Consider the following 72,089-nt stretch of genomic DNA (forward strand, 5'->3'; position numbering starts at 1 on the left):
CATATATATGAAGAGTTTGTTTGCAAAAACCGATAAGTCCATTTTTGAAGATTTTGAAGTACGGTTTCTGTAATAAAGTACAAAATAATACCTTTTAAATGATATATTGGTCACTACATATAAAGGTACATTTTTGAAGTTATGGTCAAAAGAAGCAAAAATTTTCTTATTATTCTCTTTATTTTTCTTGACCTTTAATCGCAAATATCTCCATTTGGCAAATATGGACTTATCGGTTTTTGCGAACAAACTCTTCATATATATATATATATATATATATATATATATATAGATCCCCACACATTTAGAGAGAGAGGGGGTGATATGCATGCTGGATGCTTTTAGTTATTTTCTTCCGAGTTTGATATTCTCTCAATAGCGTTTTACCGTAAAACTGCGATTGATTGAATTATAGGACTAACCAGAAACCTGCATGCACTATAATGAATAAAAACCTGTCCAAAACTGCCATCGTTACGAAAGCAACAAAAAAGATTAAACAACAACAACAACAACAACAACAACAACAACAACAACGTACAAACACACACCAAAGTTATTGTACATGAGACAACGAAAATAAAAAACACCATTATATCATCAACGATAAAGTGATGAATAATTTGATAATGTTGAGCAAGTCGCAGGGGAATTGAAAAATTTGTTTATTGAGTTATATTGTGCTGGTGAAATGTCTATTATAATACAAATTCATGTTGCTGAATGCCACGGGCACATACATAATCATAGTATTATCTTCATTACATCATAAGTGAAATACGCATAAAGTGATAGGCCCTATATCAGACGAACAGAAAAACACGGACTGAAGAAAGTTATGAGAGATTTAACGTTTCGCAATCATGTATTCACAACTCATTGAGACTAGAATCATAATTATTACAACCACATTTGCATTTAGAGGTTTGTGATGATGACCATAATCGCCTTAAATCTCCACGAAATGTTAATCGTTGTTGTTGGAAACCAATGAGAATAATCTTTATCCTTCTCAATATACAATCTGTATTGCAGTCTCGTAATTATCTTGTAGCGATGAATCTATACGGGAAAGAGGTTGTGGTTGCCAAGTTTTCAACGAAAAATAAAATTTCTATCATATCTTACAGTTTGTAAACCAATCAACGAGGGAGATGTAAAGGTAGTGGTACATGTATAATCTTCTCTGTCAACTTATTACACGGATCGTCTTTGCCGTTGATATCATCTTTTATCGGGAAAATCCTTAAATGTTAGTCTTGAAACTTTCTTATTAAATTTCTCGCCCGATTGAGAAGAAGCTTCTACAATTCTACAATAATGACTCTATTTTATGAAAGACAACTTTATCATGGTGTATGATCGCACTGTTAGGAAATTAGGTATATGTATAGGCCTCTATGCTAATTGTGGTGAAATATGTCTAAAATAGAATGGTAAATTCATATTTCTTTTTTTTTAATGGATAACAATACTTCTAAGGGCAGAACGTGAATCGCGTTGAGAGTGTTGTTCAAAGAAAGCAATACTCTTAGTTTTTAATTCGGATTTCAACAAGAACAAAATATGGGAAAATTAGACAAAGATGAACACAAAGTCCCTATACGAATTATATGCAAAAGACAAATAAAACAGGAAAAGAAATAAAGGGAGAGAGAGAGAGAGAGAGAGAGAGAGAAGGGAGAAAAAAGAATAGGAGGAGTAGATGAAAAGAAAGAACAGATGATGAGACCAATATAACACAGATATCATGGCAAAATGAAAGCTCTGGATGGTCCCTGCAGGGGGTCGAATCGTTCATCTCTATGGTCCACATCTTGCTCCTGTAAGGTGAAGGGTCAAGGTAGAGATAATATCTATGATTATATATATATAATATATATATATATATATATATATATATATATATATATATATATAATATATATATATATATATATATATATATATATATATCGCACATTTTTCGTGTTAACAGCCTGAGTGTTTATAAACTAATGCGTATAGTCCTCGGTAAGTGTCGGCAGGTCTATACACACGTCCGAAGCAAGTTTATTTTCATGCAGCCTATTTTCGTAGTGTGGGTATTTTCAATCGATGATGCTTTCGTAGCATAACTCCCCCCCCCCTTTCTATTATAATATGGAAGCACCGGATCAAAGACCCTATATCAATTGATGGAGTAAACGAGTTTTATCTTGCTACCCACACACACGCCTATAATCTTTATGATTTATCTCCGTTCTCCGATTCATATAGCTTCCCCATCCATGAAAATATTTGACTTTGCTCTGTTGATATCGATTTCATAAATAATGTGCAGGTGACGTTTATTATTCTTTTTCTATTTAAAGAGCCAACAATAAGGTCTAGCTCCTCCCCCCCCCCCATTTTTGAACTCGCATTGCGCTAGACACGGAGGTCGCGTATGCCCTCATGCAATTAATGGTCATCATGACATGGATGATTATTTTGATGCAGCTCTCCGTGGAAGTTTGTCAAGAAACAAACCAGATTGCCTGCGATTTCAAAAGTCTCTGACAAGGTACAGTAAATAGTTACCAAATGTTAGTCAGGTCATAAACCAGTCTCCTTTACTGCTTCGAATGTATTATCTGTAAATGTAAGTTATTCAGAAACGTATCATTCAATTTGCTTTCCTATTAAAGCTGCACTCTAAAAAATGAAATGGTATAAATCAACAATCATTTTAAATGTTGTCACTCCCCAAACCTTTTGTTATTAAATTGAATACTCAAAATGCCAAATTTAACATTCAAAATGTTGTATTTACTATTTCAGAAATGATAAATCCAACATTTTTGGTGTTAGATTCAACATACAAAAAGGTTGGAGAAGAGGCAACACTTAATAATATGCTGATTTGTCGTTTTGTTATTCAGAGTGTATCATAATATTCGGTACAGGTCGTAGAGAAACTGGACCTTTACAGGTCTTCTCTCTTGGCAGTCTATGGTTGTATTTGAAGGGTTTGTTTGCAAAAACCGATAAGTCCATTTTTGAAGATTTTGAAGTATGATCTTTGTCATAAAGTACAAAATGATACCTTTTAAATGATATATTGGTCACTACATAAAAAGGTATATTTTTAAAGTTATGGTCAAAAGAAGCAAACATTTTCTCATTATTCTCTTTATTTTTTTTGACCTTTAATCGCAAATATCTCCATTTGGCAAAGATGGACTTATCGGTTTTTGCAAACAAACTTTTCATTTCCTGAAGACAAACAATCAGTGAGAACTTTAAGGCTTAATAGGTTATACCGGTCTGCTTAATCTATGCCCCACCAGTAAAAGTTGTACTAACACGAAAGACACATAGGCCTATATCACATGAAAAACCCGAACTGTATTTCAGAAGTAGCCTATTATGTACAACAACTACAGATGGGTATTATTAATGTTCAGCAACCCGCAGCATACCTCATTTAATCAACTCTCCATCGCTTGAATTTTATGCATTTGTTATTTGACTCTTTGGCATAGAATGGGTTAACAAGAAAAAAACCCGTTCCGCGATATACATTCAAACAATAAACACTTTCTGAGCAAAGTCAAAACCAAAACAAAAAAGCGGTTTGCCCTCTTTTTACAGCATAAAGATGTAGAATGGCAGTTTGCGATGTTCTCGCTCAGGAGCATTGTTTGGTTAGAAAAGTTAGCGGAACACTATTAAAAAGGCGCTAATCATGATTCAAATCGGTCTCTCTAAAATTAGACTCTTTGGTCCCTCTCTAAACATCTGACTTTTTTTTTCCACATAGCGCCCTCAAAAGGCCATAGTACGAACATGTCAGTTTCTGAATGACAATACTACCTGCGTAATATCGATTTCTCTCGCGCACGGTACTTTGTATTGATGTCTTCTCTTGATGATGTTGAACAATACGATCAGCGTCCAGTAAAATAAAACATGAAAGAGATAGGACCCTTACTGGTCCATGGTAAGACTAAAGAAAATGTCAAAAGAGTGCGAGCTTAACTTTCAAGCAATGATGATAGGTCATGAGTTAGTACGAAGAGATAGAAATTTGCTCGTAGAGCCATGCAATGATATTATTATTATTATTTTTTTTTGGCACACATACACACTAACATACAATAACAATAGAACGAAAAGTGGACTTTGTAACAGCATTCCACATTGCGACATTACATATTATTGCCTATTGATGTTGCATTATTTCTACTTTTGTCTTAGCGCAAAATCTAACCCAGAAGAAAGTGGCCCTGGATTCTTACATCATCTTGAATGAAAGAAGAAGCAGGGCTGAAAATTAAGTGAAAGCATGGTCGAGACGCTCGAATTGTAGTCGACATACCATTATATGCATTATTCAAACTGACAGAAAATATATACTGAATGACTAAAAACTATTGGAAAAGAAAGAAAACAGGAGGCAGAGCGAATTCATAACGAAAACGGCAAGTTTAGAAAAAATACAAAGCAACCTTCATTTTCCCCCTTCCTTGCCGTGCATGACGAAGCTAAAGAATATTGTAGAATAGCGATCCTATGGTTCACCTTTCAAGTTAACCTTGTGTTTGATAGCGATTTAATGACTGGTTAACAGGATTAAACTACAAAGTGGAATCCCTTTCGCGTTCGTGGAATTAAACGAGCTTGTTACACCAAATTTTCTCGACCTTCAGTGAATAACCCCTTTTGTCTCTTCGGAGTATCCTTTCTCCTTTGAACAGTCTCGAAGAGATTATCAAGTGAATAGAGGAAGAAAGAGTGGGCCAATCGAGGAAACAACTAAAGGCAACGAAGTGTATCAGTTTATTCCCTTTTGTTGGGAAAACAGCTTTTGTCGAGATTCCTTTTGATAAGGAAAACGTCCACGACAAGAACGAAGGATTTTCTCCGGAGGGCTATTATGTCATTAAAGTGGACTCCTCTAAATTTACTTTTAGAAACGAATGAAAGTTCCATGGAATTCGTCATTATAGTGAATATTCATGCCAAGCGAGGGAATCTTACAAAATGTTCAATATAATATCAATAACTTTCCTATGACTGAACCATTCGATATAGTGTTGAAACACAATTGAATAATAGCTATTCATATTTCCAGGGGGAGGTGGAGCTTTCAACACAACAGCACCCTAGAAGCAAGCTTAATCAAGATGGCGTCTGCAACAACGCTCGCTACGTGAAACCAGCTCCTGTTTAGCAACAGAATGTTTCTGCTTACGTTGGATTTATCTCGCTTTCGTGACGGATAACCAATATGGAATATTGAAAGGAATAAAATGGAGAAACTTGGCGAAAGGAAGAAGAGGGGAAAGGTAGGTTTTCACCCTTTAAGCTTGAAGAATGAATCCTGATACTGCATATTCAAATTTCGAGGAGTGTGCTTGTCGTGCATCGGATTGGGCTCGGGCTGGCTCCGGCGTACTATGCTATGGCGGTACGCTGGCGGTACCACTGTGGGCATCTGTGACAATGACATGTTACATACTTGTGTTGTGTCTCAGTTCAATCGCATTCTGCTCTACTCAAATAGAATCTAAGCACTTTCCGAGACGTGGTTCGCTTGTCGCTAGATCATAGATATGGTGTAGTAGTACGTAGGGCCTACTTTGATCGGGACGGTGAAGTGTTTTCCATGTTGCTTAAACCTTCGATTGACAGCAACTAATTTGCAGGTCACTCTTGATACTCGGCGCCTACCGCCTAGCATACCCTAGGCCACTTCATGATCATGAGCAACCGGTATTGGTAACCGGTCGGATGGATGACCATGGACATGGTATGGCAAGCTGCTAGAGACTCCTGTAGTTTGCTAGAGTTCTCTTTTGCAGCTTTTGATATTTAGTATTGTGTGGGTAGGATGGTCGTTGGTTTGCTACCACTGCAGTTAATACCTGTATTCATCTGTTTTTTGGGGGCCTCTGGAAAGACAATAGTCTTCCATGTATAGATTATTTAATGCCCTCCCACTAACCACTTTCAGCAACTAGCAAGTTTCCACTGTATGTCAAACTTGAGTACCTTGACTTCTTTATTGCAGTATTGACTGCTACTGTTTGAGAAAACTACATGTAGATTATCTACTCTGCAGAGTATACGAATCTGTTGTACTTCCTTGACAGGAATGCATCAACTTCTGACTGGAATCTGTTATTTGTTGTTTATGCTTCTACAGCTGACTTTGTTTATGACAATCATGTTCATGTGTTTGTTACCAGATTTGCTAATGGCACCTGACCTGTGAAATTCGTGAAAATATACCATGTTGTATACAGGTCATTGCCAAACTTCAATCAAGTTGCATGATCATAGGGAACAGTGATTATAGGGAACCTTCTGACACCTGATCAGGTTGCCTGCAAAACTGATAGAGCTTCTAGTGATAGCCTTTGTTTATCACCATCTTCCCCCACCCCCCCAAAAAGAAAACACACGCACATTCTCTCTAACACACACACACACACACATACAAAACAAAAAACAAAACCCGAAAGGCAATAAACAACCCCCCCCCCCAAAGAAAAAAAAAAAATCAATGAAAAGCAAAACATGGCATGGAAGATGTAGTATTTTTGACGCGACTGTATTATGACATGCCAATGTTAATTTCCAGAATGAAGTGAAGGGTGCTAGGCTAGTAGTCTTCATCATTGATGTATATCTAGATGATATGAATATTGAATTTTAAGTCTAGGTAGAAGGAAAGAACAAATTGTTAGCCAGAATATGTCATATGATTGTAAATTTACAAATTGTATGTCATTTTTAAATAGGTTGTGTCATTCTGTGTGAGTTTGAATGTCCTTTTGTCTTTCTAAAACCTATCACAAGACAATGTCTAAGTAGCCTTTTTAATGATAATATCGCAATCATGCCAGGGAAATTTATTGGAATGTTACTAACACTAACATGATGTCAAGAACTCTGTTCTGCAGTCATGTGACATCAAGATTAGCTTCTTACATCACATTGATTCACTGCACTATATATGTAATTGCTCAGGACTATTGTGTTTTGATAATACATGTACAACGTTGTATGCTCATCTGCTGTGTCTGAAAGGACTCACTTTGGTTTGGGTGATACACAGGAGCCACTGCATTACAGAGTCTGTCATGTCATGCATTGTGGGTGTACAAAGCAACTGAGATCTTCAGTTTACAAAATTGTATCCTATACAAGAGATACTTAAAAAAATGAAAGTGAACAAGGGAGCTGATGATTTTATTAAATTTACAGTATGTTAGCCTAATGTCTTCTTATTCACTATAAAATAAAAATTTATATGGAAAAAAAAAAGAGAGAAGAGATAAAAAATTTCCCCTTTAGCATTATTTTGTCCTTTCCCTTCAAACATTGCGACTTTCTGTATGGGGACCATAGTGGGATAAATTCCCCTCTCTTGTAACACTCAAAATGACAGCAATACATGAACCATATCAATGTGCCCACTGTTTTCAAGGAAGAGACAAGCCTCTTATTCTCTCCAGTATTAATCATCAGTTAGTTCATGTTGCAAGTTTGAGGCAATGTAATTCTACCGATTCTATCACGGCCACAGGAGACACTTGATTCCAACAGCTGCAGGGTCCTGTGGACATTGATTATTTGGAGTAGCTTTCAGTTACTCCTTCTGATATTCAATTATACAGAGTGAGTGTTAAATCAGAAAGTGCCTGTCAATCTGGTTTTAGCAGAGCAAGCTCAAGTGTGACAGGTTTGTGTTACATGTGTAGCACTATTTGTTTGAAGTTCTAGTATTCAAAAAGCGACAGAATATGGTGAAGTTTACTGGTCAGTGGAATGTAAACTTTTCCATTCGATGAGCATGGTGCAGATAAAAATAAGTCACGGATATATAATACAAGTAGTAGACCTACATTGAGTGTGTGTTTCAATTTTATAGTGTTGTATTATGATTTGCTGATTAAAAGTCTTTCTCAGACTTGACTGGCAAGTTTTGCCATCTTGCTGTGATTTCATCAGTTTTCTGTGGAACCACTAGTGACCTTTGCTATACTTTTAAGAGCAGAGGTTCAGTCAGTATTCAAAACCAGGACTTTCAATACAAGAATGCTGTTCTCACTTCGGAAGGCAGCTTCAAATAGAAAGAGCATCACATCCTTACATTATGTAGGCTTCCTTTGCCTGTTTGCGTTTGAAGTGGGTGCTAAGATTTCCCTCCAAGTAAACACAGTAGTGAAGGAAAAAGATAGGAATGCTTGAGTGTGCAAAGCGTGACAGCATCTAAACCTGCGACACAGGGCCCTGATCCAGAACTGCTCAGCAGTGCTTCTTATGGTGTACTGTAGCTGTCACTCCCGAATGAACTCTGCATGCCACTGGGAGGCCCAGTCACTATTGGTACAGTGTATTACAAAAAAAAACTAAACAAAACAAAACGAAAACGAAAACAGAGATAAGAAATGTAAATGTTTGACAGGGCTTCCTAAATAATTGTGATAGCCGATAGACAACTACTGGAGCTTGCTTGCTTGCTTGCTTGCTCTTCGGTCTGATGGGAGCAGAAGTAAAACAGTGTCTGGTGTTATGTAATAACAAATCTTCTGCAGGGTCCAGAGGTCATTGAGATCAGTTGGACCCCAAAATACATCAAGTATACTACATTAAGTACATGTATACCATTATGTGCATTTGTTTTTGTAGTAATATTTATGCATGTGTGCTTGCCTGTAGGCCCTACGGATGTGTAAGTGTTTTGGGATGGGGGGGGGGGGGGGGGAGGAGGCAAGGGAGGGAAAGGGATTAAAAACAGATGAGATGAATTATTCAGGTGCAAGACAGAATTATAAACAATGTATTTTATTCTTTGCTTGTCTCATTGTGGAATACAATATTTGTTTTCGAACCTTACTTTGATATCTGATTAATGGAATTACATGTGTACATTTAGTGGGGGGGGGGGGGGGGTATAGATTTGGAATTGTCAAGGAAAATGTTGATGTGTACACTTGAATGAGGGACACTTTCCCTTCCAGAATGGAGAAGTAAACCCTGTAACTTTGTGGTGGATAGAAGGCCTCGACTGTGCAGTATGTTTAATAATAATACAGAGTTGTGGGCAGACAGGCAGTAGGCCTACAGTATGTACACCATGCATGCGACACAGCCATTTTTTTTTTCTTTAATGTGCATTTTTTATTTTCAAATCGCAGCTCATCATGTAGTGAAGACAGATGTGTTCAGTATGATTTATTGTACCTGCTAATCGAGGGGAACAGCCTGACCCCCTCTATGTCACCTACAATTTGATTGTGCCGTCTCTGGTCCAGATATGTTCTGTGTGTATGTGTTTGTTTGTTTGTTTGTTTGTTTGTTTGTTTGTTTGTTTTTTTTTTTGGGGGGGTATTATTCTAGTTTTTATTGCTGTTTTGTTTGTTTGTTTGTTTGTTTTTTTATTGAGGGGGGGGGGTTCAATGATTGGCATGGGCCTCAAATAAAAATACTGTCATGTTGTTTTTCCAGTAGAATAATAATTTTTAAGGGAATATTCATAAACATTGCAGTAGATCATTCCCAAATGCCTTTCCCATTCTCAAATCCCATTGAATAGCACTGATAGCAGAGTAAAGAAAATAATTTTGCTCAAATCAGTGGTTGTGGGAATAAATGCCCAAGGGATTACATCTGTTGACAAAAATGAAGGAATTTCAAAGTGCAATTTCCATGTCAGCATTAAACATGAATATTATTATAGCATATTACTGTAAATATTTGTTTGTGAAGAACTTTCAGCAAATGCCATTATACTTGGTACATGTAGGCCTACAGTTGAATGTTTGGATTGATTTTTAAAATTGTGAGGGACCAGGAGGCTACTAATATGAATGATGAACACCCCGTCCTTTGTATCAGACAAGCTGCTTTCCATACGCACATGTACTGTACAATGTACATAACATTCACAAGGAGAGTGCTAAAGCCTCTTGGGAATACCAAAGTGCCATTTCATATGTATGCTCAAGAACACCAGCCATTCTTAGTTTCCACATGAGCAGGGTTGAACAAAAACAGTTTGGTCAGAACCAGACTTAACCACAAAATGGCATAGTATCACACCCACTGTAAGCCGCTCACCACTCAAACCCTATTTGCGATTGTGCACTAAGCATGCTGAATTTGCATATCGGAAGAATTTGTGCACATGAACGTATGCAGTTTTAGTTCTCTCTTTCTCTCCCACTTTCCTGGTGTCTCCCTGGCATACTGACTGTTCACTGTAGTCTTCTCAAGTGGTAACATTATCCACATTCCATCTTGCATTTGGTGGGGTCAAATATGAACCTTTCATTGCCCTCGTTCACCTGGAGGGACTCTTCAGATGTCTCCTCCCATGTTCCTCCGCCAGTAGTCCGACCCCACCCCTCTCCTACCCTCCTAACCTGTTTCCCTCAAACTAAAATGTAATGTGAATGTGTGATGCTTCACATCACACATGGGGATATGATTCGTCTTTTGATATTGTCCTGCGTAATGCTGCATGAATGTGATCTACCAGAGGCTCAGAAAATTGTTGGAGTTAGGCAGTGATGATCTACTGTGTATGAAGATGAGTTTTATAGACAAATACACAGGAGAACTAAAGCCATACAAACACAAGATAAGTTCCCATCAAAGACATACTGTAAAAGTGGACATTTTCGCATGACTAATTTTTCGCGCTCAGCCAGGTAAGAAGAGTTTCGCATGTTTTTAATTCCTTGGAATCAAGACATCAAGTACTGGAACATATGACAAGCAAAGATATTCACGCGCTTTTATTTTCGCGCTAGTTTCTGGTTGCGCGAAATGCACGAAAATTTCAACACCATGAAAATTTCCACTTTTACAGTAGATACAATACACATTGACAGTAGGTAGATAGTATAGATATAGATAAATACTACTTAGATAAATAGATAGATAGATATATGATAGATAGATAGAGGTCCGAGGGGAGAGAGAGAGAGAGAGAGAGAGAGGGTAGCAAACTTGCACCTTTTTAGGACAGATCCCCTCTGTCGCCCAATCAATCATCTTTAGCAGCATTAAGTTTGTGAAAAATGGCCATTCCACAAAGTGTGGAAGTTTCCACGCCAGGCGAGACTTGCGTACCACTTTCTTGATGGTTGGGTGCAGAAGACAAAAGATGTTTACAATGCTTGCTGACATTTAAGAGAAAAACTAGGGGCTGGCAGATAGCAATTGATGTTGAAGGGTTTGACTTCACTGCAGAGGTAGGAGACCCACGGAACGTCACATGTAAGGAGTGAGGTAATATTCAAAATAAGGGATAAATTGCACCTCGCGTCAGAATGAAAAAAAAACAACAAATGTACACTAGGGGAAATATAATGTTGTGGTTTTGCACTCTGGGAGATTTTGCCACATTTGCCTGCGTACTCTGACACTTTTTACACTTTGTAGCTAGTGAGGAAGCTGTGTTTATTGAACTTGATTCTGCCGAGTAATTTCAGGTGAGATGTTCATTCCTGTCAACAATCACCTGCCATTGGCTGTCGGCAAAATTACTCTTCCCTGAGTGACAAAGATTTATCATTACATTATGGAAAGGAGAGAACACCATCTCTCATTGAAGTGTTTAGATTAATATCGTATGTATGCACTGCTGTAATATTACTAAGTGCCAGTCTATGGCATAAAACATTGTGTGTCAGTGGGGCATTTTTGTTTTAACACAATACAAAGTGTGTTACAGGTTGTCAACTAGCAATAGTCTTCAGTGGAAGTTTGTCATCTACAAACACACTAAATAATGGGAAGTACCTTGTTTTGGACTTGTTTCATTCCGTCGGCTTGATTTTCAACTAGTTGACAAAATCTAATTTAAAAAAAAAATTTCTGCAATGGAGTGTTGCTATTTCAAAGGAAGAAAGGTGAGTGTGAAATTGCATACATGTACATTTAACAGTCATTCACATTTTGATATGATTTATGAACTATGGAACTGTATTTTGCAGTGTACATTATGTGCTTGTTGAAAATCTGACACTGGTATGAAATTTGAAAAAGATTTTACGTGTTTGTATTTAATTGATTATGCCAGTTGGAAAGTCACTAGTATGCAAGAATTTGCACGATTGAATAATACTCCATGATTGTTTCTTTTACTTGCCTGGTAATATTGGTACATTGTAGCATTCAAATGGAGTGATCATAGAATTTTGTTGCAGTTTGGAGCATAGAGGTTTCTTGAGCAACATGACATGACTTTCATGAATGGCTTCAGAGCTCTTCAAGACCTGACGGAAGTCATGTTTCAATATTAGATGTGCATGGTTTCCATTTTGGCTCTTTATAATGCCATATTATGAGAGATCAATGATGTGTGTATACCTGTGCATAATAACAACCGATCAAATTTTCTTCCGATGGTTGTCATAATGCTTGGTAAGAGCATATAGTGTAGAGCCAGATGGATTTCACATCCACGAAATTGTCTTGATAGACATTGGCAGCGAACTTCCTTATCGACATCTGGAGGAAGAGTGATAATGTTGTATCATGGAGCCATTAGAGGCACCCACAGTAGGGCTTTATAATATGGCAACGTAATTTGATTTTCTCGCAACCTGCTCTTGATGCGAAGACAACCACTGACTTAGCAGCCATCTGCGGCGATGTTCTTTTCGTGTGTCGCGAAGTGCCGTTGACTGATGTCTATTCAGGCTGTCTGTCACAGGAATCATCCCTCGTTTGGATGATTGCCTGTATGGTCCCAACCCCCAATGCCTCGGTACCTTTTGACAAATTGCTTCCTACATCATGCACGAACTCAAAGTATAAATAACATCCTGATGAGAAACCCAAGCAATAAGTCAGGAAATGGTCCCAGGTGCATATGTATGTAAACTGGGCAAAATGTGGTGAAATAAACCCTAGTTTTATATCAAAATAATACAGTACTGCACAGTCTGCTCCAACTGTCTCATTCAGCATGGAATGAAATGACACGTTGAATGAAGTTTTGCTGCATGCACATTTGATTACCTTGATCAGTCTCTGTGACGAAAAAAGAAAGACAGAAAAATAAATATGCCTGCAGGGATACGGCCTAACATTTGTTGAGGATGATTGATCAAGCAGTGAAAAATGCCCACTAGAAGTAGGTGTTTATGGACAAACCGCAAACAAACATTCTTTCTTCTGAGCTCACTGAGGACCATGCATGTTTATGGTCAGTTTTACAGTAAAGGGTGTAACTTTGATGTGGCAAGGGTCAAAAATTAAAGTTGTATTTCCATTTTTATTTTTGCCTTTATTTTATATAGGAATGTCTATATTTTCAATATTTTGTCATTCCAGAGCTTAATTCTTAGGCTAAATATGAAAAATGAAGTGACTATCATGGAATTTTAGATAAATTTAGGTAAAAACAACAAGAATGTTTTGGTCACCCACAGCAACCAAATGAAGATAAATGGTGGATGTAATGCAACTTTTCATTTGCTGTGAACATTTATTTGAAATATCAAAACACTTTTCCCCCAACAGATATTCGCTCTTGCAATTATTTGGATGTGAACTTCAAATTCCAAGGTAAAAATGGTACCTGACAAACTATTTTTAAGTTAAAAGAATGTTCTAGAAGCAAGAGCCACTCTAAACATAGCCCTAAATTATCTCTTGGTAACAAACATTTATCAACCCAAATCCCAAAGAAATTTGATTATTTTTGACAAAGTTGAAATTTTCAGACTTGTGAGTTTCGGAGGCTTCAGTTAACAAACTAGTGTGTTTCGGAGGCTTCAAAACTGCTAACACAAAGTTCTAGTCCTGTATTCACTTAAAATAATAAAACTACAGTAAGCAACTATCACTACATGCTAGAATAACAACAGGGCATCAATAAAATGTGAATAACAGTATACAGATGTACATTTTATGGCAGTGCATAATGTTTACCCTTCATACAAATTGTACTTGTTATTATAAGGACATTGGCTTCCACAAAAGTGAATAACAAACTGTACACTTTGAGCAATGCTCAGTTCGAATTTATGATATTACATGAGGCAATATGATTCTAAAGGAAACTGCAACAGTAGCAATAAAAGTACACTGATTAGGAACATCTTTCTTTTTTCTTTCTTTCTTTTTTGCGGCTTAAAGTTAGCAGCAACGCATGTTTCGGAGGCTTCATCATGACTGTTAACATGCAAAAATGGTCCATTTTAAGGTGATATGAAGTACATTAATGCAGCTGATTGTTTCCAAATAACTAACAATGTTGTAACATGAAAAATAGTATTTATTTGTATGCAGAAAAAAGACTTTCCAACATATATGTTAAGAGACAAAGAAAAATATTTTAAATCTTTATGCTCAGTTGTATACATACACTGTATTTGCATATCCATGACTTTGGCATTGCAGAACATGATTAGGCTACACACATGTACAGCTGTATGCATTTGTCAAACTTTTCATCATAATGCAGTAAGAATTACTTTCAGTGAGTAAGAACTGTAGCTATAGACTTAATGCAAAGATTATGTTTGCTTGCTTTATAAGTGCAGTTTGTGGGATGTATATTGACATAAACCACCCATCATAATGATTGTTTTATATACATGTGAAATCAATTTCAACTGTTGATGAGAAAGGGATAGAAAATAGACTATGTGATGGCATGATGGTTAGATTACAACATAGCATTGTAAAATATAGAAAGGGGAAAAAAGGCTTATAAACATTCTTTTGCATATGGACCATGCCTGATATCCCCAACTATAGCTATCAAATGCAGTGATCATGGTCATAGAACAGCAATCTTAAACACCGATCAGCCATTCCATGTAAGGGTCATCATCAAACTGTCATCATCAAAATAGAGTTGGAATTATAATCAATATATTGGTGATATTATCATGGAGCTCAATAGAAATTGAAATGGTCAAGATCCCATTCATCTTTTTGAATCGCCTGTTGAAAAGAAATGTACCCCTACCCTACCCATGACTGTGTATGAATTTGAATTAAAAAAATGTTGACCAAATGTATAGTTCCCTATAATATATGATAGTTAGAATTTTACTTTCTTTTTCTGTGGTATACAAGTCACCCCTATTTCATATCATTTTATTTTTATTTTTTTTATTCTTCAAGGCTTCTTTTTTTATAGTTATTTTATAAAATTCCAGTTTGTGTGACTCCTGTGACAGCTAGGAGGCCTGCTTTTGAAGGTACGCATTGAGAAATTGCTAACAGAACTTTTACTGTTTCTAAAAATGACAACCTTTTTAGCAAAAAATTAAAAAGCAGCAAATGTGTTTAAATATTTAAGTTTGTTAGAAACCCACAAGTTTGTTTTAAATAGTATATAAACCCACAGACTACAGTTTTAACCATTTGAATTTCAAAATAGTTAGGGGCTTGTAACTTTTTCCAGAAAAGCCAGGACTAAACAGATTATAAAGATTTCAATCATTTCAATATTGTTCTTCATGAACATAACTTCTCCAGTCACCCACCCATGTAAACTACATGTAACCCATGGCAACAGGCTATTTATAAGTAGAGGTCTATATGTCATTTATAAACAATCCTATCCCAACCATTACTGTCCATTTACTGCACTGAGAACTACAATGGTTGTACATCCGCAAACATGTCATAGCGTCTCACACATGTATGCGAAGAGATGTTTCGTAACACAAGTTACATTTTGTTTAATCAAAAATAGTCAAGTGGTCACTGCCAGCATGATAAAGTATGGAAAATATGGTATAGTATCAAGATTGTGTTGCACCTTACATGCATCAGATCTGACATACAGATTGATATGAAAACCTGTCTGAATGAAGTAATCAAATGTCAAAATTCCAAAACAGTACCCTGTGATCCAAGTCACACCACAGAAATGATAATCTGCAAGATGTTAGCTATTTTCAAATCCTATCACAAATTTATTGATTAATTACTTTCCTCCAAATAAGTATTGGAAATGAAAGCCAAAGAACTTGTTAAGAAATGGAAAGCTGAAAAAGTCAAGATTTTAGTATGGCAAAAAACAAATGCCATGTGAGTAACAATGGAATGGATTTGTCAGTGGGTTATATAAAATGGACATGTAAAAGATTGTGTTTCGAAACTATTACACTCAGATGATAGTGAGTCGAAAGTGTAAAAATCCAAAAAGTATTTCCCACCATTTGCTCTTGATCATGCATAAAAGATACAACCTTAAATTCAAAAGTAATATATTTCTTAGTTAAGTGTATGCTTCCCTCTTGAATAACCATCTATTAAAGTCCTTGAATCTTCAGGACAGGAATAGTGTTCAGTTCTTTAAAAAATAGTGTATTTAACACTAAATAATCAAGTAATTGTTTGGTCTTCATTAACGAAGTCTAACCAGTCAAAAGAGTGATGCAAATATGGTCACAACACTTCAACTTCTCTCAAGAGTAAAAATGAGTTATCCAACTTAAGAACATTGATGTATCCACAACTACTTGCTTTGTTGCACTACTGTTGCATGATGTGGGCTTGCACGCAAGCTGGAAGTCACTTTCATTACTCACAATATCTAGCCTGTTCCATTGTTTCAAAAGGAAACCTACAAAATAAATGCTTTTCATACATTTAAACAACTATCTACACCTTGCTTGAGGAATCATTAAGTCTCATTCAGTCCAAACAGTTATTTGATAGACTTAGAATTACAAAATTGTAATCAAAACATTCCATTTACATGCTGTTAACATAAAATGAAGCCTCCGAAACATCTGGAAAATCAATTTGGTATGCCGTATGTTTTTATGAAAATCATGTATGTTATGTAGAAAGTGATGGGTAAATTGTGTCTTTTTTGGTTGATATACACTGTTTAAACATATTTGTGGGGCAACATCCTCATCTGCTAATATCTTATTGCTGAGTGAAAAGATGAGTTATGTGTGACACGTCTGCACTATAAGAAAAATAGGTAAATCGTATAGTAAATCTATATTGGTGAGTAAACAAAGCAGCCAGAAAACTGAATGTGATAAAATATCTTTAGATATGTCATAAGCGATCATTGGGTGGGTGAACAATAAATCTAATTTGATTTTGTCCTGAGAAAATCACAAAAATGCAGTGTTAACATCCTTTTGAAGCCTCCGAAACCACTTTTTCTCTATAAAGTGTATTAGCTCAAAAAATTATTGCAGTATCATAATGTTTTTATTATTTTTGTTGTCTGTCCATGTCTGTTGATGATTTCATGGCATGATTTGGGGCAGACACTCAAAGAATTTATCAGAAATGTCAAATTAGATGTTTTTACTGTTTCGGAGGCTTCAATGCATCTCGGAGGCTTCATGTGTTAACGGAAAATTTGTATTGTCTCCTATTTTCAGAGAGTTTGGCGGATCTTAACTATTTTTGGTCTATTAGGTTAGGGCCCCATATCCTACATTTTGACATATAGATTAGGTTGCTTCTCTTATCTATATTCATATTATTTGACTAAACACTTTGTTTCGGAGGCTTCAAAACTGCTAACGGAAATTTCACTTGATGGAATAAAATTATCACAAAATTTCAAATAGCCCTAGAATCAAGTAAGCTTTGATGTAAGTCTAAAGTTTAGCTGTACCTTACTATTTTCAGCATAAAAGAAAGTAACCAAAACACATCCACTGATCATTACTGTCCATCAAAGTTTGTAAACAATTGTTAACGGAAAATGAAGCCTCCGAAACCTCAAATTTGAAGTCATAGTATTCTAAAATAAAGGGCCAGATACAAACCAAACTAATTTGGTCATTTCAATTGACCATACAACTATGCTTTTAACATAAAAAATTAGATCTCTGCAGTTGCTGTAGAAAATTATTAACATTTCAAAAATGTTATATAAATTTCAATGCAACAAAATAGTCATTTTTAGGGTACATATGTGACTGTCAAAACAAAACGCATCAATACCTGGACCTGATTATGCTACCCAAGGTGGCTACTCATAAGGTGACTCACATGGGAAAAAATCTTTGAGATCTGTAAATCTATGTGTTCAGGGTGGGCGAAAAGGCTAAAAATTGAAAGTTACACCCTTTACCGTAAAACTGACCTTATGTGCTCACAAATATCTAGGCTGTTTCATAGACAATGCACTGTTATAGGTGAAATTATTTACAGTGTAGGAGGAATTGCAGTCGTAAAGGGAGCCATAAAGTGTTTGGAATAAATAATTCTGAATGGGAACAGTAGCACAAATACAGAAAATCAGTGAAAATATGTGCATCATTAGACTGGTCACTGATCTTGAAGTTGTATTAATGTCAATGAAAATATTAATTTAATCTGAAGTTTACCCTTAGGACACCGTCGTGGGTAAATAGCAGTTTTTCCTCTTTGCCGTGTCAGATGATTTACTATGTAGCACCTCTGTTTGAAGATCTTGTGTGCAGTATAATGGTGTAATTGGCAGTGGATGTGATAGATGATATTCAGTGGACCACAATTTTCTTATGGTTACACGTACATCCTGTATCCTTTGTCAATTATCACACTACATTACAATGAGGACGTCACATACAGTTGTACATACATGTACAGTGTATGTGAGTAATACTGTATTTGCGATTTGACATAGAGACTGTCATAAGTGCACTTTTAATGCCTGTCTTTTTACAATATTTTCACATATTCGCGGCCCAACAGTGATGTGTGAAATTCGCAAAAAATTACACCCTTGCAAAATTAATAGCTTTTGCAGTAAGTTATACATGTGTATAATGATAGGGTGTATTTTTTTCTATTTGCAATGAAATTCCTCCTATGGAAGACTGCTTTCCTTTGACAAATTTGTGCCCAGTCATTTGTACTTCACAGTTAGGAAATGATTTTGCTCTAATGGATGCATTAGACAAGCAAAGTTTTAAGATAGTTTGCTCAAAAGCTATTGGAACTCAGATGAGAGCACCGAATACAGAGTAGATGCATACTTGGTGTTTTTGTGTGTTTATGTATTACGATTTACATTGTATGTGGATCAGCACCCACGGAACAAAAAGAATTCTACAACTTCTATATGTATGAACACTTTGCATTTTGGCATAAACTCAGTATATAACACCACACATGCCCTCTTTTGATGATATCTTGTTTACTCTCTTCATAACAGGATTGAATGATTGTTAGCTCCAAAAGTATTGATTGTGTATCGTCATTCATATGGGGGACGGTATGAAAGGTGTGTGGTTGTTCCCGCTCCGAAAGGACCAGCACACACAAGTTTTAACTTTTATCTGACAGGCCATCTCGGAAATCTTCTATCAAGCTCTGTGGACTTTAGGTCCCAAAAGTCACGATCGATAAGAGCGGCAGAATGGATGAGCCGCCGAATCGCACCATGTTTCGTTTGGCACCGATGGAGCTTGTGCCGGAGCTGCTGCTGGCTTTACAAACATCGATTGTCGGAAATTTGGGGCATTTGTCGGTTTTTGCCCCCGCGCCCCCGAGTCGAACAAGCTCTCTTTCTGCCGGTCTACACACATCAACGCCCTCCTAATACCCTCCCAATGCTTCCTTCTCTCTTTCATCCCAACCATTGTCGTCCCTCGTCCATGGAGACAGGAGCTCCCAGATTGACACTCCCCACAGGTGTCCTCACGGCGACCCTTGACCCCCAGTGTGTCGGCCATTCAGGCAGCCCCCCTCATCTTGTAGCAACACCCCAGCGACTCATTCACATAGCCAAGGCAAAAGAGCCAGTTGCACTTTTTTTGAGTCTCAAAATCAATTAATTGCTAATCCTCTATGGAACTGAAGTTCATAGATATAACCTCTTTTGCTTTTCATATGACACAATTTTGTGAAGTACAACAAAGCATCCCTGAATAGTTGACAGGCAGCTTGGGTCTATAACACACTTGGCTCAACAAAGTCACAGCAGTTCTCTGATTTGCGCCATTTGTTGACCGAACAATTTCATCGCGGGATGCAGGCCCACCACATGCAGGGCGATTCTGGGTGCAGCCCAACGCTGTGCAAATATTTTTCACTGTTCAGCCTCATTAGGAGAGAAGGAAATATTGTATAAAAATACTAAAATTATACAGGAAAATGAAATCCTGCAATCCAGTGACACTGCACCTTTTGCTATACCCAATTTTAAAGTGTACTCTTTGTACAATTGTATGCTGGATACTCATAGCATGCATCGTAATCAGAGTTCAGGTCCATAACAAGATTTTCTGTGGATGGGATTGTATATTTTTTATTATTATTATTTTTTTTAAATCCATGGAGAACGTACTAGATGTACATTGTGTACAGTGTATTTAAAAATGCTGTGTGTTAAATACTGCTTCTGTAGGGATTTGTTCAGGGTTTTGTTTCGGATAAGTTAGGTTATAGGTCTTTTGTCTTAGTTTCTTTGTTTCATCCATTTTCAATGTTTATCAGTCGATCGATCATATAATTTCTTGTATTACGTGTGGGGGGAATGCAGCCTACAAGCTCAGCTTTTTAGCATTCCTCCCCATTTCCAACATTTTCCTATACCTACAAGTTTTCTGTAAATTTATCCTTTACTTTGTATGATGAAATTTATGCACTGTATTCAATTTTTGTAATATATTTATATGTTTTTGTTGGAAATGAAAAATAAATGAACGAATGAAAAAAAAAGAACTTTATAACAGCTGTACTTGTACTTTCATGCAAACAGAAGGATATGATAAAAAACACAGCGTACTCTGGGTCAGCCTCTGCAAATATTTTGTGAATCACAATGGACAACCCTCATGTCAGGTATATTTCGTAAAGATAGTTTTCTTGCTTTTGTATCTTTTTTTTTTATTATGGAAGTTAAAAATCTGACTCCTAAGCAGAAATCATACTTTATATAGAAAGTATAGTGTATATTTAATATTATTAGCTCTGAAGTATGCAAATTACTTTAAAATCAGATGAAATCAAAATGATGAAAATACAGTACGATATATATTTTTTTGTTCTTGAAAAATGATAGCATCCTCGAAAAGCATCTAGGCTATTAAAAGGTAATCTGGCACATAGGTTGGAATTTCTACTCCAGGTAAAATTTGCCTTGTCTATAAATAACAGCATGCACAGTAGCTACATGTTGGACATCATCTGATAATGGTGATCATAAATGTCAATGAAGAGACAATTAGCCTGAGTTATGATACTTTTAGCTTTGTAGTGATATGGCATGTGTCCACTGTCAAAAGGTTATCTAGTGCGTATTTTATTGCACTAAAGATTTATCCTGCTCTCCGATTCCCCCCCCCCCCATTATGACTTGGTATGTACGCAATGCATACATTGTATTGCACTTGAATGGGACACAATTTGCTACCTCTAAGATGCATGTTCAATACTCCTTTGAACTTTGTTTTATTCATTCTACATAAGAACATTTTCCTGCAAGTTAATTCATTAGAGTCTATATTATGAAACAGTGTTGAAAAGAAAACACTCAAAGAAGGCAATGAATTCACTGTATAAAAACAAGGATTCATGCTCAAGAGTCAGTGTATGCATTATGCTGAAAGGTGAACAAATTACAGTGTACAATTTAGATACACTGTAAAATACAAATGACTGCGTATATAAAAACAAACTTGCAGGCTACTACAGCATACAATAGTTGCTTCTGCAGACGTGTGTGCAATGAATAGTAACAACAAGAAACACATTTGAAGCAGTTGATAAGAACATAATTTGCATTTGATCAGTAAATACTTGAAGTCATGTAATATTTGAATTATGATTACTTGTCCCCACTTGAAAAACGGAGATGCCATTGACTGGCTTGTTAAGTAAATACTACTAGATGAAATGATAAGTACTGGATGATAGGAAATTTTTTTTCTTTGTTTGTTTTTCCCAAATGAAATGTGTTTCATACTGAAAGAGGATTTTATATACATGTACAAACTTGTAAGTGAGGACAGAATAGGAGCAGTATGTGTAATTCTCAACATTCTATCCAACTGATGCATGAAATACATATTGTTATCAAACAGGGTTTTTTGTTCTGTGTATGTTTGTTTGCTTTTTGCTTGACAGAAGTTGAGCACACCGGTAATCAAGTACTTCAGTTGAGGTTTCCCTTTTCTTTACATTACTATCTCTTGACTTGCTTGTATCGATATGTTCCTTCAATGTGGAATAATTGTAAACTTTCAAAGTAGGATTAAATCAATAGCAACTGTGCTTGCTTGAAGGAATGAAAGACTGTTTAATATTGTGGTGGCTCTGGACAGTAAAGATTTTGTGTTGCACATGTCAATACTGGTTGCAATTATGACCATGTAGCTCAGATTTAGTGCATAGTATACAATGCTTCAGTTGGTGGAATGGTGTCTGTAAGAAAAGAAGTGAGTGAGTAGGCTAAGACTGGAAAGGTAATGGTCTAGTGGACATACAAGTGTACATCCAGATGTGAAGGAAAGAGAGGGAAAAGATAGAGATGGATGGATAGATATATGGATAGATAGATGGTGGGGGACAGGATAGAGAGACATGCAATACCAGATGGAGAGAAGATGTGGAAAAAAATGTGGAAGAAACGAAGGATAGACAGGTGATTGATTGATAGATGGATATCAAAATTCATCTTCTTTAAGAGAGAAGAATGAATGAATTTAATATGAATAGACAAGTGGATGGATAGCTATAGATAGATCAAGCGATCTGCAAATTGAGGTACCCAGTGTGTGAAGGGAAGATACACTGTACATTATATTTGTAGGTAGATAAAGCACAAATAGATACAGAAGGAAAAAGGGACAGAAACTGGAGGGGGGGGGGGGGGGAACGATGGATGAACAGATATTTAACTGTAAGATAGGGCCTAGGTAGTTTGATCTTTATAAGTGGAAGGGGAAGGAGAGAGATAAAATTTTATACATGAAGAGAGGAATGGAGGAGGGAGAGGAGGAAAAACCTAGAAAGACGACCATGCTTACTGCTTCTACAACAGTATACAAGTCACAATAAAGCTCCTGACCTATTTTTATGAATAAATCACCATGGCACTATTGCTTTGCAATTTTTTCCCCCTCCCCCCAAATACCAGTAATGCAGCACTTGTGTTACAATGTATTTTATGGTCTGAAAGAGCAAAACCAACTGGACATTCTGCATGGCTGCTTGTGCATACAGTGAATTCTTTCACAGAAAAAGAAAAAGCATTCTCAGCAGTATTGCTCTCACAGATCTGCAGGTTTTCTCACAAAAAGTGTGAAACGAGCTCTTGTCTCCCCACAGTGACTGGTGTTTGTGTCATGTACAACTCGTTTTGGGGTGTAGCTTCTTTTCACAGTAGTAGTGTTAAAGTGTCTTGATTCCATTGTCGTTTACAATGTACCTGCTAAAAACAACACTCCCCCCTCCCTTTCTGAATCCGTCCATGCTGCAGACAAGGTACAGAATACAGTGCATACATGTAAATTTGTACAAGGACAATCACTGTGTGTGCATATTGACTTCCAATTATTATTTGGGCTGGCTCATATTTAGCTGTGTAGATAGTTTAAAATGCTGAAAATATATCAGAGGGAGTTTTACATCTTCTATTTTAGGGCCAGATTTCTGGTATTATTGATGATTATTTGTGATGTGATAAAACTACCACGTTCTGATCACCTGTTGGATACCAAGGGAAGTCACAGCTCCGGGGTCATCTGGGGTCACCTGTTGTTGTAATGTTTCTCTTTCTCTCTTTAAAATGTAATCTCTTATCTGTCTGCTGTGAATTGTGTGTGAAGAGGGTTGTTGTCAGCTAGCCATTAAAATGTTTATTGCCCCAACAGGCTGATTGGGTATCGCTTCCATACAAACAAACCGATCACCACCCTGGTATTTTGGCTGTCTTTTTATCTGTCTGAGCACTGATAAAACTTCAGTAGGCCTACTGTTTATTGCGTCCTTCAGTGCTACCAATGACGGCACTGACATACAGATTATCACATGAAAATACATTTGTAGTTTGGAAAGTGAGGGTAGAATTTTATTTCTCACCTACTTGTATTGTATGGTAACAGTTTTTATTGGATCTTATAGGATATAATTCGCTGTACTAGGCGTACTCATTTGTGCAGACTAGCTGTTACCTGGGTTATGCATTGCTCAAAGTATTATGTTAACAGGGAAAGAGCTGATAAACATTGACTGCTTTATATACATTGTAAAATGTGGAAGGTCCTATCTCAGTCTTTCTGTACAGTGTTTGTGTATGTGTGGGTGTGTGTGTGTGTGTGTGTGTGTGTGTGTGTGTGTGTGTGTGTGTGTTACTATGACAAAATCTTCAGAGGAGGAAATTAAAAGCAGTGATGAAATGAATTAGTTAGGAGGGACTTCCCTTGGTGTCAATAGCCCGATCCATTTTATTGGCAACCATCTCTTTGGTAAAACCTGCCTGATTGATCAGTCTAAACCGCTTTATGAAACAATCCAAAGGTCTGCCTGCTTGGGATTAATATGAAAACAGCAGGGAATGAAAGTGAAGTCAGGCAGCGTGATGGAAAGTTGTATTCTAGCTGTCGCATTGGCAGCACTGTGTTGACGTCCTGCTCGAATTGTGCACTTGACGGCGTGCTGCGTGTCGTGGTGGGGCTGGGCTTGCATTTGCTCCCATCTTGTAGGGAGCCGGGAGGGTTACAACCCTGCATACATCATTCATGTGAACCACAGCCAGGGTTCTCCTATGTACATGGATGATGGTTGGCGGGTTCAAAGGTCGTCCAATCCTCTAGTGTCAAGTGTCAGGAGAACCCCAAAGGTACATGGAATTTCACCCTGCTTCTTTCTCCCACAAACACTCGATACATGGTGTCATAGTTACAGTGTATGGCATGGACTTTCATGTACACTTGGAATGGTTACATGAGTTTGCCTCTACTGTGTAATGTATGCTCTTTAGTTATGTTTATTTGGTTGATTTATGAATAGCAAGTTGTATGTTGCAAATGCTCTGACTGTCGTGTGAATGATGTGGAGTGAAAGCTATGGTCACAAACTGCACCAAGGATGTTGAAGGAGTGGGCCCAAGGAGTATTAAGTAACTCCTTGAGTAGGCCTGTCAGAGAGAGTATTTACATCCAGTTTTACTTGTCTTTAATGTAATTGTATGTATTTTAAGATTAGGTTGTGTGTTGATGCTATTAACCCGTTCAGGACGAGTCCCGAGTATACTCGGGCAAGTACTTATGGGAAATGCATGTTGTAGCAAAATTACCCCATCAACGGGTTAACATTGTCAGTAGACACGCCTGAGCATCAACAAAACAGTAGGGAAAGAAGAGATATTTTATAGTGTGCACTTCAGAGACATTGGGCCTTCATGTATTTGCCATGAGGTCCTGGAATGATGCAATCAATGAACATGCAACTCTTAATATTAAAAGAATATGGTCTCAGTGAGGGGTGGGGGGGGGGGGATGATTGGTGACAGTGGTTCCTAGGCTTGGAGTCATTTCTAACATAGAAGAATTGAGAGACAGATTTTGAAGTTGACTCCTCGGGTTTCTAATTTCCACTCTAGAAGTGTTTAACGATGGAGCTAATTATGGAGCAACAATTTAGGCCTAATTATGGAGCTAATTATCTTGGTCATTATTCAGGACAACTATGCAGGGCATGCTGTGAATGCTGTACCTTTAATAGACTAGTGATCCAGTGGTATTCTAGCACCAGAGCAGAAGAGGAAAACCTCCCTTTAGATGTGATATGTGGGTGCGTGTACAGGAGTACCTCTTCACGGTCTAGTTATACTGGTGGGACTGCTTTCAGAGATGTTCTTTGATGTGCGGGTTTGCAGCTCTTTATTGTTGGTGAAGGAGGAAAAACAAGCTCCAAGCAGTACATTGTACAGTAAATTCCATTTCGTCTTCCAAACAAACAAACAAGTAGAGTACATGACCTGTTTTCTTATGCCTCTACAAAGGGAGAACATTCAGACACAGTTTTGTTTTGGTGCTGTATCTTGGCTGTGACAGCTTAGCTTTTAGTGCATAATGGTATGGATGTGATTTATCTAACTTTTTCCTGTTATTATTGTTGTTTTATTGTCGGCACAAGCTCAACCTGTCTAGTAGGGTAGGAGTGGAATAGTGCATCAAATGTGAATAAAGTCTGGGATTTAGTCTGAATTTCTTCCACAGAGCTGACATAGAACAAAGTCAGTGTGCAATGTTGTTTGCAGAAAACAATTCTTTATCATCCTCTTTCTGAAAGAAGGTGTGTATTTTCAGTCAATTCATCAAGTGTGAATACTAACAATTTCTTGAAAAAAAAAGATTCTCCATTTTGAATGGTTTCAGACGTATTCATTAAACTGTGAATGACCTCCTCTACATGAGCATTCCCAAAATTCATCTGATTTTTTTTTTCACCCGCATCATAAAATGGAATTGAGGTCAATATCAGGAGAATTGAGGATTATGCGAAGCTATGCTTAGAGGGATGACAAAAAAATGTATTTGGCGGGGATACCGAGATTGATATGGCGGGTGATTCTCAAATACACAAATTCACTCTGTCTCATAGTAGGAGATTTACTGTGTCAACAGAAGATACATAGCATTGTCTTTGGATGCATGCACCTGTTCTGTCTGTGTGGTATCATGTCTCGTACTCCATGGCGATGCTCTGTGAAGTGTGTCCGCGGCTTCTTCAGCAGGTGAAACGTCACGGTGATGTTCACGAGAAAGCGGAGATTTGCTCTGGGGCCATCTGTTCAAACAAGGCAGTGCCCACAAAACAGCAGCAGGAATTTGAGGTTATTGTCCCTCTTCGTGCATTTTAAAGAAATCATGAATTGTGTGATCATTTGTACATGTATTCAGCCTTGTATGTGAAGATTTCATGGTTCATCAGCCAAATTGATGATAACAACTGATACTGCACTAGTAATTTGAGCGCCAAAAAATGGTATCATTGTCTTTGAGCACCAAAAGGCTGTAAACTCCATTGGATGGGTGAAGAGTAATAACCGTCCCTTCTCTCCAGATGATGCTGCAAAAGCGGAAACATACGCAGGGTTCGAAATTGGCGAAGGTCCGCTGGCCATTGGCCACCCAAAATCACGTCGGACTAGCTAAAAATCATACAATTCTGAAGTTACTAGTCCGTCTGGCTAGCCAAAATATTGCTTCAGTGTCAAAATTTATTCTAAGTAGTCCGCCTGGCTAGTTAAAAAAAAAGTTAAGTGTGACCCCTGCATACGTGTCTATAATTGTCAGCAATACTGGTAGGGCAATTTCAGTGAACTTCAACATACAGTGTATGTATACTTTAGAATGGAGGAAATATTTCTGTCTACAGTGTGGTAGGCCTATATTAGAGAAATATTGTCATGTTTTTCTATTTGGTCGAGTTCAGGAAGATGTGAAATTACAGTGTATGTCCTCCCTAGGAGTTCTTTTTTTTTTTTCATTCATCATTCTGGAGATATCAGACTCCAGTATACATGCACTGAAATTTCTTTCCTAGTGTGTTCCTTTGTTTTTATTTCTTCATTATTGTTATCAGTCCGGTTTTTTTTTCTTCATACAGATATACTTCACAAGTCAGTTCTCCAAGGCAGTACATCTCACTGATTCTTTGGGTGATTAACCCCATTATTAAAGGGATAGTACAGTATTGGTGGAGATGAGAATTGTTCTTTTAACTTTTTGCGAGATACACTACAGAACATATCATTTTAAGAGGAATTCAAAGTTTATTTGATGAAAATCAGGTTTGGAATGACTGAGACATCCAAAAACAAAGTAAAACAAAGCAATCGTAATAAAGTGTGGGTCCCACACTTTATTAGAATCGCTCTTTTCAAATCTCAGCCATTTCAAAACCAATTTTCATCAAATAAAATGTTGAATTCCTCGTAGAATTACATGCTCTTTCATATTTCATAAGAAGTTTCTTATTATCTCACCAAAAAATGTTAGAAACCTGAAATTAGGTCTCAACCAAAACTATACGATCCCTTTAAAGCACAAACATGTCTACAGGTGTATCCTGTGGCTGATGAAGCCAGCTTGGTATGCTCACATGTAGATTATGATCTTTTGCCTGCCCAACCTTGTCTTCCTTTGTACATTGTATGAAGATCCTTTGGAATGGTAAAGGAAAATACCAAAGCGAACGTTTCAAAACAATCTAATTCCAAACAGGATATGCTAAAAAACAGAACACCGTGAAAAAAAAGAGAGGATAAGATACCTTGTATTTTGCATCTGAGAACAGATTACTGGCAAAGCAAAGAAACTAAAACTTTATTTGAAAGTTTTTTTGCCCTTTTTTTTTGATAAGGGTAAAGCCAACATACATACCAGTGTAAACTTTTTGTAGACGAAAATTATGTTTCATACACTGGGCAGTGGTACAGTGTAGGCCTATAATGTGTATGTTGAATAACTACTTGACTAGAAGGCAGTTCAAGCGCTGCCAGGAAATTGATTCTGAGTAGTGTGTTGTGTGTATCCTTCTGAAAGCTCCAATAGTCTTGTAACAACCAAGAAGAGTAACTCTTCTTTACAGGTAATTCTCTTGTGTCTTGCTTGGCCTGGTGATACTGAAGAGCACTTGATATGAGTCCCAGTGGGTGGGGGGGGGGGGGGGGGGGGGGGAGGGGGGGGGGGGAGAAAAGCATTTCAGGCCCAAGCTTCAAAAGTCTTGGCCCAACATACATCTTTCAACAGCAAGATGTGTAAAATGCTGTGGAGCCCCCTCCCCACTCCACTCACAGGTGACACAATACATTTGTAGCTGCCATGAAAAGCTACGTCCCTCTTGTGCTTTTGGTAGTGGTCAGTGTATTGACTGGCTGGACTACTCCATTTGCATGCGACTCTGGTTAACAAGGCGCTTTATGCCAGAGCTGTGTCGGTAAACAGAGGATGAGTTTAAGCCTTGAAGGAACAATAGGGGAGAGGGGGACGTGTTTTCTGTCAGATGAAGTGAAGAGCCAAACGGTTTTCTTTTCAGCCATGCTCCCTTCTTTTCCCCTCCTGTCCTGGGCACAATGGTGGTGTTACCCCTATTTGAATAGCTGTTGTGCATGGGTGCACTCAGGCAAATTGCATTGTGTAGTAGTGTAGGGAGGGCACAAGCTGCACCGCGTGGGATTGTATGCATGGGACTATAGACTTTTGGCTAGAGGGTGGTACCGGTGTGTGATTACAGGTAGGAGGGCCACATAATGAGGTGACGAAGGAAAGGGGGGATGGATCAAAGGAAGAGGAGAATGTTCGGCAAATATTGGCACGTCTGGGGAGGGAGGAAAAGAGTTAGAAAGCGTCTGCAACACACGTATGCTTATACTTACAGACACACGCACACACACATTGTACACACAAGCAAGCTACCATGTCAATGACGCAAGATAAACACCACATCCATCACATGAAAACACAAACTAGATGTGAGTGTGAGCGAGAAAATAACATTCGGGAATTTTCGGCTAGGTTTTAATGTAAAGTGTGAGTGAGAAAATAACATTTAGGAATTTTCAGTAATGGGTAATGTAGTGTGTGGAATGTACTGTATTTATCATTGTGCGTATGTATGTGTGGTGGGGGGGGGGGGGGGGCAGGGGGTTGCATAGCCGCCCCACGCTCACGTTGTATTGAATGTGCCACAGGTCTGAATGTTCCAGTTAATTTTCTTGCTACTGTATATCCCACAACCATCCCATGAATTTGCCATTTCATAGGCATCATCCTTTGTAGATTACTCTAGAGTGACTAGGCATGTTACATAATCGCCAAAAAGTACATGTACCTAAATTGATTTTCTGTTGATTTGAAAGAGTATCCTGCAGTTGCACTTGCCCCTTTAATGTCTCAGAAGACTTTTGTTGCGAAGTTTGTTGCCTTTTGTTCAACATTCCTGCCTACCGTAACTGTACTAGAAAATGGAGAAAAGATGAATCAGAAATTTTAGTTCAACAAGAATTCCTAATGAGGAAATGTGTATAGATTGTGATTGACAGCATCTCATTCATAACTAAGCTTGTATGGTTTGAATGAGAAGATGAATTTTTGAATTAGGTTATTGATGTAAACTTGTTAAAGCACTCATCAGAAGATGTGTTGTGCAAAAGTCAGGGCCTCTCATCAGTACACAATATGTTGTTATTGTTTTGAAGATAAAGAATAAGAATATTCCAAATATCTAAACTGTATGGCACCAAGACGAAAAATAACCTACAGAATAGATCATTTGTATCTTGGGTGTTTGCTATGAAAACAATGTTGTTCTATACATTGTTTTCATACATGTATTTCTGAAAGAGTTTGCATTGTCTGTTGCGACTTTCAGCTGGGCATGATGATGAATAATCATACAGGAAACAAAAAGCTATAAATCAAATCAAACTCTTATGAAGTCAAATTAATACAGTAGGTATTTTACTTGGAGTTGAGTACTACTCTGTAGGATACAAGTGCAGCTGTTGATGAACTGTATTAAGGAAACACTGCTTTATAGGCCTATACATAAAAGAAAAAGAAGAGAGGAAAAAAAAAAATCACCAACGATGGGCGGAAGCCAACGAAAAGCTTTTCAGCTGCCGTGGTAGTGGCCGGGGAAGTACACAGTATATTCAATTCCGGCGGAGGAAGATTACTCTCTCCTCCCAAACGAAACCTGAGCAGATTGGCCGCAGAGCATTCCGTTTCACATTCATCTCCGTTCAGCTGCTGCCAGCATCCATAATTTGAGTTTTTCATCCATGAGGGAGCAATTCAGTGCTAAAAGGCCCTGTTCACATTGGACACTTGGGCTTGCTGATGAAGCATTTTTTGTACATAAAATGCTCACAGATACAGTGTACATTGTATTGTCTACACTTTATAAAGAGTGCCAGCGTACATTTGTGAAATTATTCAATTGCACAATTGATACACTTGTGCAACATAGAGCAGGGGATCTACAAGAAAGTTTAAATACCGGAAACACTGTGATTACAATGTATAATTGCTTGTGCATTGTATAAAATGGTATGTGTGATACTCTGATATTTAATACGCTTTGCAGCATTACTGGTATATGTAGTTAGGTTGTGTTGTGTTTTTAGAATGATGTGTCTTCATTTAACCAGCTAAAAATACATTTTTGTATAGTTTGTAGAGATCACCTGTATAGCTGTTGATGGATTTAAACCTGCGAGATTCATCACAGTGTCAAATACTTGACTCTGGTATTTATTACCTGATTGGCGGAATTCACTGGGGTGTGATGTGTTCCTGATTTCACACTATTTTGATTTATGGGCATGGCATATTTTATGAGTGGATTATAAACATAATTTCATTTATCAATCTCTCTTTCATGCCATGACAGCACACCTCCCAATGGTGTACCATGTTTTCGATAATATGTCTCTCTATTCGCCAATTTTGATATAACAGACCTCTGCAAATTCCATGTGTTGACTTAAGAGAGTTGTGTGAAAAAGACCCAAACTAACAAACAACATGTTGATTATCAGTGGAGTATGAGTTCAATCAGCTTGATAAAACTTGAGTCCTTTGTCAACCCAGGATTTCTTGGCACTAAAAACAGGCAAAATGATGGTTGGATCCACTCATCATCATCTGTCCCTACAAAGTAGCTGGCATTGAGCAGCTACAGAATGAAGAAAGCCAGCAAACTCTGAACTATATAAAGAAAAAAGCTCCATTCTGGAAGAATTTCATGGCTCCTCAAACTGGCAATAGCACTTGTGGCAGTCTACATCAGAGTAAGACACACACCTTGTGTGCAAAGAAATCAAATCTCTCATTTGCCACTGCAAATACATCTGTGGTAAACTGGTATCCTTGACAGTAGAGGTTCTGAGATATCAAACCCTTTCTGTGCCAACATTCTCAAAGTGCCGTTAACTTTGTCTGTAACCAGTTTGCATTTTGTGATGTAAGAGTTAAAGAAAGGCACAATTAGCTCATTGCTGTTCCATGGGACTGGCACATTGATTGCACAATTGCCCTGATATGAGGCAGAAAATTTACCTCTCTGTTGTCATTGTGCGTGTGCACATTAGTTTGTGAATCCACCCTAATGGCTTTTGTTGTGCGGTGCGTGCATCTAGTGTCAGGAAAACTACCTTTTACTGAATGATCTGTCTATTTGCCTAAATATTTGATAAGACAATCACTTCTCTAATTGATCATATCAAGAAAACATGAAATCACATTCTTTATCTTTTCTTCTGTGTGATGGGAAAGTAATCTTGCTATAATGCACATTTAAGGGTTGCCTCTACGAGATAATAGCTGTCAAATGTAAAGATTTCATTTGCCACATATGATAAATTTTTGAAGCATACATGAAGTGAATATAAAATATGGAAGGATAGTGATGTATGATGAGATATGAGGTGATCCTTCCTACCCCTGTTTATTATATTGTGTGTGCAGTACAACAGGGTGTGCAAAGTCCTCACAATTTTTTTCTTTCATTCTACAGTTGCATTCAGTTGGTTGAAAGACAAGTACGTGTACAGCCAGTGAGTCATGACATACAGTCTGGCCTGTGACATCAATCTCACGGGAGAAATAAAAGAAAAGAAAGGCACAGATCTGTGTATGTCTGTATGTATGTGTACATGTATGTGTGTACGTAGTAGATATGTAAAATGTATGTATCATTTCTGTATGTATGTATGTATGTATGTATGTACGTATATGTATGTATGTAAAATGTATGTATCATTTCTGTATGTATGTATGTATGTATATGTATTAGTGTGTATGTATGTATAATGTAAAATGTATGTATCATTTCTGTATGTATGTATGTATGTATGTATGTATGCATGTGTGTGTCTGTGTGTGTGTGTGTCTGTGTGCATAACTATGTGTCTGTTTGGGATGAGAGGTAGGGATTGGGATTCAGTCTTGTAGGCCCTAGATGTTCAGGCTAGTTGATGTCCATGGATGTCGCCAGATTTTAGTGGTGTGAAATCAGATTCCCCTTGAGACACAATGTTCATGTACTGCTACAAGACTGTGGACCCCAAATACTCAACACTCCGGGAACTGTACAACTCTGTAGACTACCCCCTATTCCTTACATCATGTACAATTCTCCCTATCGCATAGCCGATATCAAGTGATATCGCCTCGCGATACCGATATCTAATCGATCGCTCTTGGGACGTGCACTTCCGGTTTTGTGGTTTACCCACATCACCTCCGTCATCTATGGATATTTTCCATAATTTCGTTGTTTTGCATCAGGCCCAGCATTGGGGCCACTTCGCAGAAGAATCCCATTCATCAAATGTAAAGTTACAGATTAGAAAATAACTCTATTATTCGACAAATTATAAGACAGAATTTGACACAATCTGTGAATACTAGTACTTCGGCGTTCAATGTGCATAAAAGCGTACATTTACACATTGCGCGTTCACATTAAACCAGAACTTTATATCCCAAGAATTAAAGGAAAAAAATTAGAGCGCCACATGCGTTCAGATTTGGAGAGCTATGTGATAGGGAGAATCGGTGGGAGTACTACCACTTTGTTCATATCTGCAAATACCATTAATCTTTTTTTTCTTTTTTTTTCATTTGTTCACCCATAATCAGCACACGTACAGTACATGCATGTAATGACAAACAAGTGTAAGAATGATTACAGTAATAAAGCATCAGGGTGGGCCACAACTTGAAATTTGAGCATGGGTTACAAGCTCAGAATCTGAGAATATTGCAGAAATTGTGTGTGCGCGAAGAGCACGTCACGAGCATGTAGTATGCAATATTTTGCAGCTTATCTCTCGTTGTGCTGCTTACGTGTACATTCAATGTTCTCTCTCATGTTTTGCACACAAATATCTAAGTGCTAGGCAGTTTGATGTTTCTTGTATGTTTTGCACGTTGTATGTTTTTCAGATGTTTGAATACATTTTATTTTGAGCTTGTTGCAAATTCTTTAGGATGTTGCATAGCATGTTGCTGGCTTTTGAGGATGTTGCACAAAAGTTGAGGATGTTGCACAAGAAATTGAGCATGTTGCAGCTAGGCCTACATGCTGTAACCCTCCTGGACCACCCTGAAGCATGTGAAGAAAGAAAGAAATAAAGAAAGGATAAAGCAGTCTCAGTTATCAGGCCCAAAGTTCTCCTACAATTTCAGCATGAACAACCCCATCACACAGTATGCATTTTTAACCCATTGAGAACGAGTCCTGTGTATACTTGGGCAGGGGCTATGCGAAATGCGTGTTGTAGCAAAATCAGTCTGTCCTCAACAGATTAACCTGATCTGCCACTTTGTACTACATAACAATTAGCAATTAATCAAGAACGGCCCGAAGTAGCTGATATCCACACCTGTACAGGTGTGAATTCCTTGAATTATCCGCTCCTATAACACAGACACCAACTAGTACTGGTACAATTGTAGACCTCTAGAAACCGGTACTGCTGGCACAGTATTGCTGAAGCCTTCATATCCAGGGTCGATGGCACATTTGATGGTCAGACCAAAAACTGGATAAATTCACAACTATTCTAAACCAGATAGTCCAATTTTCCTTTAATAGTTTGTTGATATGTTTTGCTCATATTTCAGAATTATTAAATCCACTAAAGTAAACTCCCAAGTAATAAGCTGTGATGCATTGCTGCATAAACAAAGTCCCTACCGTAAAACTTGATATTTTCGTGGCATGAAATTTTTTTTTTTTTTTTTGCATCAACGGGTTAAAGCAGTGATAGTTTTAAAAAAACAGGAGAAAGAAGAAGGTTGTGAGTTAGGGGAAAAATTGGACATTTCTTCTTTTTGTCTCATTGATGTTAAAAGGAAAGATCTTCTTGTTTCTCTTGATGTTCATGCATCATGAATAGTGGGTCTTTGTTAGTGTGTGACATTATAGTTCAGCCGTTTTTCAGCTGTGTGGATTTTTATCTTTATTGATGGCACAGTGCAGTATATTGTGTTGACGCACTAAATATCACTCCTTCAGACACACGAATAGATCCGTACAAGTCTGTGATGGATAGGGCGTAGTCATGTTTTTCAGCAAATATGCAGTTACCCCACTTTTATTCCATCAGGCTCCCTTATGGGGATATGGGCCAAATTACCTGATGGACCACTCACTGGCGCATCTGGGGCAGGCGGAAGTGTTCGGCAGGATGAGTCTGTCCCCCAATAAAGAGGAGTGGGGAGGGGAATGGACATTAGCCGTGGAATGATCGCAGGGAGCCATCCCCCGTGATGGTGGTGCATGCTTCCAGTCGGGGGATGTACCGCTGATGCAAGTTGATGGATGACAACCCCATTTGCGAGCGGTGGTCTCGCCGTGGCCTGGTTATGATCAGCATGCGTAATGCATGTCGCATGACATTTTCAAAAATTGAGAAAACCCAGAAACCTAGTCTCGCCGAATCCCTTCCTCCCATTCACTCCGCCCACCTATAATATTGCAGATCTCCAGTAATTTGTAGTCCTGGTTAAAAGAAGCAAAAACACTTTAAAATATATCTATATAGAATCTATTTGTTATCAAAGTTTGAAGGGATTGTGGTATGAGAAGTTGGTAGAAAAGGGTGAAGAGGGATGTCGTAAAATAAGTCGACGTTTTAGAGGGATGGCTGCATGATTTGGACAAATTGGGAGTCATGTTGTCATCGCTGTTTGCATCTCGACATGAAGTGAAATTGTGCGATGTCAGAACCACTTGAACCTGGTGCACTTTGTGCATTTCCCTGCCCCCCCAGACGACATTCATTTTCCACCGTCCAGTGCACTTTCCCTCCAGAGTCAAGAAGCCTCGGCCACTACACTCTGCCGAAAATGGCAGTGCAGCGCTGTTGTTTAAAGTTGATGAATAGCTGAGAGTAGAATGTGTGTCTGCATTGGTCATGTAGATTTCAAGAGACGTAATGGAAAGGCTGCACATTCCTTCATGTAAGTGGTGCATTTATTCAATTTGGGAGCAATCAAAATTTACAAGAACATGTAAACTGAGACCAAGGTGGTGGGGGTTCAGTGTACTAACGGGATGGAGAGAGACGGAGAGAGAGATCTAGAGAAGAGAGTGTACATCAGAACACCTTGGCATGGGATGATTTTTATTGTTGTTTTTTTTTTTCATCTGATTGGGAAGGGTACGGTGAATGTTGATTAGATTTATGCATTGAGATGCTCTTTTGATATGTTGCAATGTACAGGAACCTTTTGAATAAAAAGCAAAGAGAGCAACATGCAGCCATCTGTTTAGAGGTCATTTCCAGTGGCTGGTTACATGCAAAGTACGTCATATGGGAGAATTTTAGGGTTTGGCCTCTCAAGGTTTACTTTCTCATCTTGATTGATGGCATCCAAAAGATATGGTACAGAGGAAAAACTTGCAAAAAAATTCCCCTTTAGGAGAGCCTTCTTCTTTGCACTGGTAGACAGGCACCTGTCTCGTGGAAAATTGATCAAACTGCATATAAACTGTAAAAAGTGGAAGTTTTTGTGTGAACTGAGTAATTTTTTTGTGCTCGAAAGATGAATTTTGCATGTTTTTAATCCTGCAGAATCAGGATATTAATTACTGGAAGATATGGCATGCAAAAATACATGTATTTGCATGCTTTTATTTTCGCGCTAGATTGTGGTTGCGCAAAATGTGTGAAAAATGTCCACTTTTACCATATTATATGCCACACTGTTATTGACGCAAATGCCATCAGCTTTTTTAACTACATAAATATGCTCTGTATAGCATTAGGTCGGTTTCCCAATGAATTCAAAGTTTATGCGAAGACGTAGAAACCAACCAGAAGGCTTGCCAGAAAAATTAGACTTGCTAAATGTATGGTGTTATGACCCTATACAGTAGGTTATATTCTATTAAACCAAATGAAATACTCTATATCGGAATTGGCATGACTCTGATTTTTACCGTAGTGCAGACATTACAGTTTAAAAAAAAGGTCCTCAATGTACCTGACAAAAAACTATGTCTGTGTTCACGTTGTTGAAGCTTGCCTTCATAAAAAATCATCTTAAATACTCCATCTTTTTTTTTTTATAGGATTATCATGAAATGGAGGAGGTAGAGGGTTTGTCTCTGATATGCCATACATTTCGCGAGTCTACATTTTTGCAAATCGGGAATTCATGACGACTTTGCTAATGGTGAAATTCGCCATCGTGGAGTCCTGTACTGAACGGAGAAGTGTACACGCGTACGTCACATTCACATCGGGATCAGAGTCAATATTTTCGCGTGTCTTTAATTTCGCAAATAGCACCTGACTCGTGAAATTCGCGAAAATAAAACCTCGCGAAATATTCAGTGTATACAGTATATTGCCAAGACTCACCAACACTTTAACCCCTTTCATGCCTAGCATATTTTACCCTAGATCTCTGGGAACTCCGGGATGACATTGAAGTGGGAAAGATCTCCTGGGTAAACTCCCGGGTGAAAGGTTGAAAGTCAGCATAGTGTACCAAAAACATCGTAGGAGCTGTTTTGCACATGCGCCTTGATATGTACAGTTGTAGGTCCCTACTTTCACTGCAGAAGAACTGACGAGAGAACTTCAATCCCGAGCTCATTCACTAGTTTTGAAGATGATCTCCGAGTGACTAGTGTGAAGGGGGTACAGGTCTTGTCATGTCCAGGGAGAGAATACAAACCTCCCTGCTGTAGGAATGATTTTTACCTATATGTACAATAACTAGTACATTGTAGTTCTAAAGTTGCTTTGGAAGACAAAAGTGTCTCCCGTATTGCTCTTTGGAACCTCAATGTGTGAATATTGGTAGATGTGCTTTGTGTATGTCTTGTTATGGCGGTCTTTATGGTTTCTTTGCACTGGATAAAGGTGGTTTGTTAAGGAGGAAATATAGAACTAGCCGAGTGAACTAGCTGCTGTGATATCCACACAGTTCTCTTTGTCATTTAACCACATCAGCCGAAAGCTCTTGTCTGTGATACGTCATCCATGAAATTGGCATACATTAAACAGATGAGTCGAGAATGTGTTTACGAAATACCTCTGTGTGGGCGATCAAAAGGGATCAAATAATCAGGAAAGGTATGAAAGTGAGCCAAATTGTTTCATATTTGTATTATCACAATGGCCTGATCCATACCAGTGGTGATGACACACTTCATTAACCCCAGTAAAGAGTTTTGTGTCCTATATCAATTCAGAGCCATTGTTTACTTGTAAGTTGTGCATATTTGAAGGAAATGAGAATAGAATGGAATGGAGACATTTTGTAGAATTTGCATAATTTTGAATACCTATATTGTTTTTCTTTCTTCTTTGTCTACATTATCAATATCATGATAATAACCTCTGATTTTAAATGCGGCTGTTAATAAGGTACTTGTATGGTGTAGGGAGGTGCTACCATGCAGTGTCAATGGGTAAAAGGTATGCAGACCTGGGATTTGAGAGGGTGTGGGTGGATGGCGTGATGATTGTCACCATCTTCATTGTCCCCGCCGAACGAGTTCGAGCAGGGGACTATGAAACGGGCTCCGTACGTGTGTGTGTCCGTCCGTGTGTCCGTCCGTCCGTCCGTGTGTCCGTCCGTGTGTGCGTCCGTGTGTGATCAAAATCTTCAAGTTGCTACTTCTCTGTCATTTATGAGCCAATTTTGATTCTGTTTGCTTTATATGATAGCACTACATGGGAGCTTTGAAACTTCTACACAGAATTTCAGTCGTGACCTTTGACCTTGACCTTTGACCTATATTGTACATTTTGCTACAAAATGCTACTCCTTCGCCATTTCTAACCCGATTTCGATTCCGTTTGCTTTATGTGATGGCACTAGGTGAGGGCTTCAAAACTTCTACACAGAATTTTGACCTTTGACTTCTTTGACCTTTGACCTTGATTTTTTACCTGTATTGTACATTTTGCTACAAAATGCTACTCCTTCGCCATTTCTAACCCGATTTCAATTCCGTTTGCTTTATGTGATGGCACTAGGTGAGGGCTTCAAAACTTCTACACAGAATTTTGACCTTTGACTTCTTTGACCTTTGACCTTGATTTTTTGACCTATATTATACATTTTGCTACAAAATGCTACTCCTTCGCCATTTCTAACCGGATTTCGATTCCGTTTGCTTTATGTGATGGCACTAGGTGAGGGCTTCAACACTTCTACACAGAATTTTGACCTTTGACTTCTTTGACCTTTGACCTTGATTTTTTGACCTGTATTGTACATTTTGCTACAAAATGCTACTCCTTCGCCATTTCCAACCCGATTTCGATTCCGTTTGCTTTATGTGATGGCACTAGGTGAGGGCTTCAACACTTCTACACAGAATTTTGACCTTTGACTTCTTTGACCTTTGACCTTGATTTTTTACCTATATTGTACATTGGCTACAAAATGCTACTCCTTCGCCATTTCTAACCGGATTTCGATTCCGTTTGCTTTATGTGATGGCACTAGGTGAGGGCTTCAAAACTTCTACACAGAATGTTGACCTTTGACCTTGATCTTTTGACCTATATAGTACATTTTGATACTAAATGCTACTTCCGGCGGGGACATATTTTACGCACCGCGTAATTTCTACTTTTCCTTGTATTGAAGATTAACAATGTATTAAAAGTCAGTTAACTGTCGATCAAAGTGGATCATATGTATACATGCAAGTTTCTATGGCTAGCTAGCATTTGTAGCAAGCAGATTTTATCTACACATACACTGTAGTCCGTGTGTAGCGAGTGGAACCAGCTAGGAGCAGCTGAGTCAAGAGACAAACTCCGATTGAGATTATATCAACCATTTTTGACACACTCACCTTTCGAATCACTTTTATTCAGACATTTGGAACATGGCTAATGCAATATGCGTAGGTCCATGCAACAGCACTGTCTTGAATGATTTATCCATGTACCTTTAACCCATCGAAGACGGGCTGATTTTGCTACAACAGACATTTCCCGTAGACACCTGCCTGAGTATACTTTGGACTCTTCCTCAATGGGTTAAGATGGTGGTCCTGAGAGGTTTGAAGGCAGGCTCAGGGTGTATTTATTATCATTATTATATGGGCACATGAGATTTCACATTCATGTATCACAACCTTGACAGAAATAAATGTGACTACCAATATGCTGTACTCCTGGGAGAGGCTTTTCTCTGAGGTATAAATTCACAGAAGGCATTGTATTTATGATACAATATACAATACGGCAGTCAGAGACCGTAAAGATTGATTGTTTAGTGGGTGGCCAAGTCATTGTCTATAATCACTTCACAGACTTTGAGGGATGTACTGTATAGATGGGGGATAGGAATAGAAAACCCATTTATAATATGGGATGTGTTCTGTCATTTCTCTGGATGTCTGTATTATAATGTAGTGAGGTGTGCCCTGTGCTCACTTCCATGCATTGCCAGTGTTTAAAAGAACCTGAATGGTGTTCGCTTTTATGGCATGGAACATGAATGTTGTTCCAGTCTATTTTGGGAATGTAAAATAAACAGCCAAACAGTTTGAGATCCCTGCTATACTGCGAAAAGAGGGACGAATAAGCTCACGAATGTGATTTATAAGCAAGCACCCTGTCAAATAGACAGTGAAGTCATGTGAGGAAGTGTGGTAGACTATAATAGAGAGAAAAAAACTCATAGAGCATGTCTAGTATCTTAGTAAGACTATGTCCGGGGGCTGTTATGGCTGTAAGTTGATACTGGCTTCAGACATATGCTATCATAGTTTATAAAATGCAATATTAGATGGCTTAGACAGTTTCTGGTATGTGATTGGTCGAGAGCTCATCACGTGATGCTGTTTGCGAGGATCGCAAATGTTATATTTTCCCAGCTCGTTATATTGACCAACTGGTCAACTGAATATATTTTTTTCCATGTGTGTCGCCCTCTTACGGTGGAAAAACAAATAATTACACCAATATAAGGGTGTGGGACCACGTCGGTAACTGAGAGGAGCAAACGATTACTATCGATAACTACAGTCTGGATCGATATAATCTGTTCCCACTCACCCCCCCCCCCCCCCACACACACACACACACACACGATACGTGAGAGAGTAGACGGCACGGCGCGGCGCGGAGTAGCGTCATGCGCTAGGCCTGCCTGGATGGAATTCGGGAAGCTAAACGTTACGTACAGGTACTAGGTGTGTACATAGTAGGCTACCCAATGTACGTGTGCACGTATCGGCCCGCGAAGTTTGGAACCCGTTTTGTCTATAAAGTTAATAAACGACGACGAGCTCGATAAGATTTGGAGGATAAGGATTCTAACTCCACTAAACATGGCCTAAAACAAGCGAGTGAATAGTCCAGAGACATTTTGTTCAGTTCAGTTCCTAGAACGAGGGCAATTCATGCGTCTTTGTATTGACGTAACTCAACGAAGAGTTAGACTAACGTTAGATCCAGGCCTAACGTTACATCGAACAAAGCATAAGTGGAGGACTATATAGTACTAACTGTTTAGTATCACGACATCGAGCAGACTGGTTTGCAAATCACTGTGTTTCTACAATGTTCATCTCTGCAACAGAGGGGAAAAAAGACTGATTTTGAAATTGCTGCAGATTCCTGATGACAGAAGGTAGGCCTACGTCTAGATACCGGTCCTGGCACAAGACAAATTGATTGAAAATCACAGGGTAGGGCCTAACGTTTTCCCGAAAACGTTAGAAAAAAGATGATGCACTGGACTGGGGAGCCAATTTGGACGCATGTGATGTAACGTTAGGCCCTTCTAACGTTAGACACTAACTGTAACGTTAGCCTTAACGTTAGCCTTAACGTTAACGTTAACAGTTAACCTAGTCACGTAGAGAGTTTTAGACGCTAACATAGACTTAGGCCTACGTAACGACAAATAACGTTAGACCGTGATATTCTTACGTTTATAGAACTCCTTAACGTTAGATCTAAATTAGGACTAACAACGAACGTTAATAGAGTCTATCTAGTAGGCCCTGTAACATTTAACATACATAATTAGAATCTAGGTAGAGTCTGGGTTTCTAGGTTCTAACGTAATCTAATAGGGCCTACCTGTGTAGTAGAAACAAAATGTCAAATGATAAAAATTGCCCAGTAGGCCATAACGTTTAAGGCCTAAAGTTAGATTTGTTTTGTAAGTAGACCCTAAAACATCTGCTGATCTTTTGGACCTGAGCCTAATTTAACTATAGGACCAAAACGTTAGAAGGGCCTACTGTCGTTAGAGGACTGAGCCTAGCAACTACACAGTCCAGTCGCCGCTGTACAACTACAAAATCGCGACAGCGCGCACACAGCGTGTGGTCGGGCTAACATGAGCGTATAAACGGTTTAGGCTACAATGTATACGTCGTTAGTGTAGGCTCTCCTGTAAAGCATAATCAAGGGCAAGGCCATCTAATATAACAGATATCGACTGGTAGGGGGTGGAATGTAACAATCTTTGGAACGCCAGGGAGTTATATTTTCCCTCGTGATCATATTTTCCCTTGGGAAAATATAACTCCTTGGCGGTCCAAAGAATGTTATATTCCACCCCGTACCAGTCAATATCTGTATAATATGGATTTTTAGATTTGTTTACAACTTATAAAGTTCTAGACTCCATGTGGTACGGATTGTTCTTTGTAATTCATCGTGCTAGCGCCAAAACAAGCCACAATATTATATTTCAAAGACATGGAGAGATTGTGATCCTTTCTTCCATAAGAGCTTTCTTTGTCATTTATTCCAATGAAGGAAGCAAGTGCTCTGTGATTTATCTGTCATGGATTTTTACAATGGGTTAGTGAGCAGTAATTATAAGAAACAGCTTGTTTCTCTTAATGATTTTTCAATGTATTAATAACTTTGCATTATTTGTATGCAGGGAATATGATCAAAGATTCCTTGGTCCAATTTCATTAGATAAAAAAGAAGAAGAAAATGAAGCAGGAATTTGTGAATCAAGAAAAGTACTCCTGTTCTTTAAAAATGTAGATATTACTACAGTGGTGGTTGCAAGATGGGGGTGGGGGGGGGGGGGGGGAGGGAAAGGGAGTGATAGAGGGGTTAGTGTGAAGATGAGGGCGGGGAGGTGATGGGACAGAATGGAATGGAGGGTTTGTGTTGGAGTACAACAATACATCATTGTTGTCAGTCGACGGACAAAATGTAAGTAATCAATACTTCACATGTCAATCCCTGTGCACAAAATGCTGCTGTCATAGTGCCTGTAAATACTCCCAGTTTGGAAGGGGGGGGGGGGGGGGGAGTGGGGGGAAGAAAAGATAAAATCTTCTAAGATCCTGATATCAGATATTTTTTCCCCCAATTAGGGGAAATCCCATGTGCAGTTTATGATCATATAAAGATGTGTTGCAATTTCAACAAAATCAGTTTGGGAGAATATTCTATGAATGCAACCCCAAGCTATACAGTGAGTGTTTTCAAGGCACATCTTTTGACACAGCGTATGCTTTCAAACATGACCCCAAAATGTGTCGTTGGACAAAGGCCAATGCATTCTGTTGTACTCATTTATAATACGTGCAGTTGAATGATTTGTTAATGTATTCATTTCATAAACACACCTTTATAAGAGACTGTCCCTGCCAACCTGGAAGCTTGCCTGACACAGCTACAAGTCGTGTACATGCAAACATGATTCCACATTTTGAAATACATTGAGTATGACCAGATGGATAGAATGCAGCTTGTTATTAGGACCTTGAGGAAAATATCCTTAAATGTATGCTTTAGAACTATTGCAAACTATGTACAAACATGATTCCGAGTACTAAAGTGCTTTTCGTATGAGCAGGTGGATGGAACACCTTGCTCATAGGCCTTTGGAGGAAAAATGTCCTGAATTGGAAATACTCTGGCCTATTTCCCTAATTTTGAGGTAATCCCTGCTGGACCATAATTCAAAAGCAAATGTCTGTGAGTTAAATCTTTGCAAAGATCATTTATTCTTTGCTTTTAGGGGAGCATTCACAACTTACATGTTGTAGATAGTTCTGAGAGGTTTCTGACTCTAAAAACATTTTTCTGTTTTCTTTCTGTGAAAATGATGACCCAAATTCCAGACTTTCCCCTGTCATTTAGAAAGGCATTTTAAAGTGTAAAGTAGGTTGGAACTGTGAGTTACAAAAGTATGTATAGAAATAGATGGAGCAGCTGATAGTAAAGATAATTTCATAATGGGCTTGACAGAAATAAAATGCATTAACAATCCTGACGTTCAGAAAGAGAGAGAGAAAAATCAGCAATTGAGTTTGACACTTCTAGATGCCTGCGTGTTTTTGGCCTACTTCTGTCATTTCCAGAAATGGCCTGGGGTGTACACCATGAGGACGTGTTGCCTTCGTAATAATGGTGTGTAATGTGGTGTGATATGTATCGCCTTTTCTAATTGACAGTTTATCTGTGTGATAGGGGATCAACTTGCACTGTGACACTCTAATCTCTTTGTTGAGACTTGTGATAATTGACAGCGAGAATACAAGGTCAAATCAATTGTTGATGTAAGAACCCTAAAGAGGAATATTTCCCCCTCTCTTTTCTTTCTTTCTTTCTGTTTTTGTCCTTAACTTGAACAACACCTGTTTTTTTTTATCCCCTTGCTCCTGCCTGATTGGGGCCTTTGAAGGGCATCTGGGATGAATGTTGTTTTTGTTATTATTTTTTTTTCTACATTTCAACAATGTGTGAACTGAGATGAAAATATCGATGCCATGGATGGACGGAGCAGAGAAGTTGTTGAAATGAAGAGATGTGTAGTGAGGGAGCCCCAGGTGGCATGCATTGCACAGTGTGGCTCGTTGTCAGTCATCTCGACAGTGATTTTTTTTTTCCCTTTTAAATGACAGGAATATTCTGAGATCACCGAAATAATGGTGTCTCAATAGATAAAAATGCAGCTTTTGATCTTGTTCGTTCATTTTCAGTTGTATTAGATTCTTTCTTGAATATGATGATTTTTCTCTTCATCGTTCGGATTGCCTGAGGACAGTATATTAATCACTTTTCTGTGTTTCTGGGTGCTATGAAAGTTGTCCCATTATTCAAATGAGCATTAGATATTAATGTTTACATTAGATTTTAGTTCCCAAGGGCAAGTGGATTTGTGGAAAACTTGCCCCATATGCAGTAGATGGCAGAGATGTTTAGACTCTTCATGCATTGCATGGTCATTGAGAGTAGTTGTACTTTCATGGATGGTATTTGAAGTATTAGTGATAGGTGATTAAATGTTTCCAATATTTGTCTACCCTACAGAAGAAGTCCTCTTCTAGCGATGTGCAAGATGACACCAGCACAACCAGCCGAGAGTCCATAAACAGCTCCAACAGCAACAGTAACGTCAGCTTACCGGGCATTGCGGCCGCCTCGTCCACAGGGGCAGGGGCAGCTGCGAGGCCAAGTGTCCACTCGATGCCCGTGGACTCCTCGTCTTCGACATCGTCGCGCCAAGCCCAGAACCTGCCCATGTCAGACAAGAGGGCGCTGTTCCAAGAGAAGGTGCGTCAGAGCAACGAGGCCTGCCAGAATGCCGACTTCCCGCGCGCCATCCGCCTCTACACCGAGGCGCTGGACCTGGACCCGGCGAACCACATACTGTACAGCAACCGCTCGGCCGCTCACGTGAAGCTGAAGGACTACGAGAGGGCACTGACGGACGCGATCAAGGCACGGGAGTTGAACCCAAAATGGGCAAAGGTATGTTTTGCATTGAGATACATGGATAGAAATGAATGACTGGGAAGTCATAATAATGATTTGATGTGACTGGTGGTCAAACATGTGCTGAGAGTGCTGCAGTTGTGTTATCTTTACTCTGCTAAAAGCTGATAATCATATTTTGAAATAGAAGTGTCAGGTGATTGACTCGGAGCACAGATGTGACATATGACTGTGGTTTGTGAACATCGTTTAGTAGTCAACTGACAAGTGGCCTACTAGATGTGTGGATTGTGTCCTTTGCTTCTTGTGCACTTTTATTTAGATGCGTATATTTTTGTGTTTTCGAGCTGTAGTTAAGATTTGCCCAAGGGGCAATAGACTTTGAGCCAGCATAGAGTTTGGAATGGGTTGTGTTACGAAGGATCGTGCTTTGAAGAGACTTTGAAAAGTTTTGACCTTTCACACAACTTCCTCATTTCATGTGCTGTCACTGATGCACTTTTGCCCTGTAACTGAAAACTTCTGACGACATTGTAACGTGATGTGCAAACGCTGGGAGGATTGCTTGCCAATCGTTCCATCACAGTAGAATGACAATCTGTGTATGGCATCTGCAGTAAAAAGATTGAACATCAGTGATGAGATTGGTTCTTCAGCTTTTACAGAATTGTTGGTCTTGATTACCTTATGTAGAAAAACTGAAATGTCCTACTACTTTAATATCATGGGATGAGTTTTACTCACTAGAATTGTACTTGCGCTATTCCTGTTGCATTGAATCGTAGATTCTGTGTCCAATATATTCTATTTATAGAGTGATGACATAAAATTGGCCTTTGAAAGATATGCCCAGAAATTTGAACATGATAACATTGCAGGATGTGAATTGAGTGCAAATTCAGCATAAGAAAAAGTCACTTGTTTTTCTTGCCCCTCATGGAAAAACATAAAAATGAAGTGTGAAGACTTTTATGTTTGCCAGAATTTGTCATCAGAGTCTATCGTATTTGCATATTCTCTATAGAATAATGCGCTCTCAAGGAGTACATGTACATTATTCAGTGACCTTGACTATTAAAGTGGGGATCGTCGTTTTAGTGACAGTGTATCCATGGCATTCTCACGCATGCTTCAGTGCAGTTTGGTGATGAAATAGAGAGAGAAAAAAATGAAATAAAACAACAAGGGTATCGGCACTCCTTTGTTAATCTAAGAGGTGGCGTAATGCAGTTTGAGCTATTTTGCCAAGTGCCAAGTTTCCAGCAATCAGAGTAAATAAATGCGGACAGACTCTTGCTGTGAACTTGAGGCTGGGGGGAACCAGCGTCACTAAAGGGTGTGACACTCCCGGCCGCGTTTTTGACAAGCAGCCAGTAGCAGCATTCCCAAAATTCCTGTGGCAGTACGCTTTATTCAGCCCAAGATTGATCCGGATCTGTGGACCTTCTACAGTTGTCGTGCCATGAATATCAAGTGACATCTTTTTGTTGTGCTTTCAACTGTTTTTTGTTGTATTTTTAGGAATTCCATCCGTAAGAAGTGGAAATATAAGTCTATAGAAATATGCACTTTTCTCAATTGCCCTAATCGTTGCAGGGGAAGTGTTTTCTGAATTTCCAGATTTGCTACAGTTATACTAAATGTGATTGTCAAAACCAACTCTTCATTTGTCCGTAACCAAGCACACATTCCATCATGTTAAAGACAGGATAAAGAGAGAGAGAAAGAGAGAGAGAGAGAGAGAGAGAGAGAGAGAGAGAGAGAGGGAGAGATAAGAAGAGCTAAAAAGGGAAGAAAAAAAGAGATAAAAAGGGAAGAAAAGTTAAAAGAGCTAATACTCTGCATTCCCATACTCATAGTATGTTTTTATGAGATGACGCAGAGAAAACAGTTTCTCTACGACAGAGTTTTGCCTCAAGCAAAAAGAAAAAGAAAAAGAAAAACCTTGTGAGGATCGAGATAGAGAAGATTGTTTGCAATGGTTACCGTGGTAATGACCCTTGTTCTACCGGCGGACAACCCATACCTGAATGAAGACCTGTGTGCTTCAGAGCTCTCCTCAAACAGTGCGTTGTGGGGAAAGGAGAGGTCATGAAAGGCCAGACATGGTAAACTCGCCTTTTGCCATCTTTATTTTCGAGCACCCTTTTGCACCGGAGGCTTGCTGAGGCTTGTACATGTGAGGGGGATCGGGATCTGCTAGGGCATGTTCTATTGCCTTTGATAACAGCTTGTCTCTGGCTTGAGGTGATAGATCAAATGCTTGTGGGGGAAAATTTATAGAGTTGTGACCAAAGAGCCACATCAGGAGGACTCTTTGTGAGTGTAATAAACTAACTTTTCAGGCAAACAGTAATGTGGGGGAGAGATTGATAGATGGAAACACCATGGAACCAAAATATATGGATAGACAGATAGATAGATAGACAGATAGATAGATAGGGAGAGAGGGGGATGGGGAGGGAAGAAAGTGATTGACAAAAAGAGAAGAAAAAGATAGAGGTGTGTGTGTGTGTGTGTGTGTGGGGGGGGGGTGATGATTTACTGATACAGTCACACCAGTTAAAAGTTGAGGATTAGCTCATGACAAGAAAAGAGAAAGAGGAGACTTGGAGAGATGATGAGTGAAGGTAAAGCGCTGTGAATATTTGGTAGGGGCCTACCTCCTGGCTATGAGACTACAGACGTCTCAAAGATAACCAGTGTGAAGTGTCCCCGTAGGTGGGGTCACGAAGGTTACTTTATTGGGATATCTTCTTGGCAGAAACAATTTCAGTTTTTCTTCCTCTCTCTCTCTCTCTTTTTTTTTTTTTTTTTGGTTTGTTATTTTTTTCTGGATCATATTGTTCGGGAATATTTTTATAAGCCAGGGAGAGATGGCTGTCAATTGAAGGACTGTATTGGCATCCTCTTCTCTCTGTGTATGTGTGTGTGTGTGTGTGTGTGTGTGTGTGTGTGTGTGTTTGTTGGGGGGGGGGGGAGGTGGTGAGGATGGATGATTTGGGGGGGGGGGACATGACGGAGGGGTGATTTCTCCATTTAGGTGTATGTTAAAACTATGAGCCTGAGCTTTATGAAGTAGGCCTGTAAGGAAGGATGCAGTGTTTTTTTATGTTTAATCTTTCCAAGTAAATCAACTTCGTGGATACTTAAACCCTTTTCCCTCTGTACGCAAGGGTCCTTCAGAGGTATTTGGAATACTACACAGTAAATGTTTTTCCCTTCAATATTTGATTGTGTTTTGTATACATCCACCACATTTGCTGATGTAAATAACAACTCGGTCCACATGTCAAAGAAAGAATTTTTTCCTCGAGGTAGGGCAGACTTTGGGGCAGAAAGTAGCCTTGTCATTCATGGCTGAAAAGGTATAAATCTTATTGAACTTTCATTTTATGTCGTTTGTTCTTTATTTTCATTTCCAGCTTATTTTGATACCTGTGGTGTCAATGTGTGACAGTTCTAGATGTTAAGGGTCTGTTGTATTGATACAGGTGATGGGTGAGACTGACATTGCTTATGGCACATTGTTGTCATCATTTTTGCTATTTAAAGACGACCATGTTTGCCAGCTTTTAACCCCCCCCCCCAAGAATTAGACTAGACTGTAAATTTCAACTAGCAGAACAGAAGTTTATCTTCATCCACTGGGGCCTATCATGCATAGTGTTAGACATGCCTTTGTAATACTTGAAACTCACAGTCACTGTGGAACATTAAATATCTGCTTATCAATGATTAATATTCACTCATATAATACACATTTGTAGTGTCTCATTAAACTACAAAGTAGCAGGTGATGGGGGCGTAATTTTTTCGACATTTATTTTTATCCACCCTTATGATGGTGTAGTGCTTTAAACTGTTAAAAGACAAGTTCACCTAATATATGTTTTGATTAAGTGAATGCAGCCATTAATAGTAGTAGAAAACATCAGTGAACATGTTAGGAAAAATATCAGACTATCTATGAATTCAATAGTTACGAATTTGTGAAGTTTCAGTGCTGGCATCACTGAATGAGAAGGCTATTAAAGTGCAGTTTGTGATGTCACGTGCATAATAACAATATGAAGAGAATTAAAAAAAAAAATCCACAAAAATTTCATTCGAAAAAAGTACTCATTCCCTCAACTTGTTGCTGTTTGTTAATGGTAATATAAACCCACCCCCTCCTTTCTGAAAGAGGCAAGTCAAGTGCTATTCTATTATGTGAGGAAAGTGATACATGTATGTTGAATTTTCTTTAAATATCATTCTTTGCAATAAATACTATGTGACATCTCAAACTGTACTTATTGTAATACTCAGAGATTGTCTCTCTCAATTCTGTAGCCCCTTCCCCACGATGTTGTTGCAGCAAAGTGTTTGATGGATTTCGATACGGATCCCCAGAAAATGCACATATTTTATGCTTTTCATTCGTTTGTTTGTGTGGTAACCCTCGGGTTCCAAAGCAGCCAAAATTGAATTGATTTATGGTACTACAACATGTACTGGAACTTGTACATAATCTAAACATCCAAGGGTGATTTTTGATGTGTGAGTTTAGTCTGACTGCACAAACCCGCCTTTCTCAGTTGATGGTATACATTGTAACTCAACAACAAATAATGCTTATATATGCTGTTTAAATAACTTGATTGTTTGTTTTTAGTTTAGGGAAGTTTTATTCACAAATTTCACAAGAAGTGAATTTATGAGCCATTTTTTTTTAAAGGTTTATGTATTTAGGGAACTTTTCACAAAGCAATAGGAACAGATTTTTAAAAGCATAATGTATACCGTAAGGCTAGATATATTCTCGGCATGAACTTTTCACAAATTGTAGTTGATGGCCTTTTTCGAGGCTTGAAATTTTTGCAAATTGCCACTGGCATCAATGCATTTGTATGGGAAACAAGAACTTTTGCATGCATTTTAATTCTATGAATCTTAGCTCTAGCAAAAATTGCAAATTTAAAATGCACATTAAAATATTGAGTTTGATTGTTTTTGTTTCAGAAAATGATTGATGTTTTGAATGTTGCGAAAATCATGAAAATCATGTACAGTGTAGGGCCTGTGTAGTGTTCTGAAATTACGTGTTTTAGTAATAGAAGAAAAACATATTGATGGCCGTGCAGTGGTTCCGACTGCTACAAAGTAGGACAATTGAAAGAAAAGGCGGTCCTTTATGGCATTCATGTACACCTACGTAATTTGTGTATCCGATTCTTGGTTTGGAAAGCCACCATCTGTGGATTGCTGTTTGGTAAAATTCCTTGTGACTAGCCAAATGGTACAATCTTATCTTAGCATCAAATCTTGTCTGGGTTCACGAGCTGATTTGGTTCGATGGCTTATCCTGAATGTGTATCGTCCGTGACATTTTAAGGTGTTTTTATTTTGTAGAGCAAAGTTCGAACAGTCTTCCTTGAATCCGCCTGTCTACGTGCAATTGGATGTGATTATAGAAGGAAATCTTAATCATTGATGTTTTTTTTTTCAATTAAAAATCTGATTGTGCCACTGAAAAATATTCATTGTTTTTGTGTTACAATCTCTTTCTCTAGGTAATTACTCCCTGGGCAATTGCCCCAGACCCTTTCCTTGACCCTAACCCTGATCCTTATCCTGAACCTAATCATAACCCGAACCCAAACTCTAACCCTAAACCTAACCCTAACCCTAATCTTTACTCTAACCTTCTCACTAACCAGTTTTTAGTGTGTGTGTGTGTGTGTGTGTGTGTGTGTGTGTGTGTGTGTGTGTGTGTGTGTGTGTGGGAGGGGGAGGGGGGGGGGAGGTATTTGCCCTCCCCTGACTGATACATCTTTCTCTATGGCCATTGCTTATAAATCAGCACATATGATTGGCAGCACTCTTTTCATCAATCTGTCACATTACATTGGCATGCAATGAATCATTTTTTTTTCCCACATTTCTTCCCATGAGTATTTATTTTACTTGTAAGGGATGCATATCATCAAGCATATTGGGATATTCAGTAATTCTCGTTATGATGTGATTAATGCACAGTAATTCCCTATTTCATGAAAGCCTTATCCATGGAGAAGGTTATTCAGGCATCCGGGGAGGTTTCTGCGAGTTCGTTTTTTGTCAGGTCTTGACTGCCCTTACTGACCTACTGAGTTGATTCTCAGTTTTTTTACTGAAATTTTTTTATTAGGCAATATATGTATCAACCCTGCCATAAATTCACCAGAAATGACACTGGTATTACCCCATAGCCTGACCAAATGGTTCTATCCCAGTGTTTCCCAGTGCCAGCATTAGTCAAGCCTGGTTGATAATGTAGGGCAGTTATTTGGCTTGGGTGAGGTTAATTGATAGCCATTTGTGCTGGAGCTGAGAGGTCCTCCAACCCATTTCAGTGACTGAGCCATGCTGCGGCTTTAAAAAACGAGGACCCACCTGCAAAGTGATTTGTCAGGCTGTTAAATCCATCCTTTTCATCAGCATACTCAAATGGTAAGTAAAGAGCACCATCGTCTTATTTTTTTTCTCCAAACTTTGTTCTACATCTTTTTAAGCAGTGCGCCTTTCGATTGCAGTACCGCTCGAATACACATCGTACGAATGCACGTGCACGTGCACATGACCCTGCGCGTGTATGACAATCTATAATCCCATATTTGTCAGGATTTGATAGCTATATTTCGATTGACCTTTGCATTCATGGCGTTGTAGATGGCTACGAAATGGTCGCTAGGTGCCACGTTTGATGACTTATCACCGCCAAGTGGTCATACATCCTCCTTAATGATCGCTTTTATTTCCCACAAAATTTCCCCATCTCATTCATACTGGTAGCCTTCATTCTCATCTCCCTGCTCTCTTGCATCCTAAGCCTATGAAACCTGTTCTCCTTGACTGAGAGATCAGCTGTGGGTGGGCGTGGCAGATACTCCTATGGTAGGGAGAGCCAGGAGGATGCGAAAAAACATCCCCAGGAATCCCTGTCCTGTGGCGGAGGTAGCCAGAGTGTTGGATGTCCATCAGCAAAGTACTTCCAGTTTGATTGATGACCCCTGCCAAGGTGGCCAAGAAAAGGAAGAAAAAACAAAAAACAGGAAGAAAAATACTACCTGATGAATGATGAAAGCAGGGAATTTGGCTGGCTAAGATTATAACTGATGATGACAGGGTGGCGAACTGCCCAGGCTGGGCCACACGTTTGTTGCTACTGGTGGAAATGGGCCGTAGGAACAGTGGTTGCATAGGAGGGTAATGACATGTGGGTTTGTTTTGGGTGTAGAAGCAGCAAGCATCAACAGTTTGGATAAACAACAGTAAATAGAAGTGCAAAAAACTGAAGAAGGAGTATTGTATTGATCATATTAAACTCAGAGGGAAAGTTAAGGGACAGATGTGGTGTCTGAAATTTTAAAGTACATTGCACGTGTGATTTTCCCCCTGTTTTCAGGCGGAGGGACAGGGGTAGGAAGGGGTAACAGTGCAATAGTGAAAAAAAAAAAACTATATCCGATTAACTTTCTCATGGAAATTGAGAAACATGTGGAGATTAAGAAACAAGGAAAGGGGGTAAAGCCGATTCATCATTAAAATGAAGAAATGAAAGCAATAATGGATGTCACTCGCTGAAAAGAAAGAGGGACTGATTTGTTGTGAAAGTTAGTCATTTTCTCTTTTTTTTTTTGGGGGGGGGGAGGGGGTCCAATGTCATGGAATCATAAAAATAGTAATGTGCCGAGTGCTTTTGTCGGAGAAATGCTGCATAAAGTTCACCATTTCCTAACCCTCTCTCCATTCAAAGACTCCCGTGGAGCTTTTGGAGGGAAGAACTAAAACAGCCTCACCGGCGATTGGTCGATGCCCAACTATGTAGCAATTCTTGTAAAGTTGCAATTGTTGTCGAGTGCTTTGTGACGCAAGTCCATCATGTGGTTAAGTCTGCTCCCCCCTATCTCTTTCTCTCGCCTCTGATTTTTTGTGCTAATGAATGAAAAATAAATTGCTGCTTTTCACCTTTCCGTGAGGTGAAAATCAGACCAGTCATCAATTAATTTACTTTGATGGAAGAAAAAAAAAAAGAAATGAAGAAAAGAGCAAGTAAAGCCCCAAATCTAGGATGTTTACAAGTTCTGCAGTGCCTGTCTGTGCAAGCGTGTTTGTGTCTGCAAATGTGTGTTTGCATTTGTACCATCATCCATCATCAGCAGGCTGCCCCTCCTAAAAACCGATTGACCCTGTTTGATACCTCATAAGAATGCACCATCCTATCCTTGAATCAACAGGTGTATGTCTGTGAATAACATTGTAAAGTGAAACCTTACTTGTCTTCCCATTGAAATCTGGGGGGGGGGGGGGGACGTTTTGTCGTTTTGTCACCTATTCTGTCTTTTTGCTTGCAATGTCCCATCTCTTAAGAAATGATTTTCAAACCTTTTTATAATATCAGAGACGATTGGCAGTTTGAGGTGGTTTGGGTCTATGTACATTGTAGCTGTGCTGTAGCACACCTGAACTGTGAATGGTGTATTCTTGAATGACTAAGCTAAATTGTGTAGTGCAGAGCTTCATCTTCTTATGTAGTAAAGATCGGTACCCGGAGAGTGTGATGTAGCATGTACTTTTTATTTGACAAAGAGAATAGATGTATTAAAAAATTTGTTTATTTGTTTATCTGGGTGACGGGAAGTCTGGCCAGGGAGGATGTGGTATTGTTTGTTGTTGTTGTTTTTTAGATTTCAACAAGGAAAGAAAGAAGTTAGCGATGTATTATGTACTTAATCAATTTTTTACCCTAAGGTGAACTGAAGAGGTCATGAACTGTGTATCAAGTTCAAGGGTTCAACGAATCACGCACAATCTTTTCTTCTTTTTGTGAGTTCAGGCTGTTAACAAAGAGAGAATTGATTTTTAAGAGTTGGTTTTTAGAGTGTATTATGACATAGCTGAATTGATATCTTTGGTATTTACTGATGAGGTGAAAAATGCAAAGTCCAGAGAATATTGAGGAGGTACACAACATTATGGTGTCACCGCAAATCTTTCTTCCTCATTTACTTTACCATGCAAACCTTCAAACAACGCATAAACTGTTGTACAAGTGTACAGTAAATCTTCTGTTCCCTTTGAAAAATTCTGATACACTTGCTATTTTCCCAATGAACTGGCAACTTATTGTTAGTCAGGTTCACACAATGTTTTGGATGTTAAGCTTATAGTTCTTAACAACATCGTACGACACTCCTCCACATGACACCTAATCTTCAAGATTAAACTTTCAAGCGAGATTCCCACTCGATGTGTAAACTGTAAAACCAAACGAAATACTTACAAGCAACACCAGTAAGAAGCCTGGTTTTTGAGTGAAGATACATTAGTATGCAGCACACTTTGGAGGTTGACTGGGAAAAATTCATGCTAACTTTCAAGTTTTGTTGATTGTCATGTCCACACGATGTGTTGACCTTACAATTTGTAGGATGTGCTGTGGTTCTAATCATCGATTAATCTTTGTGATTGCTAACCTTCATGTTTGTCCAGATAGTGCTAAACTACAAGCTAATCATTGAAGTTTAAAACTTCAAGTTAATCTTTTATAAGATTAGAAATGTCATGAGATCTAACTGTGGATAAGAATGGTTTTAAAACAGGCAATTTATGATGCATTTTCTTGTGTCGGTGACAAGCTATGCGTAGAGAGTGATATTCTTTTTTCTAAAGGGAAGATAAACCCCAAGAGCAATGTGGATTGAGTGAAAGCAACAACATTAGTAAAACACATCAGTGAAAGTTGGAAGAAAATTGGACAATCGATGCAAAAGTTATGAATTTTTAAAGTTTTGATGTTGGAACCGCTGGATGACGAGACTACTAGAGGTTATGACATATGAGTGGACAACAATATCAAGAAAATATAAAGAAAATTCTGCAAAAATCAATTTTTCATGAAAATTACAAATTCCATCAACTTGATGTTGACATATGTTAAGGGTAGCAATTATTCCCCCTGCTTTCTGAAAGCGGTTGGTCCATTGCTCTTTCATAATTCTAGAAAAGTGAATTTTTGTTAAATTTCCTTTATATTTTCTTTGTATTGTTGTCCACTCATACGTCATATCCTCTAGTAGTCTCCTCCTCCAGCGGTTCCAACACCAAAACTTTAAAAATTCATAACTTTTGCATCGATTGTCCGATTTTCCTCAAACTTTCACTGATGTGTTCTACTAATGCTGCTGCTTTCACTCAATCCACATTGCTCTTTGGGTTTACCTTCCCTTTAATGATAGTATTCAGTGATGAATACAGCTGACTTTTACATTTACCATTACACCCATCACAAGTAGGACAGTATGCCACACTGGTCTCCCTCCATTGGATGATATACTACCTCTGTGTGAATAAAAGGGTCAAATGAGGGTTGCTGTATAGCAATATCTTATCCCAAAATGATTAGAAATGACCAGTCTTAGGACATAAATTAGAGTTTGGATAAACATGTTTCTTTAAGGGGAAGTCCATTATGTGGGGAAATTATAGCCCCATTATGTGCAATGGGCCTGATTTTAGTCACTGTGTTTACAAGCAAAAGTGACTTCCAATCCTCTGCCCCCCCCCCCTTTGAGACTAGTGAAACTCTCTGCTTTTCGTGAAGTTTAGGATTCTTGGGATTCTTTGTTTTGAAAACATTCTTGTCCTTCACCATCAGTTGATATTTTAGGACTCTATAGGGCTTTTTACACTTGTAAAATTTTGCTTAGCCCCGGACTAACGGTGGGGCTAAGGGGGGGCCTTAGCCCCACCGTTGGTACGGGACTATCCTTAGCCCACTTTCTGTTTACACTCGTTTTTGCCAAAGTGGGCTAGCCCCACCGATAGTACGGTACTATCTGGCCCTGCAAAATAGCAGGGGTTAGCACCGCAATTGCGGTGCCAAGCAAGTAAGTGTAAACAGAACGAAAAAATAATCCTGGGCTAAGCGACGGAGACGAAGTCCGACCCTCACTGACCAATCAGAAACGAGGTAATCAAGTGCTGCCGGTGCGTGCGTGTACGTGTACAGTACACAGCGTAATTATGAATATTCATGTGGTTTGGAAAGTCCGGGGCTAAGAAATACGAGTGTAAAAAGGTCAGTTTTCTCCTTAGCCCCGGACAAGAGATAGTACGGTACTAACTGGCGAGTGTAAAAAGCTGAAAAAATTGGTACGGGACTAACGATAGTCCTGGGTCAGAGAAAGTCCGGGGTTAAGAAACACAAGTGTAAAAAGCCCTTATGGTTTTCTTCTTCAATTTGACTTGTTTGCTGTAAATGATCATCTATCAAGCAAAAGAAAAAAATAAAGGGGAGGGGGGGGCTAAGTATATTATCTCCACTTTTTAGTATCAGATGATGGAATAGCCTACACATAAAAATCTCTTAGGTTTCAGAATACAACACCAAAATAATCCCACCCAGTCTCACACATCCATCTGTATGGTGGTCCTGTCTGTACATTTTTCCGGAGGGTTTTTTTTTTCTTCATCTTGTTTTCCATCTTGCGAGTCTGCATGAGTGAGGAGACATTCTGAAAAAAATGTGATGAATATATGATTTTTCTGAACTCGGCCACATACATGTAGAAACACATTTACCATGTGCTCACGAGAGTGCCAAGATTTCTGTTTCCAAAAATATAATAGGTGATCAGACCTTCTAAGCCAGGCAGGCATGTAGAAGTGCTAACAGATGTAATAAACATTGCAACATGAACGTAACATGGCATGCATGTTGCCCAGACCATGGGATTGCCAACCTGGAAGATATCTGGTGGATGAAAGTCAAGATGGGTTGAATCAACAAAATCACTGAGGAAATCTGTATTACTGTTAAAACTGGAATCTCTGTTAGTACTGTGTAATATCGCCATATTGTATTAAAGATTTTTCCCTAAATTCCCACCTCCTGCATGGCGGACATCATAACGATGTGCCGATGGGATTAATACGATGGGATTAATACGATGTAGGCCTACTGTACGTGTTCGTAAATTGTGATGTGTGAGTGTTTACTTGTGTACATTTGTGTGTTTGTACATAGCATCATGTGGGTGTGGGATAGTAGCATGGGATGGTGGTTTAAAAGCGTTCTGTAGCTTTTTATTTTATTTTGGGACAGTCCTTTGAGTGCCAAGTATAACAACCAGATTTTATCAGTTGGGGCTGCTGCGTCTAGCCTCGGGAGATACTGTTTGCCACGTTGGGGCCAGGGAAGAGAATGGGTCTCTCATCGGGTATGTCATATACAAAGGGGTAATTCTCCCCTCTTTCTTTTCTTTGCGGGACACGGAATGCTTTTCTTGCCATCTTATTGGGAGCAAAACATGCCGAATAGAATTAGAAACCCATCCTTTGTGCCACAACGCGGTCACAAGCAAACACAAAGAGATAGAAAATAAAGGGAAAAAGAAGGTTTAAAGAGAGAGAGAAAATAAAAAGAGGGCTCGTGATTCTGTGTAATGCATTCAGCCCACATGTGCTACGTGCTGAATCAGAGGTACTAATCCCAGCCAGTGTTTTGGCAGGATTTCATTTTTCTGTCGATGACATATGACCTTTGACCACCCTTCTTCCCCTAGCAGTAACATTCGGCTCCAGAAGGGGCTCGTTCACGGGTACATTTTATGTCTTTCCCCCTCTGTTCTTTCTTTTTTATCCTCATGTCCTCTTGGTCGCCTGATTTCCAGTCCTTGGGATGAAATCTCGATGGTGTAAATGTGTCTACACTTCATTCCTGGCTCCGCTATTCCTCCTCTAACTGACATATTAGGCCCTATCTGTATTTCTCTCCACTATTTTTTCTCTCCCCCCCCCCCCCCCCCCCCCCCCCACCCGTCCCTCTTTCCCCTCCTCCCATCTTTCATTTTGACCAGTGTTTTGGGTGGAATGATGTGGGTCAAATCATTTCCTAACCATGCCCAAAAAAAAAATCATATTTGACTGGAGCAGAAATTTGTGAGGAATGTCTGTGTTGGCTTGGATCTGACCGACCCTAGGGCCGACCCAAGCTTGGATTCTCTCCGGTTTTTGTGCACGTAGAAATCGTTTCCATGTGGTTTACCCTCTGATGGCCCTTCAGTCCCCCAGTGTATACTCCTTATTTCCTTTTTGTGTGTGTGAGTGTGTGAAGGCACACTACGTGACGAGGAAAACGTGGATATTGTCGGTACATGCAAAGACTTAGTATTCTCTTCCGAAAGAATGTTTAATCCTTCTTTTCTTTTGGATATCCTGTCTGTCTGGAATTCATTTTGCTTTTAATAGCTGACCAATATCATATGAATCATTTTTTTTTTTTTTTAGTTCTTTCCTTCAACATATGGTTATAACAAATTTGTTCAAATTATGGAATAACTGTGCTTTGTGAGCAGAAGTGGAAATGAAACTGAAAGAAAACAACAACTGCAGGGACTGCGTCATCATTCACCATATAGCCTGACAAGACTGAAAAACTAACAATAAAAGAATCTTGCTCAATTCTGTACGTAGGAGTAAGGACTTGTAAATGTGATGCCATGTCACAGTTTAAGCAACAAAAAATTATCTATGCTCATGCCCCCCCCCCCCAAAGATGCCACCCTCATACCTTTAAGCCTTGCGTAAAGACTAGCTGGAGCTTTAGCCTGTATCACATCTGTCACGACGGATGTCTGGAGTATGTAACATTAGTGCTGACATTACCACGGCCGACTGGCAAGCCAAACTAACAGTGAAGGGTAGTGCTTTCAGCTAATGTACATTGTGATCCTGATGTGGGGTTGCCATGGATACGATGAAACCCCTGCCTTCATTTCATCCACCCCTGGTTGAAAGTTCAGACGTAAATGACCGCCACAATTAGAACTTGGCGGTGTGAGACTGTCAGTGCCCTTCCTGTGCCTGTCAGCATACCTTTTTACCTGCCAATTGTGTTCAAGCATGACTCGGCAGGATGATCATTGTCTTCTCAGAAGATGCAACTCAATCCATCAATCATGTCGCCCAATTTCAATTTGGAATGTCGAGGGGGTTGGGTGGAGGAGATTTAATGATATTCAGTGTGATATCATGCACTCAGAACATAGTGTGACCATTTCACTGGTAATGTCTAATGACTGGCTGCCATGAAAAATGCGTATAAAGTCTGCTTGGAGCATGGAACTGTTTTAGGAACCCGGTCTGAACCCAGTAGGGATGTATACTTGCTGTCCAACTATCAGGTGTCACACCACAGGGTTGTTAAAACCAGTGGCATTGTCAGAAACTGGTTGCAGATGTACTTGGATTGGTTTGTGAGGTAATTTATATTCATATCTGTGTAATAAGAAAAGTGTAAATGTCACAAAATACTTCCATGAGCCAGTCCGTAAAGAATGTAAAAAATATCGATGCCCTCTTTTTGACTTTTTCTCTTCTTTTTTTTTCAGGGGGGGGGGGGGGGGGCGGCGGTTGTGCAGCTTGAAAAGTCTACAGAGACTCCAACCCAAAGTACCTTCTGATCTGGAGATTCTCCCGCCTGAAACCCCTAGCAAACGGGAGACTCAAAGTTGATATGTGAGAAGCGGGAAATTCCCAGGGTTCTAGATGCTCTCTGGTGCTATCTAAGGCTTATTTTTTTCAACATACGATAGAAATATGTAAGAAATCCTTTCCAACGGGAGACAAAGAGCCAGGGCGGGAGAAATTAGATCTCAAACGGGAGAACGGGAGATTTTGCAAAAATGGGTTTTCGGCGGGAGATCTCCCGTCGAAAACGGGATAGTTGGAGTCTCTGAGTCTATGAAGCCGCAATTCCAAGAACACAATTACTTTAAGAAGCATTTTAATGTTTACATGCGACTCACACTTCTTTAGTTTATCTTTTTTGAGACTACCAGACAGAATGGTGTAAACTGGCACATGATTTGTGTGCATAGAAGGAATTTTGTAAATTTCAATTTCTGATTGGTTGATTATTGAAATTTATATATTTTCCCCTCATCCACACTTACCTGCAAACTATGTTTATAGATTGTGTTGATGGAAAAGACATGATCAGAAATTCACTGTAGTTCATATCAATTTGTTACATCATTACATTATATGTAGCAACAAACTCATAAAATTTTACAGTCTCCTTATCATTTCACAATTTAGAAACAATACCCGTATAATACATTGAAAATCTATATCATGTAAGTCAAGATATTCTTGTGAAGACAAGGATTTTGATGTATGACCTGGCGTATTCAAATTAAAGAGAAAATGTAGACATTTCTCATAAAGATAAAATTAGAACTGCTGATAAAGTTTTCCTCTCTCTTTGTGCAATATTGCCAATATCATGATCTGAACACTTCTAATAAATGAATAACATATGAATTATACTATGCAAAAACAAACAGAAGCATAAACTAGCTGTTAGTCAAAAGGCCAGTTGAATACAAGGAAGACAAGTTGAGCTGAAAAGTATGGTATATTTCAGTGGCTGTGTTTGTGCAGGGACATGGCTCTTCCTGCACTGTCAAAACTCTCCCTGAACTTTCTGGAGAGGCTATCACAGTCCTTAGTTGATGTCATCTTGGTGAACAGCATCACTTGCTTAGCCGACTGATAGCAGGGTACATCAAAATTGGTATCTCAAATAGGCATGATGACAGATGCTTGGATAGCATGGTGCTGGTAGTATAGTGTAGCCCAGAGCTCTGTTACCATAGGATGTGGTTTTGGTGGTGCTGTAAGAGTGAAACTATGCTGTACATGCACATTCTACTGTGTCCCTATGTAAGATAGTTACTTTATTCTGGTTTTGACTGGTGGCACAATTTGTTCATATTAGAAGTGATATCAGCATATTACCAGTGGTTGTTTCATTCTCAACCAAAGAACAAGTATGATTCAATGGACAGTGTTTTCCTTGTTCTTATTTTCCTCTAAAGTTTGTCTTTCTAGATCCTTTCATTCTAGTTTAGTGTCAGAATATCAACTTGCCACATGGTTGAAAAAGAAAGAAAAATGTGCAATTGTATGATATGCTAGTTTGCCCCTTGTTTGGTAGATGATAAAGATTTCACTTTGTTATTTTCAAATGATACAAGACTGCTCAATACCAATTTTTATTCCTCTATCCCAGGCCACGTAACATTCGACTGATGAATCCTCGTTGCTACAATTTCTCTCTTCCTTTTATATAGCAACCCTTTCTAATGTGGGTTCAGCCCCTACACCAAACATTGTCTTATAAATCACAGTCAAAACGTTTCGAAGTGGGGGATGTTCTAGCACTGTGGTAGCAAATGCGAGCAGAGGAAGGAAGAGGAATGATGAATGTTGTAAGATCAAAGGTGCAGAATGTTGATGATTTCCTTCTCAATATACCTGTTTGTTGTTTTGGTTGTGTTTCTGTTTGTTTGCTTGTTTGTCTGTTGTTGAAACCATGTGAAAAGTAGAGATAGACTATTAGGATGAAATGGATGTTGAAAAGTCTGTTGAGGTCTGTTAGTGAGAGTTGGAACCTAGGGGGTTGGCAGGGCGAATCCTCAGGGAAGATTAGGGCAGGTGGGACTGTCAGGATTTGGTCAGGCTTGAGGCTCTAGTGTACTGGCCCATGGGTCAGAGAGCTGAGACAGGGATCTTGATTCTTACTGCATGCCCCATCCCTTTTCTTCGGCTCCTGGTTATGATCTGTATCGTTCATTTCTTTTGTAATTAATATGCTGCAGTAGAACTCTTGAACTCACTGTCTAGATACTTTCTACATCCTCTGGTCTGAACACTAATCTGTTTTATTTTCATTTATATCTTGGAACTGTTCTTATTTAATAGCTTAAAAACATGTTTGAATTCCTTAAAAAAAAAAAAATCTCCAGTACTGCAATATGAGGAGAGTTGGTACTCCTCAGCAACCAGGACAGGCTGCCTTGAGTGAACTCTCAACATCTCACAATGCATTGTAGACATTTTGTATGCAGTAGGGCATCAATGGAAATAACACGGTTTATGATGATGGGGCCTTGTTCTTTAATATGTGTTGATTGTCATATCAGTTGAATGGGGGTGTTTTTTTCCCTCTCTCTCCGTCTTAATATTCTGTCACACATCCATACACGTACACACATCACCTTTTGCACATACAGTTTTTTCTTTTTTTCTTTTTTTTTCTTCCCAGATGGGCCCAGAATTGACCTTGTCATTGTAAATGCCAAAATCACCATGCAAGTTTTCCACTTGATGCAGGTATAAACTTTGCAGCTGTTCTTCTTGTTGGTAACTAGCCACAAATCTTAGTGTTCAATCAAATGTTTTCCTCCCCTTACCCCCCCCCCCCCCCCCCTCCTTCCCACTTGGATTGATATTAGTATATATTGGTGGTTGATTTTGCCATAGACCAAACTAGTTTTTGTTGGGGGGGTTGTGAGTTGGGAATTGGGAATTTTTATATTCTGGCGTCAAGTTGTCATGAACAGTATTTCTTTTATTTTAGGTTGTTTGTATTTTTTTCTCTTTTTTTTTTTTGGGGGGGGGGGAAGGGGAAGAGGGTTTGGGATTGTTGGGATTGCATGTTCTGTCTACTTTCTGCGATGCTAAATAGTGTGTGAGCTACTTTCAAAATCTACTTCTCTCAGAAATGTGTCTGATATTCAGAAGTAAGCGCTAGAGTGGGAATGATTTTTTTCCTCCTCAGCTCTAATCCGTTTTGGGATGTTGAGGTGGAGGTGCATTAACCTCATGTTTCCCCTCATGTTTTTCTTACTTTTGTCCTGTCAGTCAGGGGAGGTGATACAAAACATGGAACAGACATGATCCTCATTTTTCTGTTTTCTTTTTTTCTGGGTAATTTATCTTCTTTCTTTCCTTCTTTCAAGTTCATTCTCATGTGCATTTAAAAATGTGATTACACTTGATGACTTGCCAGTGTGATAAAATCTATGAAATGTTGATCTTTTTGGAGATATAACAAGAATTTAGGTCATGAAGACTTCCTACAGAAAATCAGAATACACACACACACACACACCCATACACAATATGTCTATGTGTATACATGAATTATGCGTCTTCATTATGTGTGCAACATTTATATAGAATTTTACCATTATCTATGAACCTTGTTTTTCTGTTTGCCCAAAATTAAGCCATTAAGAAGCCAAAATAGTATTCATTTGTCATTGTAATTTTGGATGGAAGATGTGAAAATTGTACTTATTTCTTCCTACTCATTGAAAGTTTGCTTCCATCAAAATATCAACTGCCTGTGTTTTTGACAAGTAGCATGCCTGCTATTTTATATATTTTTCATCACGGTTATCATTCTTTGAATAATTCCATTCTCCTGAGTGTGCGTCTGGGGATTTTTCATCTTTTCTTTTTCCAATGTGTTTTTATCTCGCCTGATCTGAATGTTCTCTGTACTTAACATAGCCAGCTGTGTCTATGATAACAAACAGTTTTTGATCCAGGGATGATGCATTCCAGATTTGTCCCAGTTAGAATCTCTCTGTCACAATGGATGAACTTGTCCCACTAGAGGCTGGAGATGTATTATAGGCACACGCAGGAATAGGACCTCAGTCAACACCCGTAAAAGTAACAGAAATCCCTGCCAAGCAACTCGTCATATTTCCCCTATAAGAGTGTTCTCCCATAGGCCCTTCTACTGTCTTCCATGTTTGATGCAAGTACTATGTGTGGTGCAATCCATTGAAAATGGAGATAACCTCCCCTCAAGGCTGTTGGACATTTTCTTTCTTTCTTTCCTTTTTGTCAACATCGTGGTCTGGATTATATTTCATATAGTAGTTTTGTTTGATTAGACTTCTGTGAGCCTCACCTGGCAGATGGTGGATATCTTCATTTTATTTTGAATTGTACGATTAAGTGTGTTTTCAGGTAGAATTGATGTTTGAGGAGACAAAATATAATATTAAAGAGATGTGAGCATCATTAAAAAAAAATGTTTCTGGACATGAAGGTTTGTAATATTTTGTACAACTTTGAAAGTAGTAGGGCCTATGTGTTACCAATCTTTACAGCCTTGAATAATCATTTGATTTTGTGTACTTTTTGAAGAAAAAACAACAACCACAAACATACAATGCATCTCCACTGATTTTGCTACAAAATTGTTTGTGGAAGAAATTCTAGGTTGCACATACACTGTAGTGTCAGAGAGGGGACTCTAACGTGTTATTAATTTCTGTGGAGTGTGTCCCCCCCAAAAAAATGCCCCCTTCCTATTCAGTCCTATTCTTGTGGGAAATGAAAAAGGAGAGACGAAAATAATAGATTCAAAATCTTTTGATAAGAAGGGTGAAAAAGTGAACATATTTTTGTAGCATGTGGGAACACTGGATCAAACTGAATTCTTTCTTTTCTTTACACGAGAACATAACTGCAGCCAGGGAATTGCTGATTGGCAACATAACCTAGGAAGTATTTATCCACACCACACAACACCCGCGATGTTGAAAGAACCGCCTTTTCCCTGCCCCTCTTTCTTTTTGCCTTACCCTGTTTGTCTTTTGTTTTTTCCATGTGTAGGCTGGATAAAATCTTGGCGTACCAATTTGTGAAAACATGAGCGAAGGATGTTGTTCCTTTGTTTTAATGTATTTTGAGAAAATCTTATCGCGTTAAAATCAACTGGGGCATGAAATCAGGTTCGATGTCATATGTGTCGCACATATCGGCTAAATTGATGATACCTGTAGGACATAACATGTGTTCTTATTCAACTGGTGTGGATGGGTGATTCTGATTTTAGATCCTAGCAATTTTTCGTGTCTTGTTTTTTTCAGTTTTTGCCCGTAAAGCACATCCTATCTATTGTTTTGTTATCTTTTGATTTGTTTGCAGCGCAAGATTTTATTTTCTACAGAATGCATTGTAGTTTATGTGGTATTGTTATTTTCCCACTTTTCAGCACTTTTCGATTGTATTTTCCAGGTTAGAAATGAAAGTAGCATTGGTGGGTTCTCCTTTTCTGTACCAGAGGTGATATCATGGACAGGACACAAGTACATATTAGCCCCGACAACAAGTTGGGCATTTTCTTTCTTTAAGTTTGTTCTAAATTTCTGTGTTCTATTGAATTTCTCAAAGATTGTTTTGAACCACAATCATTTAATAGTATGAAATATGTTTAACATTTTAAAAGAATATTGTACAAACGTAAAGCAAAAAAAAAATGCAAACTTTGAAAAAAAACTTTACTGATTTCAAATGATCTGTTCTTCAGCAGAAGATGGAGATGAAGATGAAATATCACGTGAACTGAAAAATCCAAGATGCTTACTGCTTTTTATCACAAAATGTCCTTGCCCATTGTTATTCCAAAGAGCTTTTAAACTCCTTAAAGGACAAGTTCACCTTCATAAACATAAGGATTGAGAGAATGCAACAATATTAGTAGAACACATCAGTGAAAGTTTGAGGAAAATTGGACAATCGATGCAAAAGTTATGAATTTTTAAAATTTTTGTTTTGGAACGGCTGGATGAGGAGACTACTACAGCTTGTGAGTCATATGCGTACAACAGTATAAAGAAAATAAAAAGAAAATTCAACATATTTTCATTTTTTTCGCATAATAAAAGAGCACTTGACTTGCCTCTTTCTAAAGGCAGGGGGAATAATATTACCCATAACATTTGTCGGTAACGAGTCGGGGGAATGTGTACTTTTTTCATAAGATGAAAATTTGTGAAATTCTCTTTATATTTTCCTTATATTGTTGTACGCATGTGACATCTAAGTTTTTCACACACTGCAGTAGTCTCCTCATCCAGCAGTTCCAACACAAAAATTTTAAAAATTCATAACTTTTGCATCGATTGTCCAATTTTCCTCAAACTTTCAATGATATGTTCTACTAATATTGTTGCATTCTCTCAATCCTTATGTTTATGAAGGTGAACTTGTCCTTTAACTGTGAGTAGAGTGAATTGCACATTAGTCAGGATGTTTGATCTACATTGTAGTTGTACCAGAGAGTATGTGATAGCTCTTTGGTTATACTAAAGTTGCCCAAATCCTTTGTTGTTGCTGTTGTTTTGTTAGTCAATATGATCATTGTGGTGTAAAGAGTGACAATCCACTCCCATGTTTAGTTTGACCTTAATGATTCGAGTGAAATAAAACAAAACAGAATGGTGAATACTTCTTGAAGTTCTTACTAAAGAGGATTTCTTGAAATCAAAGTTTAACATTTTCTCCTAGAATACTGATAGTTTGTAACAGTTGCAGTAATGTTGGATGAGGTGGTCCTGCCAAGTTTCCCAGTAAAATGCACACAGATCTATATAGCAGCATTCTTCTTATTTGACATATGAGTAAAAAAAGAATTATTATTCACTTCGGATTTGTACTGGAGTACAATGATTTAGCAGTGGTAACTTTCTAATAATGATCAACATCACCATTTTCCCAAAACTTGTTATAGCCTTGAGATTCACTCAATCATTGTTTTTTTTTTCCAATTCTGATGAAACTTCCTCTGCTCTGTTGTTTGGTTGTTGTTGTTGTTGTTTTTTTTTTGCTTGAAAAGTCCTTTTCGAAGTAATGTTAGGAATGTAGACATGTTTTAATATCCTTTTTATTCCTTTTAGAATGCAAATGGTTTAGGGATTGCATTGGTCATGACAGTCATGAATTATTTCATATAGGGTGGGGGCATTATATAGGGTGGGGGCTGCAATTGTGTAGAAATACAAGTAGAGGATGATTGAACACAAATGTGTATAATTTTTCAAACACAAAAAGAATCTTAAGAATGCAGTTGGCAAGTAGGGATGCTAAGTTAAACTTTACCTATGTCAGGCTTCTTCACACTAGGTCAGAGAATGATAGGACAGTAGTAATGTATATGTTCTTAAAAACATATTGAAAATAGAAAGAAAGTGAGATTTAGCATAGAAAGAGAAGAAGAGAGGGAAAGAGAGAGGATGAGATAGAATCTGAGGATAAAGGGAAAGAGAATGAGTGGGGGAGAAAGAGAGAGAGAGAGAGAGATGAGCAGAAAGAAGAAGATAGAGATAGGAGGAACAGAGAGAGAGAGAGAGAGAGAGGAAAAAAGAAGTAGAGGGGCAGAACATATGATGCCTGTACCACTGCATGGGTACCATACAAACATACGGTTGTGCCCCCTATGGCCCTCTTCTGTACCCCAATAACTCGGAGCCTGTTGAGTGATTCTAAGTTTGAATTTCTACCATTGGCTGGGGTTTCGTCTGTCTCTACGTGATGCTGCGCAGAGGTCACACCCGTACCATCCAGAGGGGTGTCTTTGTACCCCTTCTTCTCCTCCTCCTCCTCTTGTCTTTCTGCCCTTTCTCGTTCTTCATCCCCCTGAATTATATGTCACATTTGGACAAGCTCCGCTGCTTACACGCCTAAGTCGCGCCACGGGACTGCCCGCATGTTGGGGAGTATGTTGTGCGTTATGCCGGGTTGAGGTTAATGCTCAATTACTTACCACGTAAGTAAGGTAGACGGGGGACTGGATGGCTGGAGGCGGTTGGGAAGCGCCGCTGGTGGTTGGGTTGGTGGCATCTCGGTCCTGCCCACATAGAGAAAACGTCTCGACCAGGGCAAGGGAGAAAATGTCTGAATCCATACTCTGAGAACTTGAGCTAATAATTGGCACCTGTCAATGTCATTTACATGATGGTGAATCTTTTTTTTAAAATTCTCTGTATGTGATGTGATCAAAGAACAAAGAGATGGTCTAAAGTTCGCAAAGTTTGGGACAATCCCGAATCCTTGGCCTTGACCATGTTTCCTCCTTTCAGTAGTGATGTATTCCTCCTTCTTGGTGGTCTACAGATTACTATGGGTAATGACTTCAAGCCAAAAACTGTTCCTTCTTTATGGGAGATTAGGGATAAACAGGGGTGCAAAACAGCTTCAAACTGATTAGATCAAGATGTAAGGGTGGATTTAGATCAGGGGAATACGATGGTAAGCTCAGTTAATGCAAGACTCGTGTTAGAGGTAAGCTCTAAACTACTTTTCATTCTTTCCATGATTTACATTCCTCCATCATGTGTAAAACTGGGTAGAACATATGTCAGTTTTTTACTGATTTTGAAGAGAGCGTGTAATGTGAGGCCAGCTTCATTTTGTGCTCAGCCAAGTGTTTCAAACCATTGAGAATCTTGTTCGTGATGGTTGTTCAGTCTTGCTCAAAAGAGGGCGACATACTAAAATATAGCTCAGGGACATTTGCCCTACATATGCAGAACATTTTTTTTTCTCCAGTTTAGTATTGTGTAAATTAAAGATTGTGCTGCAGACACATGCTATATTATACTTGATGTGTATGAGTAATCCCACAAGAAATCAAGCAGCATATATCTTAGTGTAGTTCTGTTTTGCTAAATAAAATCATCTTTTCTTAATCTGGCTTATCATGATATAGAGAGACTTCTGGAAAGTCTCTTTTTAATTCTTTATGGAAATGAAGCAGCCATTAAACTTTTTTTTTGTATTAACTGATGCTACCTGATTATAAGAACTCAACATCATACAAGATGAAGAGGAAGAAGAAGAAGAGGAAGAAGAAGAAGAAGAAGAAGAAGAAGAAGAAGAAGAAGAAGAAGAAGAAGAAGAAGAAGAAGAAGAAGAAAAAAAAAAGGAGGAGGAAGAGGAAGAGAAATTCTGATATGAATAATTCTGTATAGTGGGAAAAACTTGACCTCTTTTTCCATTCTTACCAAGAAGCTTCTGCAAGGGTCTGTTGATTGTCCAGAATCAACCTAGCAGGCTGGATTGTAGACCCACAGGACAAACCAGCCATTCAGAAAGATATGAATTCACCTGTTGGGGGAAATTACTGCAACAACTCAAACAGAAATTAGCAATTCAGTAGTGTGCGTAGGGGATCAGTGTCAGTGAACAAGTTTGCTCAGTGGCTCGGTTTGATAAGATAAGTCCGGGCAGCATGGCAGGTAGAATGTTGCTAGGGAAGCTGGTCCAAGAAAGGCAGATGACAATCTTTTCAAGACCTTCAATAGATTCCTTGGAGATTATCTGGGTAGAAAACCAATGTTTGCAAAGCTTATCGCTGTGTGTCCAGTCTGCCAGGGGCTCAAGCAGCAAAACACCTCTGTGTTTGTGTGCTTGCAGATCATTTGGACTGTAATTAGCATGCATACGTGTGTGTGTGTGTGTGTGTGTGTGTGTGTGTGTGTGTGTGTGTGCGTGAATAGAGTTTTCAGCAGCAAAACACCTTGCTGTGTGTTTACCTGTGAATCATGTTAGAGTAATTAGCAAGTATGTGTGTGTGTGTATTCCAGGTGTAGGTATCTTTGAATTCCTTTGTGTACTGTTTTAATTTGTCACAGTTATCACAATACCTAGAGCTTTGAACTTGAGGTACTGCTCCATCTTATTGTTCTACTGACAAATATGTGACCCGCTCCAACAAAAGGATCCTAAAGTCGCTGACGGGCGAGCCAAGCATGGCCCAGAAAAATGCTATTTTCAGGCCTGTCCTTTAATCATTTAGCTTCGAAACTTCGGCAGATGATAGAAAATACATTAGACTACAAAATTATGTAAAAACAGAAATCCAAACGTTTTGACAGATTTTGGTGATCTGACTTCAAACTCGATTTTCTCGGCTCACCCATCAGCGACTTTAGGATCCTTTTGTTGTAGCGGGTCACATATCTCATAGAGTCACAGCTACTGGTATAACCTGTAGGAGGTGATGGTGGCAACCAACAGCATACACACCATTTTTGCGACACCCGAAAAATAATAGCGTGTGGGAAAGAGTGGTATGGGCTTTCCTGTAATGCTGTAGACACTAGAGGGTGCTATTACTGTTCCCTGTTCAGGCAGTCAAGAAGGATTTTTTTTTTTTTTTCCAGGGAGAGATGTGAGTCAAGGTCCCATTGTGTATTCACTGATAGAGAGTTATTGTAGAATGGGTACTATGCCTTTAACTCCAATTCTTTACACTTCAAAGTGGCAAATGTGAACAATTTTTATTTGCACTATGCAAATAGAATTTTTGGAATAGCAGTGTTTTGAAGGCATACTGAGATCTACTGAAGATGATTGATTTCATAGTGCTAGCTTTCAAATGTTACTTTACACTTTGTAATGCTATCCATATTCTTTAATACCTGTATCGTATGGATATACTTTTGGATTGAAGTGTAAAGAAAGTCAGATCCACATGTAATAACTCTGATTCAGTTTGTTGTAAAAATAAAGGTAGGAAAAACCCCAGCAGAGAATGGTACAAGCTCTAGTTGCCCAAGGCAAAGCTAACTGTGAAAAAGAAATGGTCATTAGCCTCAAAACTGTTTTTTTTTCCTTTCCTGTTCTTGTCGGCTGCTTTATTGTTGTCAATTTCTGTATTTGAGAAGAGAAATATGTACAGAATGAATTCTTGCATTCTATAGGAGAATGGTTGATGCAAAAGCCATCAGTAAACATTTGTAGTTGTGACTGCTGTGGATGAGAGGTTTTCTATGTCCATACAATGGCATGCCCATCATTACAACCAAAATGTAAGTGAGTGGGACTGGAGGTAGAATTGCCTTATTCCTACACCATGTCGGATGATCACATGGTGTCTTTGACCTCTGCAAGTGCACTGCCAGCAGTTTGGAGTTGCTCATGCTTGTCGTGTGTACGTGAGTTATCATCATAAGGCAAATGTTTTTGTGAGATTTGTGTCAGGCTTAATGAACAGCTAATTGAGACGATCGTCGATGTATTGTTCGGCGGCAGTCGTGTTGTGCCCAGCGTGTCGCATTTGGAAACCACTGTCCTCGTGTAGGTTACGATTCTTATCGCAGGTGGAAGAAAAGAAAACTGGGGCTGTGTTTAGAAGCAAGGAGTGGAGAAGAAAAGCTTGGTGTTTTTGTTTTTTTTTGGTCTTTGGACGATCACAAAATGCTCTGATTGTCGTCATGGCTTGCTTGATTCCATTGTGATTATGTTTCTTGTAACGAGAGTCATGATGAACTGTGCTCCTCCTCAACAATTAGTCAACACCACTGGGAGACATTTGCATAACAAAGGATGACTACAACTTGTTTTTTTTTTTCCTTTCTCCCTTTTTAATAGAGTGAAGTTTGGTTGTGTACAATTTGTGAGCACCCAGAACACTTGAATCATCGTATAGGGTGGGGAGAAAGGCTGAAACTTTTGTTTTTTTGTTTTTTTGGAGGTTCCTAACCAGCTCCCCTTTCTTACTCACTCCGATCACTGTGTCAACTTCTGGGGAGCTCAGCAAATATAGATATCTTATCCCTGCTTTGCGGGCATTCATGGACAAAAGATGTCGGGATGAATGCAGTGTGTGTACAGACAGTCTTCTGTGGCATGTATCTGGCTGCCTTGCAAAACTTGACGTCACTTTCATCGTAGTGCACTGAATCATCAAACGATTGATTTGGATTCCGTCTCTCACCCTTCGGATTCCTTTTACTAATAGAAACGTGGCATGAAATTGGCCCATTTCAATCATTTATGG

At 38.7% G+C, this 72,089-nt stretch overlaps 1 protein-coding gene across 1 annotated transcript; it reads left to right on the plus strand.

Annotated features, from left to right (window-relative positions):
• Positions 1 to 5,161: 5,161 nt before the first annotated feature.
• On the plus strand, positions 5,162 to 46,149 carry LOC139710971 (uncharacterized). The gene is made up of 2 exons (XM_071622888.1): positions 5,162 to 5,312; positions 45,224 to 46,149. The coding sequence occupies exons 1-2, from the start codon at positions 5,277 to 5,279 to the stop codon at positions 45,701 to 45,703; spliced, it is 516 nt and encodes a 171-aa protein (XP_071478989.1). The 5' UTR covers positions 5,162 to 5,276; the 3' UTR covers positions 45,704 to 46,149.
• Positions 46,150 to 72,089: the final 25,940 nt, after the last annotated feature.

The sequence above is a fragment of the Diadema antillarum genome, unplaced genomic scaffold (genome assembly GCF_040938485.1).
Source record: "Diadema antillarum isolate AM-2024a unplaced genomic scaffold, OU_Dant_1.0 seq00001596_RagTag, whole genome shotgun sequence".
Taxonomy (NCBI): Eukaryota; Metazoa; Echinodermata; class Echinoidea; order Diadematoida; family Diadematidae; genus Diadema; species Diadema antillarum.

What these genes read in the sequence shown, in the direction of transcription:
- LOC139710971 (XM_071622888.1), top strand. Translation starts at nt 5,277, where the DNA reads ATGGAGAAACTTGGCGAAAGGAAGAAGAGGGGAAAG. An exon ending in AAAGGAAGAAGAGGGGAAAG is followed by an intron (nt 5,313 to 45,223) that starts GTAGGTTTTCAC and finishes TCTACCCTACAG; the next exon opens with AAGAAGTCCTCTTCTAGCGA.